The 57,594-nt window shown below is 42.7% G+C and overlaps 3 protein-coding genes across 3 annotated transcripts; all 3 read right to left on the bottom strand.

The window, feature by feature from the left end:
- Positions 1–891: 891 nt before the first annotated feature.
- CDK7 (cyclin dependent kinase 7) lies at positions 892–19,687 on the bottom strand. The gene is made up of 12 exons (XM_066338418.1): positions 19,552–19,687; positions 19,292–19,351; positions 16,196–16,229; positions 14,253–14,320; positions 12,334–12,402; positions 10,906–11,016; positions 9,694–9,812; positions 8,593–8,692; positions 6,695–6,781; positions 4,841–4,990; positions 3,045–3,192; positions 892–1,107 (listed from the first exon to the last, which is right to left on the bottom strand). Exons 1-12 carry the CDS (start codon positions 19,609–19,611, stop codon positions 1,082–1,084), a joined length of 1,032 nt encoding a protein of 343 aa, XP_066194515.1. The 5' UTR covers positions 19,612–19,687; the 3' UTR covers positions 892–1,081.
- A 1,885-nt stretch (positions 19,688–21,572) lies between these two features.
- On the bottom strand, positions 21,573–28,682 carry KGD4 (alpha-ketoglutarate dehydrogenase subunit 4). The gene is made up of 4 exons (XM_066338463.1): positions 28,552–28,682; positions 27,445–27,508; positions 23,088–23,290; positions 21,573–21,847 (listed from the first exon to the last, which is right to left on the bottom strand). Exons 1-4 carry the CDS (start codon positions 28,588–28,590, stop codon positions 21,830–21,832), a joined length of 324 nt encoding a protein of 107 aa, XP_066194560.1. The 5' UTR covers positions 28,591–28,682; the 3' UTR covers positions 21,573–21,829.
- Positions 28,683–28,932: 250 nt separating this feature from the next.
- Positions 28,933–35,695, bottom strand: CENPH (centromere protein H). The gene is made up of 9 exons (XM_066339590.1): positions 35,427–35,695; positions 35,279–35,334; positions 34,736–34,796; positions 34,283–34,357; positions 33,526–33,582; positions 32,617–32,680; positions 32,277–32,328; positions 30,938–31,086; positions 28,933–29,711 (listed from the first exon to the last, which is right to left on the bottom strand). Exons 1-9 carry the CDS (start codon positions 35,693–35,695, stop codon positions 29,625–29,627), a joined length of 870 nt encoding a protein of 289 aa, XP_066195687.1. The 3' UTR covers positions 28,933–29,624.
- Between the last annotated feature and the right edge of the window lie 21,899 nt (positions 35,696–57,594).

The following is a 57,594-nucleotide window of genomic DNA, read 5'->3' as shown; positions in this document are numbered from 1 at the left end:
CAAGGCTTTACATTAGCTTAAACAGCAGCAAAATGAAGGAACACATGAACAAGATGATGGTTGCTGTTCCTCTACAAGCCTCACAATCTTGCACTACTACACTTGCTGCAAAATTAGAGAAGAGAATGCTCAGTGTGGTTCAAAGGCAGAGAGATGACAATAACTCAGCAGGTACCTCAGAGATCCACTGCACAACAGCAGTGGGCACACAGCTAAGATGCAGCAACAGCATATATAAGTTTGGTTCTCTCCATTGCAGAAGTTTGGTTACCCAGCAGAAAGTTTGCTGCCTCTCCATGCTGGAATTCAGGCAAAGCTGAGTCCAGTGTCTGCACTATGGACTGTTCTACAGATATAGGCTGACTGTTTCCCCAGCTGGATCTTCCTCCTCTGTCTCTCACTGCAATCTTCAAGACTTTCAAGGAAACAGTATTTCCATGTTCTCAGGTAACTTCTCCTGCAAGACTGGAATAGGAAAAATAATCCTTCCAAACAATTGACATTCAATCTGCACTTCATACTGTTTTCAAGGCACTGGATGTATCTTTGGAGAAGTCTTAATGCATGACTGCTGAGAGTGCATTTGCAAACTCATTTGTTAATACTTGAGCCTATTAACTGGAACAAAAAAAAAAATCTTACCCTTTCCTTACAGGGATACATTTTTATTATAGGTCTAGAAGACAGTCATCCAGTTTAAATATGTTCACCTAAGCAGCATATGAAAAGAAAATGCTATTTGTAGTTTGCCCCCTTAGGATATGTATCTGTACAGGATAGCATGTGATTCAGCACAGAGATTCTGCAAAATTAGTGGTGTACACCTGTAGCCTGCAAGCAGTTTTGACAGTTATTGTCTCAGAGCGTGACTCAAAGCACAAGAGAAAGTAATCTTTTTTCCTCAAAAACACTTTTATTGTAAAAAGAAGCATTAATGAAACTCCTGTGTCAGTAATAAAAGAGTATATTCCTGCTTTATACACAAAAATATTTAAAAATAGCCATCCACCAACTATTACAGTACTTTCAATGGCTGAGGTTCAGGGCATTTTCACTCATTTTCATTCATCATCCACAGCAATCAAAAAATCAGTTTTTTTGGTAATCCTGAAAAGTGTAAATCACATTGTTAGCAAAATATAGAGGTCCAATCCCCTCCTCAAGTTTTGATATTCTCAAGATAAATCTATTTTTAACTGCTAAATTATGTCTAACAATGGCAGTAAGTGATGGACATTTTCTAACAAATCTATGACAGAGTGCTAGAATCAAAGTTCCTTTGAATTGGCATGTATATTCCAAAAGTCACAAAGTCTGTAATTAAGTTTTAATTGCATTTAGGATACATGTAAATATTTCTCTTTGTTCATATAAAATCCTAACCAGTCAACTGTTGATATGAAAAGCTAAGTACCTATTTCTACTTTGAAACCTAAGAAAAGCAAGTTGTTCTAAGGCTTAAACCTGTCCCACCACACACACACATACACACACTCTTAAGGATTTTTCTTATGAGCTGTCAAATCCAGGACAAATTCTTAATCTTAAATATGAATAGAATGCTTTTGGCTTTTTCCCAAACCAATAGTTTTGATATTAGACTCCTTATGCTGAATTAACAGAAGAAAAACTTTAGTGCACCATCCTTTACATCTGTTTTGTGTAGCTACAGCTCTGCAGGAATGCATATTAATAGGACTAGAAATAAGTGTTCTGGGGAAGCATTGCTGCTTTTGGTTAAGGGACAGAGAGGAGATGGGCAGTTATGTCATCACAGAATCAGTATCTCCACTGATCAGAAACAAATGGTAGCAGTAGATACAAGGCATGTATGCTTAATATTTTTCAAAGGCATTCATCCTCTCCTCTCCTGAGAACAGAAGCTGTTTTCTAAGAAGTATTTAAGTTTGGTGAACACAGCCCACAGGCTACAGGGGTTTGTTCTTGTAGAAAAGCAGCACATACAGTGATGGAATGGTCTTTATCCCAGCAGTCAGCTCCCGGTGCCAGTATTTTTAAAGAAGATACCCATCAGTGAGCTCTCAGTCTGTTCTGCCATGTTCTGGAGTGCTACCTCAATAGGGCTAGGGGAAAGAAATGTGCTCTGCAGGATGCAAGAATTTTCTAAGAATTTCAAGAAATGAAATTTGTTTTTCCTGGAAAGTACAATTGCACATTTCCAGCCCCTACAGCAATGTTGTGCTCCAAATTTTTATTTAAACCACAACGAGAGGATCATCCTTCCAAAATTAATCTACTTTTAAATTTAGATGGCAATGCCGTGTAAGAATAGCAAATGAAATCCAAGGCAGAAGATTTACTAGCTCAATCATTGGCTCTCTTCTTTAACATTTGTTGATACTAGAGGAACTATCTTTGAAACCTTCCGGCTCTGTCAGCCCAGCTAAAGCAGTAACAGAACATTATGGAAAAATCCACATTAGAAAATACATCGTATCTTCAATTCCACTTTTGTTGCCTCAAAGATAGGAAATACATGTTACTGTCTGGGGAAGACCGGAGGTGGGTCACAGAAGTGTGCTTAATGTTCCTTACGCAGAGTGATCTTAACAGTTAACTTCCTTACCTTAAGACAGAGTGAGCAGGAATCTCACCTCTGAATCTGATCTACACTCTACAGCCTGTCATTTCACAGAATTTCATGCTATGTTTCAGACACAGTTTCATGCTATGTTTTTAAGTGGTGTGAGGTTAGATTATTTCCACCTGAGTAAGATAGCTCAGCAAAAAGAAAGCCTACCATAACAGCCTATAATTTACTGGGGAGTACCACTCTCCATTACAGAAATTATTGGAATAGGGTTATTTCTTCTAATACATTCCTAAGCATCATTGAAGAGCCTTTTTTGTGCTAATTTTGTTAGAAAAGAGAACTAAGTAATTCTGACTCCAAACTATATATTAAAAGGCTTCAGCCAGTGCCCAGGAATTAGTTTATTTATTCTTCAGTGTTTACAGGACGCATCCTATTCTCTCTGAACATGTAGCTCCTATTTAACACTAGTGTCATATTGCAGAATTACCTTGATCTGTTCCTTCGGTTCTTTTCCTCTTTAAATTTAAAAGTGCATTTTGTTGCTCCTTTGCAGCTTCTGCAGGACAGTTGGGTCTTGGCAGCTGATTTCCTGGGGTGGGGGCTGGTCGGTTACTGAAATACTTATGTTTCAATGCCTTAATGATAATCGAAGAAAAAGAAACAAATAATTAGTATGAACTGCTATTTATAAAGAGATTACAGTGAAATCAAACACTTTCAGTTGGGACTTAAAAACTACTTGAACACTTTTATACTACAGGGTGGCCGTGGGGCATATAAAGATTGTCTGCAATTGCTATCCACCCCACAGGGATCTGTAAAGCAAGGGATAATGGTATACTCCTATTTTTAACTACTGCTCAGACATTATGACAAAACCACATTATTTTGTAAGAAGTCTTGTATAAGTGGCTTCTAGCTCTGAAGAGCTTACATTGTGAATAGACAGATCAGAAGACATGACGACAAAAAAGAAAGTAGGAATAAAGAAAAATTAAAGGAATATTTTTGAAGTCTTGATCAGATTCAAGATCTGGATGCCAGCTGTTTTTGTCAGCTTTTAAGATGGCTCTTTCCCCCATAAAGGAACTGTGCTGTTAAACTGTGTTAACAGAGGTAAACTGTGTGTTTAACTGGGCTGTTTCTACCCTGTAAACTGTGTGAAAGACATCACTCACATTAGAGCAGAAGGCAAACACTACTCAGCAAGATTGGTTTCATGTAGTGGAATTATATACCTTGCCTTAAAATTTAGGAACCATGAAGTGTGGTTAACAAAGTGGCTGTCTCTTAGGTAATCATTACTTGTGCCAGTTACATGATGTTCAGTGTCAGCTATAAATCAAACCAATACAGTAAGCACAAACTGTTTCCTGTCTTAAACTGCGGCATTGTCAATAAAAAGTTTAGACTAGAAAAGTAGTATTTATTCAAGTCACTATCCTACAAATATGACATGAAAAATTACTTCATTCATATGAACTACCACAGAAATGTCTCAAGCATAGCAGAACTAATTATCTGGAAATTTATGCTGAATGTTCTTAAAGATGGTGGCCAAAACAACATGAATGTGCTCTGAAAAAGTTTTATAGTAAAAAGATACAGAACACATGCACTAATCTCCTGGATTCAGATCCAAGCAGCAATGAGGGAGTCCTGGCCCTAAGGAGACAGCTGTTTCTTGCATGCTTCCCTATCAGTGTAAAGTGAGAGAAATACAGATTTCTAACTGCCAACTAGTGTATCTTCCTCATCATAGAAATCAGTATTGAAAACTACAACATTTTGCAAGATTTCTCTTTGAAGACTTCCATTTCTCCCCATGTGGGAGTAGGGAAATCGACAGTATCATGGAAAAGGATAATTAGACAAGAATGATGGTTTAATCACCACAGAATTTTGTGTTTAAAAAGTACCATAAAAGTTTGAAAGACATTGAAGAAGAGATTGGATGAAGTAAGGAGAAAAACCTTTCCAACCTAGGAAATAAGGTAAGATATGTTAAAACTTAATCTTCAAGTTTTAGGTGACTGAATTGAACATGTCAAATATGACTGACTGTTGGAAGGTCATGGCTCATACACATTTTAGTTGTCTACCTTGACTCCACAGTGGAAATGAGGATGCCATACATAGTTCTCTTCAAAAAACACTGGGATTACATTTCTAGTAATTAATGTGTTGTTTCATTTCAAACCTGGTTTACTGGCTTCAAAACACATTTATTTGACATTAACAGTAGTTTAATGAACATTAGGACATAACTCAAGTGTACTATACCTGAGTAGCTGTAACTCTAGTGCAAGGATTGAACGTGAATAAGCCTTGAAGAAGACTGAGCAGATCATCACCTGCTGCACTGAAGATATGTTGAAGTGGCATTCCAGGGAAAGGCTTAAATGCAACATAATCTGGAAGACTTGTCATCCCCTACAAAGACCAAAAATGGAATGTTTTATTCTTACAAAGAGTTAAGCTTTTCATAGAAAGGGAACTTCATATGCCTTTCACCAGAATCAACTTGTCTTTCAAAACACATTGCTAATACTTGGTCACTGAAATAAAATAAATGTAGGAATAGTAGGTCATAAAGGCTTTTTTGAAATAACTGTTACAGTGTGAAACAACCTTCCAAATGATGTGTCCTTCCCTTGCTTTAGTTGTGACTGGTTGTAAAGGAAAACTGCTCAAGGAAGTAGGAAAGGATTTTAGACTAGGTCAGACAAATGAAATGAAACTTCCTTTACTGAACTGACATGGTAAGAGGGAAACTACTTACACAAGAATCAGTCTTCACTCTCTCTACATTAATAGAAGTTAGCTGAACATCATATGCATTTTGATTTTAAATGCATAATTGAAACGTTATATGAGCAATGAGAGGAGGGAAGGAAAATATGCACCAAGCAGTTAAAGAAAAAATTAACTGTGTAATTTTTGTGTCCTCTAGGTATGAAATCAATCCCATTGTGTTCACATGCTACCATAAAAATTACACAGACAATTGTAACTGACAATTACACAAACACAATGTTTTTGTATTGTTTTAAGTATTTAAAGCCTTAGTTGTCACACTTCAAGTTCATCCAAGTAAAATTAAATATTAACAGAAAGTCAAAAATGTGTTCAGCAATAATCATGATAGTAAAGGTTTCAATTATTAAAATGTACATGTTTGGAAATGAACTTGGGAATGCATCTTCTTTGTTGTGTTAGTAAATCTCCTATTCTCTCTTTTCCCCATCTGTATCTTAAATCTTCCTCTCCAAAGGAAACAAAAATGTCATTTGAAAAACCTTCATGCATTCTGTTTATAATTCTGGAGAAATACCAGAATTGTGGGGGGGTTGCAATGCCTCGCACAGCAGTTCTCCATTTGGCTGCAGCTCCATTTCATGATCACATACCATGGCATTCCAGCACCATTTACAATAAGGAAAAGCTGCATGGAGGGGGAGCAGAGGTGAACAAGTCCAGCGAGTGCTTCCACAACTCAACAACAAAAGAAACAGCCTGATCAGGGAATTAAGGCCTCTCTGTGCCTGGTAGCTGGTACAAGTTGTTCTTCAGACATTATGTCCCACTTCCTGTCACTGTTTAATAACCATGGTTAGGTAGGTCATTGTGTGACCAGACACTAAGTTTGGCCTGGTGTTAATCTGCTGTCATCTCAGAGAAAACTGTACCACTAATTTGCATTTGTTTCAGGATCATTGTTTAGGCAAACTGTTCATCCCTAAAGCTATTGGTCTGTGTTTCTTACTAGTCCCAAACTGTAATTTACCAAGGACAACTTAGGTGCCTACAAATGGTTCCTACTTCCAAAAGTGGTTAAAGCCTTCCCGGTTAAAGCATGCTAATTAAACCAAGCATCTCAAAAACATTAAGCAGCAGCAATAATCCCACACCAGCGGACACCGGACACTGCACCAGAAAGGAAATCAAGAAGTGTTGATACTGTTGCTATTGACCAGACCTTTGGCAAGAAAAACAACAAATCTCAGCTGCTTCAGGAGATGAAGCAACTGCCTTCTGAAAAATCTACTCAAGTATTCTGGTGTAACAATTTAATTTCAAGAGGTAAAATAGATAGTATCAAGTAGCAATGTCAGTCTGTTAAACAAAAAGACTCACAGGCCACTGTTCTTCTGTTGGAGTGCCCAGTGTTTCAAATATCCTCGTCAGCTGCTCAAGGTCAGAATCTCCAGGCAAAAAAGGAACCTGGAAGAAGGACACGGCATTTGATTGAATTAACTTCTGAACTTCAATTTTAGAAAGAAGCTTTAAGTGATACCTCATAATTGCAAGGCAAAAATCAGAACTCTGTGTACCATCTTCCCACAAAGAGGTACACTGGATATTTGAGGCATTCTAGTTATGCTCAAATAGAATCTGAAGGTTTTCTGAACCCAGGCTTGGTATCACTGACTTGACAGCAGACAGCTTAAACGTAAGAGTACACCACAATCACATTAATATAAAATTTACTAAACGGAGAAAAGATTTTATATCTCAGTTGTCAGCCTAAAGTCAGTTGGTCATGGTGTTTTTTTTTTCACCACCTGTTTTCTGGAGTTAGCTTTTATATACATTTAAAGTGAATCATAACTGGATTACAGTTAGCCTTATAGTTATACAGTTCGCCTTTCATAAGAATTAGCCTTATGAAATGAAATAAAAGCATGAGGGAGAGTAGAGACCCACTAGGATATAAAACTGTCTGATCAGTGTCACATGTCATTTAAACAAAGCAGAAGACTGAAAAGGGGGTATCTGCCCAGTCCAACTTCTAGCTCACATATCAGGCATACAATGCAAGTAAAAAGAAAGTTGGTAACCAACGCAAATTTACGAAGAGTTAGAGGCAATGTTTAATCAATTAGGACAGAAAAACCATAATGGATATCCCTTGTAGACAGCATACTAAATTGTGTCATCATGAAAGCCCCTTGAATATAAACTGCTTTCATAAAAACTCCCAGAAGCTGTGTTGTCCAGAAAAAGGATGCATACATTTCAAAATATCACAGTGATAAAAACTGAACCATAATACATTTTCTGTTTTGTGACAAATCAAAGAACCAACTGAATTCAAGAATTACTGGCTTACTAACTTGGCTTAAATGTATTCAACTTCAGCAGGTCTAATGCATATTTATGGACCCATTACCAGTGGCTGCTTCAAGAGTCCCTGTACATTTCCATATCTCAACTGCCAACAAAACTGAACCAGCACACCTATTTGGTGTGACCAATCAAGGCAAAAGGTTTCTTTCAAGGTGTTTTCACACAGAAGGTTCTCCAGTCTGGTTATGATAGGGCCATAAAAGCATTCAAAGGTGCAGAAACCAAGCAGCAGCCACTTAGTCATGGAGGATATATTAGACTGCAGGCTGGTTACTTCATGCCTTCAGCCGTGTCTGTAACCCAGCCCTCCACTGCTCCCCTCACACTTTAATGTTTTCTCCAAAGAGCTGTATAATAAACATTCTACTTCAGTGGAAAATACCCAAGGACCATTACATTTGTGTACCACACTGAGGAGTGCCATAGAATTATCCTGATGTTAACCTTCAGCTTCATTTCAACATTGTCAACTAAATGAAGTTTAGAAAAACAGTCTTCCATTCATTTCGAATAAACCCACAATTAAGAAACTGGTGATTATAATTGAGGAACAGTGTAAAAAGGACAGTCCATGCACATGTCTGTGATGTTACATTTCTAGAAGTGCAGTGAAATAAAATGTGTCTGTGGACTGCAAGAGTCCACTACTTGACCTCTCCCAAGATAAGACTAAGACAGTTTGTGGCAACTTTTTTACCCAGTTGTTTTTAAAGACTTCTAATGCTTGTGATGTTTAAGAAGTCTCAGTCTATTCCAAAAAACACTTTCATTACACTTAACAAGCTTTTGGAAAGTTCCTTCTAGCCCGTGTTCACATTATGCTTTTAGCAGGAAAAAAAAGTCATAAAAAGTTGTAGTGAATGGAAGGGCAGGTACAAAATGCTTATTTACATTTCAGTACTTACTCTGAGGAGCAATTCAGCTAAAATACAACCAACAGCCCACAAGTCAACGCCAACACCATACATTCTAGCCCCAAACAATAATTCTGGGGCTCGGTACCACCTGAAAAGGAAAACACATTTTGGAAGAATTACCTGCCTTTGCTCATATGAAATGCTACGTCTTGTTGCAATGCAAAAGCTTAAAAAAAGGGTGTTACTTCTGCCTATATACTTATCAGACATTGAAGAGCTGTATTCTGCAAAGTGTTTTGTTTAAGAAAGAATTAACAAATCTGTGCACACCTCACCATAGGGTCATGTACAATCACAGATTAACTGCAGTTTCAACTGACCTGACTACAGTACTGAATTGCAGACCTGCAAGGAAGAAAGTTCTTAACATACAGGTAAACTGAAATTTTCTTAAAATTTTATGTTGAATGAATCACAGCAACACAGAATTCCTCCTATCCTCCAAGAATCTCTGTATCAACAGACCTAAGTATAGAGACTGCTTTTATGCAAAATGAGCCTTATTGTGTTGAAACAACTACTCACACAGCCTAAGAACAATCAAGTTTAATGAAATGACACTTCATTTGACACTGTAGAACTTCTGTTTTGAATAAAGGTGTTAAACTAGCTTTGCCTGAATAGTTTTAGCATCACAGTAACAACACATTGCATATTTTGCAGCCCCACTTTTTACAGCATACTTTAAATAAGCATGTCATAAAAAATACTTATAAAAATTTTAATTGGTTCAAGTGTTTGTCTCAAAAAAGGTAATGTGACTAGCTCCAAAAATGGTTCTCGGTCTTGTGACTGGCAGAAAGTAGCAGCTATCTTGCTCCAGAATCCAGGCTTATAAGTAGATATATACCATTTCCGCTCATTTAGAATGAGTATTATTTTGACAGATACAAGAACCACCACTAACAGTTCTTATGGAGACTTTGTTTGGAGGCTTTGTAAAACCTCTTCGTGGTTTTATTATGCAGCTCTTGCCACATCACATGAGCAGATGCCACTCTGAATATGTTGATTTGACATGACATATTTCAAGAAACACCTGTAAAACAACTAAACAGTCTCTGTGTAAGAAACAAAATAGTGTCTTACCTTGTTACTACCTGATGAGTATAAATTCTATTTGGGCTTCCAAAAGATTTTGCCAAGCCAAAGTCAGCTAATTTTAAAACTCCATTTTCATCTAACAACAAGTTATTTGGTTTCAGATCCTGCCAGTATAGAAAAGAAATAATGAGATTTGTCAGTCTTGATAAAAACAGACATATTCTGAATCTTCTGGCAGACATGCCATTGTAAAATGAAAACATTGTATTGTAAAGTGAAAGATTTGATTCTATCCTAAAACATACACTGTGAGTAAAAAAAATTAAACCTCTCAGGAAATAAGTCTTATATGATATGATATATGAAAATCATAGTGAGACAAAACCATTTGAATATGAACACATTTAAGTTGCAGAGTTTAAAAAAGCCTTTTGATACATTTTACCTTTTCTACAGATACAGCAGTTATGTTATCTGCACTGCTGCCAACTGAATAATAAAAAGACCAGGCCAAATCATGGCAAAAATCATGGAAGTCACATAGTTCTGTAAAGTAGCAGTGTATTGTGGGTTGACCTCTGGCCAACAAAAAAGTATCCACACAGCCATTTGCTCTTTATATTCTCATCCCATCCACCACCTTCAGGAGTACAGGGGAGAGAAGATCAAAAGTAAGAAAACTGTAGGAGCAGTTTAAAGGCAGTTTAACACATGAAGGAAGAACCAAAAATCCAAGCAAACAAGCAAAGCCATGGAAATTCTTCACCACCTCTCAAAAGGAGAGTGAATACACAGTCTTCCAACAACAACCAGCTTGGAAACCAAAATTCCTCCTTTTTCCTCTACCCTAGCTGTGTCTCCTCCTTACATCTTGCCCCAGCCCTATTTATCAGGGCAAGGGCAGAGTGGGAAAAAAGAAGAAAGCCTTGATTGACATGGCCTGATAAAAAGCAGAAAACCTTAAGTTCAGCTGCTGTGAAAAAAGTTCAATCCATTCCAGGCAGGCCCAGTTCACAGTAACAATTAAAGTTGCCTCTAACTGAAAAACTTTTTCTGTACGTGTCAAAGTCATAACTACATCAGTAAATCTTAACATTTCTGGTACTGCTATTATCTCTCCAAAACATGAGCAAATATGAATTCTTACGGAATGAGAATGTCTGAATTCCAAAACTATCTTTATTAGGCTTTAGACTCTAAATCCACCAATGTGATTTTTGTTTCAGGATGAAGGCTGTCAATTTAGTATATGCTTACCCTGTGTAGAATCCAATGCTGATGTAAATATTCCAGTCCTTGAAGTGTCATTAGCATATATGCCTTGATGTGAGACTGTGTCAACACAATACTTGTATCCTTTATAATAACCTGCAAAGTGTTAAAGTCATAGTAAAGCGCAGCACACAAGACAAACTTATTTCTATTCTTTCAGCTCAAAAGTTATTTCAGCCTTTAGGATAGGCTTCAAATTGGCAGTCACATGTTCTCCACCATTTCACCCTTTTCCAGAAAAATAGGTCAGTTCTGGAGATCAGAAACTGAAATTGGGAGTCCAGATAGCTTATGTGAACTTTGCATAACCTAACAATGAAAAAAATATGAGGGAAACAGAAATTTAGTATTTAATCTCAGTTCCATGTTGATAGCCAAACTTCCAAGACAAAGATGTACACATTCAAATGATAAATGTGCCAGTAAACTTGAAATTCTGTTTCCTCTTACTCCTTCTTTCTCTTTGCAACCTATGCAACTCATCTTTGTAAATACAATGGTTTCCTCTTCTATTTCCAAAAAGACTAGAGGGTATGTATTTTTTAAAAATCTACTTGAGTTTTCTATATTCTTCTACTTTTAACATTAAAATTCTATGCAAACAACCCAAAGCTTGTTTGTTAGTACTACTGTCCTGTTCGGTAATAGTCCTCCATAAGTTGAGTTACAGAGGAACTAAGACTGTATAAATTTCATGTATGCAGCATATGCTTAATCACAACAGGCAGCAGTCTCACTGGCAGCCTGAGTGACACCACAATACAGTTTTAAAGACTGCACACCACAGTAATATGCAGTATTAGACTATTTAATTTCAATTTGTACACAAATTTTCTTCATCTCTAAACTTTGCAGAGCTACTATGCAAACAGAATGAATCCTCTAAAAGTCTACTCATTGCTAACTTCTATTAGCAAAAATTTGACCTAACCTTTTCAAGTTATGGATTCACCTAAATTTCAGCAAGCCTGTATCTGTAAGGGACTGATTTACAATTACCTAGCAGTGCTACATTTGAAAACACATTTTAAGTGCACGTGATTTTACTACCAGCTCATTTCTTACTATATTTTAGTGTCACACTTACATGAACACGTTAGATATTATGCTTATCAACTGTATTTCAGAAACAATGGTCTGTGCCAGACATTCTATACTCTGACTGAAGTTCCAGAAAACTAATACAGTAAACACAATTTGTTCTTTAAGATAATGCTGACAAGTATTTAAAAGCAAAGGAATCAATCAAATGAGAACTCATAAAAACTGAGATTACTCAAGCTACTTTTAAGACATGATCTTCATTAACCGACATAATAAAAACCTTTCTAATATGGGCAAATATAAGCCTGCTAAAGCAGCACTTTCATAAACCATCTTAAGATACTGAAACAAAGTCTTTATATATCTTACCTCTAGATCTGTTTCCATAAAATCAAACACCAAACTAATATTCGACTTATGTCCAAATGCATCAAGAAGCTGCAAAACAAAATACATTATGATTTGATTCTTCCAGTTTTCTGAAATTCAACACCCCTGTAGTCTGCATGTGGATTTTCAGCTTATTGAGAACTGGTTTAAGTTTTTTGACTTGTAACACAAAAATTCTTATTCAGTTTAGCTTCTCAACTCAGTTTCAAAACCAGAAAAAAATCCCCATTAAGTATGGAAACAACATTTTACATTATTGCCTTTCCTTACTGGAGATAAGAAAAAAGAGAAAGCATTAACTTTATCATGTTAACCACAACACATAATGTCATGCGCGCCTTGTTTTCAAAACATTGCTGTTCTACAAAACTCCTACCCTTTACTGAGATAAGACCAAGTTTGCCCATGGATTCAGCTCTGTGTTTTTGCTTCCTGTAAGCATGCAGTACTTAGAAACTTTAAGTGTTAGGCTTATTAACTTCAGCTATTTTTAGATGTGTATTCATTTTTGTAGCTAGATTTCCAAGATAAACAAAACTCTTTGGAGAACATCCAAGCAGCCCTTCCTTAGGATGAAGATGTCTAACCACACAATCGATTTCTAACTTGAGATAACACAAGCATGATGTTGAGCAAAAGCAAGAGATTATCTAGCCTGGTATTCTTCCTTCAAGATGAGGAAGGTATGTTCGCCCTGGTGCAGCTCATTCCTTACTTTCAGCATGGGGACCACATTAATTGGCAAATTGCAAGATATCTGTTTGAATAGTTCATAACAGCAGTGACTGTGCCCCTTATACTTCCAAAACCCATAAAATTTTTATAAGGAATACTAAGGGGGGAACAACACTGTCTCTTGTTTTTGGACCCTGCTTGTGGAACTCCTGATCATAAATTTGTCTAACTCTTTTTCGAACTGTTGATGCAATTTGCTTCTACGTGGCCCATGGTACCACATCCTATAAATTCACTGCACACTGAGTGAAGCAGTACAATTTCCACTCCTGCTGCCCACAGATTTAAATACATCTCTAGTTTCTAGGACAATGGGGTTTGGAAGTATCAGTTCTGTGTGGACACTACCTATTATCTTTCTTACTATATTTTAGTGTCACACTTACATGAATACGTTTGATATTACGCTTATGAACTGCATTCCAGAAACAATGGTCTGTGCCAGAGGTTCTACACTGACTGAAGTTCCAGAAAACTAATATAGTAAACACACTATAGGTGTGTTTTATAGACCTCCCCATTCCCAGCCTTTCTCTCTCCAAAGTGATGAATATGCTCCATCCCTTTGCAATTTTAGTTGCCCTCCTCTGCATATTCTCTAACCTCAACAGCTAAAGTAATCACTTGAAAGTAGGTTCACAATCCAGAAGAAAACCATATTTCCACTTTGAAAAGTATATGGAAAATTCATATTTCATTTCACACTTTTTGATTATCACTATGAGCTAACTTTAAAATGCCTTTACTGTAGGTGTAAGTCTACCAAAATGCAACTGAAACTGAAAAGGTACCAGTTTTAATCCTTCCAAAAGAAGGAAGCCTCACATCTGTGTGCTAAAATAATCACATCACTAATATGCCATGTGACTTTCCCTTTACCATTGCACTGCCTGCTTTTTGTCACCAGTTCCATATGAAGCAAGCAATCAGCTAAATTCAGTACTGTGTTCATTAGCAAATCTATCAGAGATGCAAAATCAAGTGATTTACATTTTCACAATTCTTCCACTATTAGTATCTGTGTAGGCCCCTGCTAAAAACGAAAAGGACTTAAAAAAAAATACTTTGCCTTTGATATTGAAATAAGCACATTGCTGTAATAATTGTTGAACTACTGAAAGCATTTGAAGATTGATTCTAGAACTAGCATTTGTTTTACTTACACCAATAATATTTGGATGGCTTAGCTCCTGTAACAGTTTTATCTCCCTGAGTGCTGTCCTGTTGATTCCTACATTGATGGAAAGAGGAAAAGAAGATGAAAGAACAAAACAAAACCATTAGATTTTGGATAAGCTCCAAATAAACCTGTCTTCTGCTAGTTTCTGCATATAAATAATTCTGCTACTCACAGACTATTTACTACAACAAATTACATTCTTAACACTTGACAAATTTCTAAATAACAAGGATATTGCCATAACCAAGTAAATTGCTGCAAAATGAATGTGGGCATAAACTTTCTCCCAGAGCAAGTCCATTTCACATCATCATAATCTGATCTAGATCACGAAGCAACCCGTCTACATTTAGGCAAAAAGGGAAAGGCCTATAAAAAAAAATCACCTTTTTCAAGGTATTGAAAGGCTTACTTTAATTTTAAAGAAAAGTTTTATCTTGCAAACATCAGTCCCTCAACTTGTCTCACTTCCAGAGGGAGGCATACAGTCAAACCTCATGAATAAATCTTTTCTTTTTGACATAGTGTTATTTAATAATGCAAGGTACATGTTTTTAATTTTTCTACATTCATGCTGTAGCATATATAAGGCATAAGAGAGTGACCAAAACCTGCTTAGTCTTGTTTGAATCTTCTTATAAGCAGATTTTACAAAGGAAAAACCAGAGGCCACCAGGGAGCAAATGGTGTCCTTCAGCAGTCACACTGATGGCACTGTATCAAACCATGATTCTTGCAGGGTAACAATTCCTACAAAAATGCTAGTATGTGTGGCTTGTATGAAAACTGGCAAGGAAATACCCCTGTATATCATATCATGCAGGAAGCTGCAGCTGCCTATGAGCTGAAAAACAGCGCTCTCCTAAACCCTGGGATACGAGTCAATGCTAAGACTAACAGTATTTTGGGCTAAGGTACATGGATTACTTTACATTCCTACTTTGCCTGTTTTAATTACCTGTTTTGGAATCAAATTAACAAAGGCTGCTTTTGGGTGGGCACAGTCTTAGAAGAAAACAAAAAACTGTGCCATGTTATCAGACAACACAGAGAAAGCAGATATGATAATTACTTTTAATAATAACATCTTTCATCTACAGCTTGACACTGTAGCTGCCAGAAGTAATGACTGTCCCTAAGGGCCATCAGGCCACTGAAGGCCAGGTGGATCATGACTCTCAGGCAGCTGGCTCAATTGTGAGACTCTGGGATGAGTGATCAGTTTCCTTTCAAAAGAAAAGAACTGGAGAGTTGACAGCAGAGGCTCTTCACTGGAGAGCTTGTAACCTGACGAAGGAGTCCTGAAGGACAGGAGCCTGCACACAAACAAAATTCTGCTGCAGCTCACAGACCATAATAGAAGGCCAAGATTACTTGTTTTCAGTTTGCCATATCCATGCCTAGAGGCACAGGGCTGGTCAGAACACATGCTCTACAGTGCTGAACAAAAAAAAAAATGGACACAGAGACAAGAATTTTGATCTTGTTTTTAGGCAAGACTTTTGATCTTGCTTTCATCCACTTTTGCCTCTGAACACAAAAACAGAACAAAGGAAACATCTGAAAACACACACAAATACTCCCGCTCACCTTACATACTTAAGGCATAGGGATGTATTTATATAAGAAGGTATTCTAAACTCAGTGCTCTTGTTATTATTACTGTTATTCTATGCCATATTCATGTTTGAATTCCATTAAAACTGAGAAGTTACATACTTATATTTAGACATAGACTATGCATGCAGGTGTCTATGTGGCTTTTGGTTGTCCCAGCAGGTTGTGAAGCAAACCTCTGCTAAGCCTCACTGCAGGCAATGAGCTCAATTTTCTCAGCCAGTGGTATGGGAAATTAATCTATCAACTCACAAAAGCAAAACAAACAAAACACAGCTTCTACAGGCATGAATTTGTTTTAAAACTCACCATCTTTAGCTTCTGATCTATGCCCCAGTTTAATCTGAAAATAAATATTTCATGTTAAGTAAGATTAAGAGGGTGTGGAATACATTTTTTAGTATTGCTCCTCCAAGACAATGAGTTTTAGAATAATGAAGCACTTTACCAACTGGGTTGGTTTTAATTGGGGTTTATTCCCCCCTCAAAAAAATAACTGTCTCTACAGCATTCGTTTTTAGAAAAAAATAACCACGATGGCAGTAAAACCAGACATAAATGCTAAGCGACAGCATAAACTGCTTTGTAGCCACAAAGCTTCATTATATCACTAATGAGCTTCTCCTCAGGGAGAAATAAGAGCTAAGTAATTGACAGTTATCTTAGAATGATTCTAGGAAAATTAGCATAGGCTGTAAACTTGGGCTGACTCTACGTCCTTTTGTCTCAATCATCTAATGCCCTGAAATTTCAAGTCCAGAATCCTACCACTGATATTTCCAGATAATAGAAGAAAACATTCTGATACAACAAAGAGTGCTCCTCACCACAGCCTCTTACCATGAGCAACCATACAAGAGAAGTACTGCAATGCTACAAGGGATTAGTGCAATAAACAAAATTACTTACTATTGACACAATTCAGCTGGTTGAGTCTTTAACTACCACTGTAACATGCATTTTTCATTCCTTTAAAAGAACAGCTGAAGACCCATTTTTAATACAGAAACTTCCTGCAATCCCTTCAGATAGTAACAAGTGAAACGCTTTATGACAATGTAAACATTTTCATCATTTGTATGCAAAAAACCATGTTGAAGATCCAAGATCACTTTTGTCATATTTTATCAAAAAAACTATCATACTGGCTAAGGGACATTACTGGAAAACTCTCCAGTCTAGTAGGGCACTCTGATCATTATTCATTATTGGTTGTTCAAGATGGCAGCAACACAGTAACAAATAAAAGAATGAGGGCACTCAAAAGAGACTTCAGGGCCCAGGATAATTGATAGAATGATAGCGATTTCCTCAATCCTTCTGGTTATCAAGAAATAATACTGATAGGAACAGGCAGTTCCATGAGATTGACATGTGGTTGAGGATGGTGTCATCAGAAAAACTTTGGGATTATCTATTCAGCACCTGTTCTACTGACACCTTTCTGAGAGTGGCAAAAGAGCTCTAGCACAGGAGCTAGCAGGGCTCATTGACAGAGCTTTAAACTGGCTTGGAAAGGGGAAAAGGAAAATACCCAGCTTGCCAGTGATGGTCAGTGGGACAGTGTGTCAAAACCTGGGGAAATGAACACTAATGGGCCACCTCAATCTGCTTCACGAGGTGTTGGCTCCAAAGGACCATCCCTGAAATCTTTCTCTACCACTACACTACACTAGCATAAAGAAAAAACAAGAGCAGCTCAATGCTTTGACTCAGTCCCAGGGATTTGATATCACTGACTTAAATGAAACCTGGTGACTGGAGTGCCCTGTTGGGCAGCTCCAGGCTCTTCAGGAGACGTGCACAGGACACAAGAGGCAGGGGGTGGCTTCATGTGTGATGGAAGGACTGGAACTACAGAACTTACAGCTGGCAGTGGTGCAGCTGAGAGCCTCTGGACAGAAATAAGGGGACAAATAACATGGACATCATTGTTGGAGTCTGCTACAGACCCTCCAGCCAGAATAATGACACCAGTGAATTGTTCTTTGAGGAACTGAGGGATGCCTTTAAATCAACTGCCCTTGTTCTTATGGAGGACTTCAACTTGCCAGAAATCAACTGGAAGCATCATACAACAAGTACAGCCTGGATCAGAAGATTCCTAAAAACCTGGACAATTTGGTGGAAAATGTCCGAAGGCAGGTGACTCAAAAAGATGCTGTCTTTAATCCGCTGCTTGTCAACAGAGAGAATCCCATGAACAAAGTGGAAACTGGGGCCATATTTGCCTCAGCAATCACAAAGCCATTGCATTTAAAATCTCTGTTGACAGTAGGAAAGTACCAGCAAAACTTCACCCCTGGGCATGAGGAGAGCAGACTTCGGGCTGCTCATGGAATTAGTAAGTAAAGTCCTCTGGAAAGCATTTGGGAAAACATTTTTGCAGGTGCTGGGCTCCATCAATGCTGACCACTTTTTAAGCATTACCTCTTAAGGGCACAAGAGCAGGCATTTCCCAAATGTCACAAGTCAAGCAGATGAGGCAGAAGGCCAACTTGGCCGAACAGGGATGTCCTCTTGAATATAAGATAAAAAATGAAGATGTATGCCCAGTGGAAGAAGGATCAGGTGACATGGGAAGAATACAGAGATGCTGCTTGCCACTTCAGCATTTATAAGAAAGGCAATCAACATGAGAGGCCAACTTCGGTGGACAAAGCTGCAGGAAACAAGGTTTTGCTAATTCAATTATTCAGGAAACCATTTGTCCAAGAATGACAGGCCTTCAGGTAATAGCATGAAGCTGATTCAGAAGGGGTTTAAGGATGGATATTCAGAAAAGATTCTTAATCCAGAGGAGCTAGGCACTGGAACAGGCTTCCCAGGGAAGTGGGCATGGCACCAAACCATGAGATACCAAGAGGTGTTTGGACAATTGTCTTGGGCACATGGTGCAATCATTGCACTGTCTTGCACAGGGATGAGTGCTGGACTTAATGATTTTGATGGGTTCCTTACAGTCCCGCATATTCTATGATTCTATAAATTTTAAGGAACTTAATAAAGGATAACGTTCTAGACTGAAGGAAATTTGGCACAGCAGTAGGAAAGATTTCAAATAAAAGGAAAAAAAAAAGCCACTATCAAGGTACAGTAAAGTCAGCAGTTTAGAAAGGGGTGTGTGTCTGCTGGTTTGTTCGCTGAATAAACCTAACAAAGAACCAGAAATTCAAGTCACAACGCTTCAGAAACTCAGAAACGCAGCAAAGCTACTCCCTCTTCTGGGGTGGGGTAGCATTACAGACGGGTTAACCAGATCATTTAAAGGAACTTCTCTAGAAACAAAAATGCGTATTATGCCATTTTCCATCAAGTCGGTTAAAAAAAAGTCGTAGGTAGGTCAAGAACAACTGGACATCTGATGACACGCTTCTCAGAACGAGAAGGCGTTCTGACACTTACCTTCTTTATGGCCACGATTTGGTTGTTCGTTTTGTCCTTGGCTTTATAGACGGTGGCGAACTAGGACAGAGAGAGACGCTGCCGTGAGCAGGGCCTGACAGACTGCGCGACAGAGGCCGCCGAGCCCTCCTCAGCCCCGGGGCGGGCACCGCCCGGCCCCCGCGCCCCGCTCCCACCGCGGGCGGGCGGCGACACGGGACAGACCCCGCCGGGCTGCTGCAGCTCCGGGCCCGCGGGCGGCCCCCGCCGCGGTCGCTCACCTGCCCCTCCCCGAGGAAGTCAAGCTTCTCGTAGCGCTTGGCGCGGGTCCGGGCATCCATAGCCGGCGGGAAGCGGGGCGGGAAGCGGCCCGGCGGCGGCGCGGCCCGGCTCTTTCAACCCGCGGCCGCGCCGCTTCCGGCCCGGCCCCGCCCCTGCGCGTGCTGCGGCGCCGGCAAGGCGCATGCGCCGTTCCGCACGCTCTCCGTCATCGGCCTTTCGCTCCGCGGTGATCGCTGCGCGCTGCAACCCTGAGCGCTACACCCCAGGAGCTGCTTCTGCCTTCACCCTGGTATCACGGCTGACATTCGGGCAAATTTCTGTATGCTCTCTGCGTAGAGATAGTTTTTTTTTAACTAAAAAGTGTTATTCTCTAGAAAGAGTGCTCTCAGGCACTTCGTTAAGTTCTACTGGAAATTCTTAATTATATAGTTTCTTCATTATGAAGAATTAGCTACAATAAAACTTTAAGTACTTAAAACTACCATTCAATAGCCATCAGAGGTAAATACTGGAGAAATTCTCACTTGAAAATTAATTTCCCTACATGCCCGAGCTTTGCTGTTATTTAATAAATTAATCTGCAAGATCAATGAAGCTTGTGTAACTGTGGAGAACAGCCATCATCTCTGAAGAACTTCAGTGTCTCTTTCCTGCTGTAAAATCATTCCCAGCAAGACACCCAGGTGGTCCTTGGAAAAGTAGTGGCATGCCTCATACTGGAGGCTATCTCTAACTATCTGGATGACAGAAGGTGATCAGAAATAGTAGCATGGCTTCATTAAAGGTAAGTCTTGCTTGGTCAACCTGATTCCTTTTACAAGGAAACAGCTACCTGAATGGGTAAGGGAGGAGCAGTGGATGTTGCATACTTGATGTCAGCAGGGCTTTCAACACTGTCTCTCACAACATCCTCATAAACAAATTCAGGGATGTGGGCTGGATGAGTGACAGTGAGGTGGATCGAGAACAGATCCCAGAGGGTCAGAAATCAGTGGCACAGGGTCTAGCTGGGGCCTGTCCCCAGCGGTGTCCCTCAAGGTTCAATGCTGTACTCTTTAACTTGTTCAGCCAAGACTTGGATGAAGGGGCAGATGCCTGCTCAGCAAATCCAGAGGACACAGAGCTGTGAGGAGTGACTGACACCCCTGAGTGCTGTGCAGCCCTTGAGAAGGACCTCAGCAGGTTGGAGAGATGGACAGAGAAGAAACACCTGAAATTCAGCAAAGGCAAGTGCAGGGTCCTGCTCCTGGAGAAGAACAACCCCAGGCACCAGCACAGCCTTGGGCTGACCTGCTGGGGGGCAGCTCTGAGGAGAAGGACCTGGGGCTCCTGGTGGACAACAAGCTGTCCATGAGCCAGCAGTGTGTCCTGGTGGCCAAGAAGGCCAATGGGATCCTGGGGATATTAGGAAGAGGCTTGGCAGCAGGTCATGGAAGGTGATCCTGTCCCTGTACTCAGCCCTGGTGAGGCCTCACCTGGAGTGCTGTGTCCAGTTCTGGGCTCCTCAGGACAAGAGAGACATGGAGCTCCTGGAGTGGGTCCAGCAGAAGGCAACAAATTTTATGACTGGTCTGGAGCATCTCTCTTGTGTGGAAAGGCAGAGGGAGCTGGGACTGTTCAGCTTGATGAGATGGAACTGAGAGGGGACCTCATCAACCCCTCTTAGTACTTGAAGGGAAATTGCCAAGAAGATGGACCAGGCTCTTCTTGGTGGTGCTGAGTAATATAAAAGAGGCAATGGGCAGATACTGATGCCAGGAAGTTCCACCTGGACATGAGTAAGAACTTAGCTTTGCAGTTGACCACACACTGGAATAGATACACCATAGAGGGTGTGGGTCTCCCTCACTGGAAATATTCAAGCACCATCTGGACACAATCCTGTGCCATGTGCTCTGGGATGACCCTACTTGAGCAGGAAGGTCAGAAAAGGTGACCCACTGTGGTTTCTTCCAACTTGACTCATTCTGTGATTTTGTGATCTCAACCAGTGGAAAAATAAAATGACTCTGTTAGAATGTTGACTTTTCAAATGGCTAATTAGAAAAATATTTTAATGGTGCAGACATCATATATATTCAATTGCTATTAGCCATAAACATGAAAGCCTTCTCGGTCACAAATCAGTATCTTATGTCTTGTGTCCATCTTCTCACCCATCATACGAGATTTTATAAAAGCTATTAGTGTACAATGCTTTTTAATATTAAGGTAACACCTTTATTGTGAATATAATACCTCATTCTTCTACAGTAGCCAAGAAACTATCTTCTATATTTATTCTGGACCTCCACGCTGTAAAAGAAAAGCATATAGTTAAATATATTTCACTAAGAGAATGTGAAACAGAGATCAAATTATCTTTTGCACTGTGGCAGACTAAGAGACATAGTTCTAGTTTTAATTTCTGATTTAAATATTGGATTTTCTACCTACTTAAGAACAGGCATAGAATGTCAAATATCAGCATCTACCAGTCATGGCTACATTTTTTTCAAGGGAAAATACAAAAAAATCAACGCACTACCTACAGTTACAGCTGCTTCCATGTCTCTGTCTCTGAAGAAACCTGACTCTTAACCTTAAAAATGTCCAACAAACACAATACTAACAGACATAAGTTTTAAAATAACTTTCACTGCCTACATTCCAAAATGCAAAGTAAAAACAAAGCCAAGCAGAGTCATTACAATCTTAATGAGAAATCAGAAAAGTATTCAGCTAATTATTTTCCTAACAAAATAATTTTATAACTTATCTCACTGTTAAACAGACTTTTGCAAAAAGTCAAGAAGTGCATTACTATGCGAAATAACTGGTTTTATTTCTACATATAGATGTAGCCTACTTGCATACATGATGGAAAACTGATTTCCTCTACTAACATGGTTATGCTATACATGTCCTTACCATTTAACAAAGCTTTGCCAGCATCTTTTAATTTCAAACTCACAAGCACCTCACAAATTCTTTGCATTTTGCATATTCTTGCATTGAATCATCTGTTTTTACAACTAAGAATTGTTACAGAACAGAAGCAGGTTTTTCTTGCCTTTCATGTACAATGTCATATTTACAAGCATTGCAGAAAATATTTATATCAAGTCAAATAAAATGTTTCTACTACTAGAAATACAAGAGTTAATTTACTGATAAATAACTTTTAAAACTGGTTTGAGAAATATTTTGGACTTCGATCACCTGGCAATAGCCTTTCCTGGTCTAAGAAGAGACTTCTGTGCTCCTGTCCAGCACGGTCAAATTACACATTAAACAGCTGTTATAAAACAGGTACTGGTGGCAAATAATGCAGGCTGTGACTATCACCAGCTTACGTGCACATCTGTTCTAAGTCCAAATCTCTCCACCCAGTGGTACCACAAGCAAGTGAGAGTTGGGTACCTTCTGTATTAAGAATTGGTACATTGGGTATTGCATATGAAAACCAAGAAAGCCCAGGGCACACTCTTACAAAGAATTACTATGTAATACCACACCAGAAGATGTAGAAATAACGTAAAGAAAAAAAACTTACTTGAATATATTCAATCTCTTCATCTGACATTAGTTTTCTTCTGTATTTCTGAGGTAAGGTTCTTGTTAATTCAGAAGTGTCTGGTGTACCTTGTACTCTACTAGCAGGTGAAATATTTTGAAAGGCCAGTGATTTGCCTCCTACAGATTCCTGTGCTTTTGAAGCAAGGAGAGATGGCATACTTGCTTGTAGAGAGTCCTGTACTGAAACCCAGATTTCAAAACCATTTACAGAATTATTATTAGACTGTAAAATTAATAAGCAGGCAATAAAATCTACTATTGCTTGAAAGTCTTATTTGTTATAACAAATACCTAAAACAATTAAATCACTCTACTTTTCACAACCTGCTTTTATTGCTGATATAGGTAGTGCAGAATCTAAAAATTCTGGCAGTGGTTTGAATGGCAGAACTGCTCATGTGGATACAGAAGATATATCAGCATATACCCTAACAGTGGCTTTTTCACTGGGAAGCTGTACTTGGAGAAAAAGCATAACATTATGTAAATGTTTGTGCATGGGCAGTTATGTAGAAAGATAACTAAGATGATGCTTTTCATTTATTGCAACTGAAAAGACAGACAAATGAAAAAGATTTAGAGGCTTACAGAAAGATAAAGCTCATTACCACAACATGCAATGCAATGCCCAACCCATTTTTAATACAACAATCCTATCACATTTTGTTAATGAGGTGCAGAATGACCACCAAGTATCAGGCATCAGCAGTCAATGTTAATGAAATGCAAAGTAGAAGGAGTGCATCAGGTTCTTCACAGGTGAGGATCAGGAGCTAAGTTTCAGGAATTCACATTAGAGAAATTGCCTTGATTGTGCAGATAGCAGGGATGACAAAAGGGCAATGTTGTCACAGTCAGCATTCTTAACCTTAGATCTGTCCCACCATGGCTGATTTTACAATGGAAATATGCAATTTCCCCACCAGGCAGGACAGAGATCACATCAATATGGTCATTTCAGCACTCAGTCCCATATGGGATGGGATCCACCCCCGGGTGATGAGGGAGCTGGCAGATGAGCTTGTGAAGCCTCTCTCCATCATCAGTCCTGGCTCACTGGTGAGGTTCCAGAGGACTGGAAGCTGGCCAATGTGACACCCATTCACAAAAAGGGTGGGAAGGAGGATCCCGGTAATCAGATCATCCTGACTTCAGTATCTGGTAAGATCACGGAGCAGTTTATACTGAGTGTCATCACACAGCACCTACAGGATGGGCAGGGTATCAGACCCTGCCAGCACGGGTTTAGGAGGAGTGTAGGTCATATTTGACCAACCTGGTCTCCTTTTATGACCAGGTGACCTGGCTGGTGGCTGCAGGAAGGGCTGTGGGTGTTGTCTATTTGGACTGCAGCAAGGCCTTTGACACTGTCTCCCACAGCACACTCCTGGAAAAGCTGCAGCCCACGGCTTGGACAGGAGCTCTCTGTGCTGGGTTAGGAACTGGCTGCATGGCTGGGCACAGAGAGTGGTGGTGAACAGTGCTGCATCCAGCTGGGGACAGTCACCAGTGGTGTGCCTCAGGGGTCTCTGTTGGGACCAGCTCTGTTCAATATTTTTACTGATGACATGGATGAGGGGATTGAGTGGCTCATTGGTGAATTTGCAGGTGACACTGAGCTGGGAGTGTGTGTCAATCTCTTGGAAGGTAGGAGGGCTCTGCAAAGAGACCTGGAATGGCTGGATGGATGGGTGGAATCCAATAAGATGATGTTTAATAAGTTCAAGTGCCGAGTCCAAGTCTGAGTTTATTTTGGCCACAATAACCCCCTGCAGTGTTACAGGCTGGGGATGGTGTGGCTGGACAGTGCCCAGGAGGAAAGGGACCGGGGGATTCTGGTCAGTAGCTGGCTGAACATGAGCCAGGCTGTGCCCAGGTGGCCATGAAGGCCAACGGCATCCTGGCCTGGATCAGGAATGGTGTGGCCAGCAGGAGCAGGGAGGTCATTCTTCCCCTGTCCTGGGCACTGGTGAGGCCACACCTTGAGTGCTGTGTCCAGTTCTGGCCCCTCAGTTTGGGAGGGATGTTGAAACACTGGAGTACGTCCAGAAGAGGCAACAAGGCTGGTGAGGGGCTTGGAACACAAACTCTTTGAGGAACAACTGAGGGAGCTGGGGTTGTTTAGCCTGGAGAAAAGGAGATTCAGAGGTGACCTTATCACTCACTACAACTTCCTGAAAGGTGCCTGTGGGGGTTGGTCTCTTTCTCCAGGCAGCAACTGACAGAATGAGAGGACAGAGTCTCAAGCTGCGCCAAGGGAAATACAGGTTGGATATCAGGTAGAAGTTTTTTCCTGGAAGAGTGATAATGTACTGGAATAGTCTGCCCGGGGAGGTGGTGGAGTCACTATCCCTGGATGTGTTTAAATAAAGACTGGATGTGCCACTCGCTGCCATGGTTTAGTTGCGGTGTTGGGGCATGGCTTGGATTCAACGATCTTGAAGGTCTCTTCTAACCTGGTGATTCTGTCATTCTGTGATATATAAGGGTAAACCACCTGACAAAGCAGAATGCTTCCACAAAGTCCATCCCAGTACGCCAGAAAAATTAGCAAGACAAATGTAACATCTAACATCTGGACAGAGGCTCTCTATAACTATAAAATAAGCAGCATGAAAACTGCATGAACTGAAGCATGTGAGCAGCTACACCACCACAGTTTTGCCTGCCTTTGTCCTTCCTTGCTCCAGCAACACCAATGACCACAAAGGAGAGGGAGCCAGTTTTAGCCTTAATGAGTCTGATGTAGTTGCAGGATTGGAACAGACAATCAAACACCTGCAGCACTGTGACCAAGCCACCATTAAGTGGCATATTCAGAAGCTGTTTTTTTGTTTCAAGAAATAATACACCTTACATAGAAAAAAAATAAAAAAAGCAGTTTCTCAAAGTTTATTTCATCTACCACAAAAAAGTCTAGAGATCTGTCAAGAATTTTCCTCCACTGTATGTTTCAATCTGATGCGTAGTTGGAGTAGATTCATTAGCCAATTGAAAACATTAGCCAATCGAAAACAGAAATTTTTCTGCTGCTGCTTTAGTTCTATTACAGTCTCTACTACATCTTTCCCATCCCTGTTTGAGGCCATAATGTTGCAGTAGTAACAGGCCCACTAGAATTTGGCTGGGCTTTTACATCCAGCCTAAGAAGCTGCTCTGAGGAGCCATTTAACTATGCAGGAGCAACAATCTGGTACAATTAAATGCAGTTTTTGCTACAGCATTCAAGCAAGACAAAGTAGGTTGCAGTTTACTAACAAGATGGCAGATCCTGATGAAGGTAGGTAAGTCTAACATACTTAAAAGATACCGATACAAGAATCTTCTGACACAGAGGTAAACAAGATGTCAGAAACACATTTTCAAGCTTTTAAGAAAGTAGTTCACTGGCATGACAGGTGGTGGATTTGGCTGAACTGTGCAAAATGTACAGAATTTTGACAGAAAGTTATGTAGAAAATAGTTCCTGAAGAGTCCACAGGTAAGTCAGAAGAGGCATTTATATGCACTGTGGAGTTTCAAATGTAAAACTAAACTTGAAGCTAAAGGCTTGATGATGCTGTGGCAAGTAACTAGGCACAGTATAATTTCAAAAGAAGTGAGAATAACATAACAGAGCTTTTAAAGATTGCTCCTACTTTTTCTTCAGAAGCTTTTTGACCCAAAAGGATTTCTAAACCAACATATTGCTAATATATATCTGTTGTTTAAATATAATAGTATTGGGAATACGATAAATATCAAATATAAATATAAATTAGGTATAAAAGTTAATATCAATAATTGCAATGATTTTTCTTCCTCAGCATTAATTAGTAACACAAGAAAATACTTCTTAAATTGTACAGATCTCCCAGCTGGAGCTCCTAGCTACAATCTTGTTTTGAAAACAGAGCAGAAAATACATCATACATTTCAACTAAGAAAAAAATGAGGGAAATGCAACATCATTTATGCAAATACCACTGAATAAGTAAAGCTGCTCCAAACTGCCTTGGGCACAGTCATTTCAGTAAATATTACTACTTGGGAAAACATGACTTTATATAAAGTAGAAAACAAACACTGGAAATTTTTGTGAATCTTTCTTGAGAAAAAAGTAAAAGACATGCATGCATTATGTGTCTACACGCAGTTGTAAAGAAAAGTTGTGATGAAAGTTGTGATGAAAGTTCAAGAGTTGCCTTCAAACCAAATCAAGCATGTTTCAAAAAGCCTGCTCCAACCTAGTTCAGTTGTATAGCCGAAAGTGAGAAACTGGGTCCTGGTTCTTGAATAAAACACTAACTGTAAAGAAATGTGGTGCAAGCTGTATCCATACCCAAAATACTTACTTTGAGGTCTGGGACCACTTTTTCTGTCTGGGAACTTTATTAATGGAGTATGTGGCTTGACTACCTAGAAAGGGACCAGATAGGCAGAGAAACAGACACAGGTTACTGTGAATAATAAAATTGAATGTACAATGTATCAAACAACCACTCTCACCAGCTGCTCCCTTCACCACTACATATTTACCACTACTTGAAGATCCCAGTTTACCCCAGGAAGAATTTTACTTTAAAAAGTAGTCCTACACCCTGATGTCCAGAGCAGGTACAGGCTGTTTTCCTATTCTCATCAGTGTGTGTCTGCAGAAACAGCCACTGCCATTACATGAATACAATCACAATGCAATCTGCTCTGGTGAGAATCCACCCACAGTATTGTGTCCAGTTCTGGGGGCCCCCCGCCAAAAAAACCCCACCACATGGTCTTGCTGGAGTGAGTCCAGAACAGGGCCATTAAGGTGATCAGAGGGCTGAAGCACCACTCCTATGAGGACAGGGTGAGAGAGCTGGAGTTGTTCAGCCTGAAGAACGCTCTGGGGACACCTTACAACTCAAAGAAGCAGGTTTGGATTAGAAAGATTAGAAAGAAATTCTTTATTTAGAAGGTGGTGAAGCACTGGCACAAGCTGCCCAGAGCATCTGCGGCTGTCCCATCCCTGCAAGTGCCTAAAGCCAGGTTTGGACGGAGCTTTTAGCAACCTGGTCTAATGAAGGTGTCCCTGCCAACGGCGGGGAGTGTTGTAACTAGGTGACCTTTAAAGTCCCTTCCAATCCAAATCATGCCGGGGTTCCACAGCGCTTTAGCACCCGGAGTGGCGACCTGTGCTCTGCCTGTACGAAGCACTTTCACCTTAAAGAGGCCCATCTTAGGAAGGAGCTGCCAGCCAGCTCCGCACCCGCTGCTATCACAGCACCAGGCACCTGCGACACCGTGTGCGCGCCACTGCACGGCTCTCCCCAAGGACACCGGCCGCCCCAGCGGCGTGTCCTCAAGCCGCGGCCACCTCAGACATGCTGCTTGGCGGCGGCGGCAGCAGGAGAAGTGAGGCCCGCCGCCCGAGCCAGGGGCTCCGGCCGTCTCAGACACCGCCGTTCCGGGGCCGCCCTTACCTGCACAGCCCTGGTGGCAGCCGCCATCTTGCTGCCCATGGTGACGAGCCCGAGGGGCCCCGCCGGGCCCCGCCCACAGCAACGAACGCGGGCTGTGGGCGGGGCCTCGCTCTCTGTGGGCGGGGCCTCGCTCTCTGTGGGCGGGGCCTCGCTCTCTGTGGGCGGGGCGGGGAGCTGTGGCTCGGCCTGCCGAACAAATCGCCTTATCGTCACTTAAAAAAAACCCCAAACCGAATAAAACGTTTTTAGGGTTTAATTTCTATTATTAATTGAAGGGAACCACATTAAAAAGATAGCTAGCGATCATTTACCAAGTTAGAGGTCACACACCAAGATAACAAGGGACACTACACATTCCCAAAACGTACTATACCCCAATAGTTGATTTCTTTCAAATATTTATTTCAAACAAACATTTATTTCAAACAGACATCAACTCTAAAAAGCGCAAATGCTGGTGAAGACGTAATTAAAACACAGCTGCACAGTCAGCAGTATGCAGTCATCTCTGCAGACAAGAGTCACTGCTAACAAGAGCATAAAACTCCTGGTGTTTAAAATTTTCCATAATACATAAAATAATACATAAAATTATAATTTAAACAAAAAATAATCCCAACTCAAGGCTTCCTAATAAATTTTCCACATCGAGATTTTGACTGGGACAGAGGAGAGTCATGCATCCTGCTTGAGCTCCACAGCCTTCTGGCTCTCAGGAAAGAGGTGCAGCAAAACCTCAGTTTAGGTCCACTTCTACATGAAACCTTGAAACTTTTCCTGTGTTTTTGCTGCTTTTCAGAGGTACTTGAGACAGGACAGCTCGAGAAATGAGTCTTCAGATAGTTTCATTTCGTCAGCTCTATGACATGGTCAAATGTTTGTGGTCTACCAGAAGATTAACTTCATTTAAAAGAGTTGTTTGGACAATTTCAATTTTCTAGAGAGAGCAACATCTTTCAGAAAGATCAAATGTTACTATTCTTTAGAGGTGTTTTAAGATACATGTAATCTATGAAATTTAGCTAAAATGCACACAATGAATAAAACAAACAGCAGCATATCCATCTCCTGACTTAGTTAAGATTATTTTCAAGCTGTAGAACAATTGCCTTTAAAGATGGATCTTCTGCCCAGTTAACTCTGCTTCCAATTATGAGGTTCTATAAACGAGAAAGATTTACAGGTTAAAACAAGCCCTTGCAAAGGACAAATCCTAGTAAAATATATCAAAGAAAGTCTGCTTTTAAATTTTTAATTTGAAAGCCCTTGAAATTCACAAGCATTTGAAGTAGGCAGGATGGAGCAAAAAAGGAGAAAGGAAAGCACTGGTTTAGATACTATTGTTGATACATAGGCAAAAATCCCTAAATCCATGCTTTTTGATTTCCTAGAGGGGTTTGCATACTACCTCAATTTTAAACACAGAAACCTAGAGAACATTTCTAGCAATATGAAATAAAGTTTGCCTCAAAGACAAAATAACGCAGTTAACATTCTCACCCTGCCATTCTGGATTGAAAATGGGAATTTAAATTTAACCAAAGAAGATTTGCTCTACTTAGGGCCCATAAAATTTCAGGAATACAAAACTGGAAGATTTATACTCTAATTTAAATCCCAGTTAAACATTAAATTTCTTGTTCTCAGTTTGATCTCAGTTTGAGATGTAACAACACTACAGTAGCAGCCTTAGCACACGGAGCAAAAAGTCAGAACACTGTTTTTGTCCTTGACATTCCTATGCTGCCTGAGACCCTTCCACCCTAACCCAAACCTCACTTTGCATGACCGCACACTCCAGGCGTGCTGCCAGTCGGCTGCATGTATGCAGACTAATTAGCAGCCCCTGACACATGGGTAACCAAAGGGGCAAAGGCCACACTGCTGAAGGAATTTGGAGACTGGCCATGGCCAAAGCTTTCACAGGGCTGTAGGGCATGACACAGAGAAGGCATGTGGTCAGAAGGGGCAGAGGAAAACTCACTGGTAACATGGCCTAACACCTATTTATTTTTTCTAACCGTGAGATGGGGAAACTGATTTGGTAGGGTGCAGAGGTGACTCAGAGTAGAAGGAAATACAGCTATTACTGTGACAGACATTCTTCGAGAAAGATGCATTATTTTTCTACCTTTAAGGAAACAAAGATACATTGATGGACTGTCTTTAAACCTTGCAAAAAAATTAATGCAAAGATGCTTGTGACAATTTCAAGCTCTTAGCCTTTAAAGCAATAGAAGACTTCCTTTTCTTCCTACACACTACTTCCATTACCACTGTTTGGAAAACACAGTTTAGTGCTCTTAAGTTATATTTGCTATACAGTATGTTATCTTCAATGAAATGAAAAATTGTAAACTTGTTTCTAAAAGCCACACAACATTACCTGGAACACGTTTTGAATTATTGTAGTCATCTGTCTTTCTTGTTCTAATATATTATTGTTCTCTGTTTCAGGGGCATTCACACTTGCTTGTTTCTCCTCTTGCATTTTCCTCAAGGTCTGAATTTGCTGTGTTTGCTGTAGTTTTAGAGCTGTTACATTATTAGGAAAATTAAGTATTAATTAGTTAGGTGAACAGTAGAACTGAAAATACTATTTTTCCTCACAGCCACCCAAACTTCCACTGCAACGTTTAATGCAATAACCCTAATTTAAAACTCCACTCCTTCCCTCAAATATACCTCAATATTTTTTTTTGAAAGAGGCAACACATGCTGTGGCTACCTGGTATCAGACTACATCAATTGGCTCTCTTGTCAACAGCAAAACAGAAAGTACATTGTATGCTGCCTGCATTTCCCTCACACAGGGACTAATTTGCATCTCTGTCCTATACCTTGTTTTTGAGTGCCACAATTTTTATAGGTCTTTTTTACACCTATTAAAGACCCTTACTCCTTTTTCAGATTTGATTGAAACAAGATTCCAAAGTCATACAAAGAGCATATGGGCATGACCAGCAAATATTATTATTTTTATAGGAAACGGGGCTAACTAGACTGATTAAAAGTGTTTAGGAGCAGTTCATATGTTGAAAGAATGGTAGCAGGGCATTCCTTCCTTTATTTGCAAAGATATCAAGTATGTTCATGTGTCTCAAGTGAACAGTTATTTCATTGTGTTTGTTCATTACTGTCAACATATTCAAACTCCCTACATGTGAATCAAGCAATAGCTGTTAAAATTTGTGGCAAATTTGGTCATGAAAGAAAGAGCATTCAGAGAATACATTTACCACATGAAGTTCTGAATATTGACATCACATCTAAATTTGACCCAATTTTAACAAGACTACTGAATACCAATATATATATACTTCTTTGTAAGTAAATCCCCCTCCCAAATTCCTCATACATGTGCAGTATGACAAAAAACAATCTCATACATGTGCAGTATGACAAAAACCAATCTTTTAGGTGCTGTAGGGCTGATTTAAATGACTAAACAATGTGTAACTTTCGGAAGAGCTTACATGAAATAATAAAATGCTGAGTGCTATTTTCAAGTGTTGTCTTGCATCTCTCATTCTAATGTGTCAGTCTCAGGTTTGAGTAGGGAACACACCAGCTCAGCCATACAGTACTTTCTACTCTTTTAACCAGTTTTATAACTGTGTTGAGTTTTGTTACTACACATGTAAATTCACATTGCTACAAGAACTACTTAAAAATATGAACTACATTAAAATACAAATCAAAGTCAATACAGATGACACACTTACAGACTCTTTTCCTTTTAATGTCCATCATCTGCTCTTCTTTCTGACGTGCTTGCTGAAACGGAAAAAAAAAGTATTTTCCAGACTCTTGTCTTCAAAAATATTGAAAGATGTTAATTCAATCCACAAAAACAGCTAAGGGCAACTCCAAAACAGACTTACTTACATGCTCACTTTAAGTAATCCTTTCAATGATTTTGATAACAGTAGGAACTGCACCCATGTCACCACATATTTAGCTTCAAATGACTTGTGCAGTCCTGTTGCTTTCAAAGTGCACTCCTGCCCATGCTGAGGTTGGTTGACCAGCACAACAGTAACAGAAGCAATAACTGCCACTTACCTGCTGAAATTCAATTACTGTCCGGCTGAGCAATCCTATCTGTTTCACTGTTTCAAGGATCACACTAAGGAAGAAAACAGTTGCATACCTTAAGACCACTAATATAAGTCAACATCCTAAATGTTTCAATCAACTTTATTTAAATAAAGGATTTCTCATTTGTCCAAACAGCAAAATAATATTACGTGTCTGCACACTTCTTTTTACAGTTAAGTCTCAGTATCATTGTAGAGATCAAATAGTTCCCTTACTTCCCTCTCAGTTTCCCTAAGATTTCATTTAAGTCCAACATTTTAAATCACATAGTTTGGAAAGCATCAAGAAAGTCCAGCCATCTGGAAATCGGCTATGAATTAAAGCTCCTAAATCATGGAGATGCAACCTCTTAGCTGTATTTCTGACAGAAATTAAATTTTTCATATTACACTTCATATGCATCCACCTGTTAATAATAGTAGGAAATTAAAAGCTGCTTTTAAATGTTTAAGCTTTCATTTCTTTTTCAAAGACATTTTGCTCCTACACAGTTAAATAATAAAGGCAGCAAAGCAGAGGGAAGGCCCTGTTACAAGCCTGTAATACGTGCTCAGCTATCATAAATGCAGATAATTCAAACATTACAAACAAAAAGCTCTCCTGGTTAAAAGCAGTTCTCACTACTGAATCAAGAGGTATGATCTCTGTAATCAAAGGTGGGTAAATTCAGAGCCCAACTGTAAATCTGCCATGGCCATATGAAGTCTGATCATGCTGATTCTAGCTAGAAGGCAGGCAGTATATCATTCCATCAAATCTAGAAAAAGGAAGCTTGCTTTGACAAGAGGTAAAATGAAATAATCTAGAAATATGTCACAATAAACTATGCAAGTCCATTCCTTTCTAGACATCTGACTCCCAAGAACACCTTACCGTGCGTCCTCATCAGCTTGATCCAATTTGTTTCTCAGGGCATCCGCAATTTGGGTTCTGCATATTGTAAAAAATAACATGTGATTGATAATTCATAAGAAACTGAGAGAAGCAGGGAAAAGAGAGAAGTAGATTTAAATAAGTAATAGAAAAAGATAATTTCCAGGATTCCACTTTTGTCCTCTTTCACATTAGAATTATATAAACAAAACACTCAGTACCTTTTAAAATATCACACTTCTTAAATAATGGGGCTTAACTCAGGACAGGAGAGAATTTATCAATGATTATTTGTGAAAGTGACAACTCCTTTGTCTCTTGACCAACATATCTGGACACCATCAGTCCTAGAGTCTGCAGAAAGGAAGCTGGGCAGAGGTGTGAATTCAAATAAACAGCCATAAAACACGTGGGAGTGGGATGTCTAATGTTATCAACTTCCATCTTTTCGTAGGCATTTGGAAAATACTGCCAAGAAATACACTTAGTGATTTGTACTGTCACTCTTTCACAACTGTAAAGGAACTTTGGGGTTTACACATTTCAACTAGGAAGTTTGGTGGGCTTTTGTTTTGTTTTCTACAGCATATCTATCTGCATTCCTATTGTTTAACGGTACTTAAAATCTCTCTAATCTCCCATATCACTTTAAATCCTGTTTTAATCAGATCTATGTATGGACACAGAGAGGAAACCACCTGGTTTTCTCTCTGTTTGCATACACAGATGCATAAATAAAGGGTGAAGAAAATCCTACCTTTGCAAGGCCAAGGTCTTGTTCTGGAAAGAGACTTTTAGTTCCTCTGTACTGTTTTCCAAATCTTTTGTAGCACTGAAAAACAAAAAACAGTAAGACAGACAACCTGAGTATGAAGATAACAGAGTTTAAAAACAGTGTGACATTTTTATTTGCTTTCTATATAGCAAATGTAAGAATTTTTCATGTGAGCCACAAATTATTAGGGCTAGGAATAACTTAGCATGTGGAATGATATTAGTCAATTCCAGCTATCACATAAAGGACTGCAAATTTAAAATCCACATCAGATACAAAAGTACACAGGGAGAATGAATAAAACATTTCTTCCCCACATCTTCTCTCAGTTTCCATTATTTTCACCTATTCTTCTACAAAGTACTGATTGTTAATCCAGCAATTCACTAAGAAGGAATAACTACAAGAAAATTTTGAAGTCATCCAGTGACATACCTCTGGATAAGTTTTTCTTCAATGGTACTAATCCTTGATTGATCAATGAAATTTTCTTCATCTGCAAAAGAGAACATCAATAAAACAAGCACAATAGAGACTTTTAAATACAATCTATAGAGCATACAAGATTAGCATTTTTGTGTGAACAAGTTACTTTTACTTTCAAGCTTTATTCTACTGTTAACAAAACTATGCTCGGCAGACTTTCAGCAAGACTTTTGGCAAGACTTCAGCCCCAGTGACCAGATTTTTACATGTCAGCGGAGTCTAAAATCCAAACTCAAAAAAGAATGGCAAGGACAGTGGGCAACAGCTATATGGCACCTTTATAAACATTCAAATACGTCTAAAAAGCTTCCTAGAAAACGCGTTAAAACGTACAGCCAGAGGAAAAAAAAATCATTATGTTAGTAAGGAGCACTTTCGATAAATAATTAAAGAAAATATTCAAAAAACTATATATATATATACATATATATAAATGCCACATCGCATTCTTTGTTTAGTGCAACATCCCACTGCGAGGAGGGATACACTTACAGGTAAGAACGGCCTCGTTGTACTCCCTAAGTTGTTCCTTCAGTTGGTCCCTCATGCTGTGGCGGGAATAAAGCGACAATGATCAGAGGCTGAGCACACCTTCATCCCATCCCTGGGCTGCTCCCCGTCCCTTCCCGCCGGCACTAACCGGAGCACAGTGAGGACATCGACGTCGCCGTCATCGGTTCCGGCCTGGACCAGTACCGGGGCCGGAGCCGGGATCGGGACCGGAGCCGAGATCGGGACCGGAGCCGAGATCGGGACCGGAGCTGGGATCGGGACCGGAGACGAGATCGGGACTGGAGCCGGGATCGGGACCGGAGCTGGGATCGGGACCGGAGACGAGATCGGGACCGGAGCCGAGATCGGGACCGGAGCCGAGATCGGGACCGGCGAGTCCACAGCAACCGCCGCCATTGCTGCACCTTCAAATCGCGCGGCTCCCGACGGCCCGCGCGCCCGCGCCTGCGCAGAGCAGCGGGGGGCGGGGCCGGAAGGGCGGCGAGCCGAGCCCTCAGCGGCGCCGGGCAGGGCGGGGAGGCTGGGAACCCGCGGGGCCCGTACAGTGCGTGCAAGGGAAAATAAAAAAATAACACTGGCAGAGCTCAGTATTTCTTCCGTCTGCCCTAGTATTCGCGTGGAGATAGAAGGGGTAGGTGTAAGCTACTAAGGGAAGTAAAAATAGACTGCAAAAACTACACAGTAAGTGAAGGCAGCTGCTGCATAGAACCAGAGACTTGGGTTTAAGAGCAAATGCAGCAGTCAACCCAGCACAGTGGTCCTGTTCACCATTAAGCCATGACCTCAAGCGTCATATTAACACATTTTTTTTGAGCATGCTCAGGGATGGTGACTGCTGCGCAACTCTGGGCTGCTTGTTCCAATGTCTGACTACCCCGGACAGCCTCTGTATTGTCTAAGGGAGAGTGGAGTACGGCTCCACCGGCCAATCTCCTAGAATCCTTAACACTTCCTCCTTCCTCTCTGAGCTCTGCCGCCAGGCTGAGCAGATCATCCACCTCACACAGCCGTTTTCTGCCTCCAAGGCTAACCTGGCAGACACTCCACCACCAAAGTAGCAGAGCTCCTGTCCCTGAGCTGGAGCGTGACCAGCCACAGCACCTGAGCTGGCCCCAGAGCTCACCCAGCAGTGGTCACAGGCGCATCTTGGTGTTGGCGGTGGTGGTAATGCCTGAAAGACCTAGAGGTGAAACACCACACTTTCGAAGCAACATTAATATAGGAAATAATATAAAGGCTGGTCTTTATTAGAGGCCTCCAGGGGCAGATATGAAAAAATGCCCGCTCCACATGGGGTGAATACAGTTCTATAAGTTTAGCAAATTAGCATAATTGACAAGAATTCACAATTAGAAGCACAAGTGATGAAGTAATATCCGCCTGTTCAACCTTCTAAATCCTCTCCAGCCCCTTGCTCTTAGACAGGAGCTAAACTTTGTTTTTGAAAATGTGACTCAAAGAGATGATTTCAACCTTGGCTTCCAGGAAGAACCAGGACAGGATAGGGGCCTTAGACCCCCAGCTTGGAGCCTCTAGAAAATGTTTTGTCTTTCTGCCTATCAGGGTAGGGAAAAGATGGGGAAAACTACTGAGGCTAGCTAGGAACTACATACAACAGTAATCTACAGAGCTATGAATATATATGAAGGAAGTATAACAGCAAAAATCATTCTGGCATCAGTAGCATATTTCTTCATGATTGCCTGCAGAGAAATAAGGTTGATTATGTTTACCACGTTCACTATTTCAGCTCACATAAAGTTTGGTGATCAAGCCAGACCCACCCTAGTACCCAAACCCTGCTCATGGACAGTCCATGCCACCTGAGCAAGATAAAGATCTTCAGCTCAGAAGTTTGCAGATCTTATTTAAGTCTGTTGGCAGTGACAGACTGAACCAGCTTCAGTGTGCCATGTATCAACACAGAACCACACATATTTCCCCCACACCTCTACACCCTAATATTCTTACCTTTTGCTTGGCAGCACGCTTATTCACATTGATTACATTTTTTGCCATATGCCATGTAACTTGAGAGAATGTCACTCTCAGTGCAAGTTGTGTAGCGCTGCAGAAGTGAAAACTGAAAGGAAGGGAATCCATTAGACAGGCCTATTAAAATAATCCAAGTACACTGGGTTTTTCAGTTTTGCTTGGACAGTTATGGTCTCTTGTCTCATACTGGGAGGTTTTTAAAGGTACTGCCCTACTGCTGTCCCCTTTTAGTGGTCCACAGGGAGACAAGAACACAGTGAAATACCATGAGGAATGGAGGAGGCATGCACCTTCTAAGAGTGGCCTTTTAAGATGCTGCACAGGCACACTGAATCACGAAGTCAGGGGTGGCCTGACAAGCACAACTTACCAACTTGCATCTGTCAAGGAGTTTCAGAGACAAACAGAAGACAGCTGTTGCAGTCATGGGGGTGGAGGGAAGTGAACCATGTCACAATGCACAGTGCACAGGTCCTTGGCCAGAATGTTTTGCTCCATTTACCTACAGTAAGTCAGAGTTGAATATTGGCCATCTCCAGGGCAAGAGAATCCTGTCAAGCTTTGGCTTAATTAAACAAAATGAAATACTTCCTTAGAGAACACTTTCAGAGTACAGGGTTGAAATTCAAGGCGCTTAATCATAGAACACTTCTGTGCTGTATCAGGCGGCTCATAGTGTAGGACTGCCTCTTTCAATGGTGGTCTAGCAATATCAGAATTATCTGCAATATCAATTTCACATTCCACTGTGGGGAACTGCAAGGAGTTCTTTTAAAATTATATGGACAGGAACCAAATTAAGTTATATGAGACAAACATTGTATCTAGGAACAATTTACTCCTAACGAAAAAACAATAGGGCCAGGGCAAAGAATCAAGGGAAGGCCAACAAGACTGACATCTTGGTGGGAGTCTGTTGTAGATCACCCACCCAGGATGAAGAGGTAGATAACTTATTCTACAAGCAGCTGGATAATAATTTATTCTACAATGAGCCCTTGTTCTTGTAGGTGACTTTAACCTAGCAGCGATCTGCTGGGAACTCAACACAGCAAAGAAGAGGCAGTCTAGGAGGTTCTTAGAGAGTTTATGGAGGGCAACTTCTTGTTACAGCTGGTGAGTGAGCCTACCTGAGAGGAACTATGCTAGACCTCTTGTTTACAAACCTCTTGCTTGCTGGTGGGAGATGTGGTGGTTGGAGGCCATCTAGGACACAGTGATCATGAAATTATAGTTTTTAATAATTGGTGAAACAAGGAGGGGCATCAATAAAACTTCCATACTGGACTTCTGGAGGGCAGACTTTGGCCTATTCAAGAGACTTATTCAGAGAGTACTTCGGAAGCAGCCCTTTTGACTAGGGGTTGAGGTGGGGTTTTTTTCCTTTCCTTTTCTTTATTTGTTACCAGTGGAATTTTTTCCCACTGTGTTGCTAAGAAGCACTGAAGGCTGGGTACTTGAGTCCCTAGGAGAGGAAACTCTCACTCTATCTGAGCCTTTGGAGGTGTTATGAGTGTGCTGCTTAATTTTCAATTAAAAAAAAAAAAAAAAAAAAAAAAAACCACCCCTCCAAACAAAATTAAATGTAGCAACAAGTTTAATTTGAGCAGCTTAAAAGTTACGGGTTCTAAATAACAATACAAACCAAATTTATACTGCGGGATACAGTCTCTCATGGTGTGGAGCAGGACTTGGGTCTCCTGTCCCCTGTACAAATAAAATGTTCTAAAATTAACCTTTTTTTACTCTGGGTCACCTCCCATCCCCTCCTATCGTCAATTTGTAAAATTTATGTCACTGGTCTTATCACCGCCTGTTTCCGCCTCCACCGTGCATATTCCACCACTCCCTTTTTAGGGGTCTCCTCATTTTCAGGGGTCACAGGGATGAAGGCTCTCATCTTCCTCTTGTGTCCTTCCAATGAACCCATTGGTTACACATGTGTACTAAGCCTATATTATGTCAGTAAATACTATATATGTACATACGAATAATTTCATGGTACACAGAGGCAATAAATTTATTTTAATTAACGCTTTCCTGGACTTTCCCCAATTCTTCAGTCTCCTAGATAGTTACAGCTTTTCTTATCTCAGTTTCTTCCTCTCTACTGAACATCTGCTGGGGGGGGGGGAACCCCCCCTCCCTCTTCTCCTAAAAAGTTACATTTTAACTACTGTTTTAAAACATTGATTACTGTTTCAATTTTGTCAGCACCAATCTTACCTATTATCACAGAGGGGAATGTTGTAGCTGCTGCTGTGGGAAAGAAACTCACTGCTGCTACAGAAATCCAGTTCGGTCCTGTTTCTTCTGTGTGGGGTGAGGCTCTGCTCCTGAGAGCGGCCGCTGAACTGGGACCTTGTTACCTCCTGCTTCACTAAAAGAGGGGCCTGTCGCCGTGCTGTTGTGCCTTCCCCGTGCTGCTTCTTCGGCACTGCACTGAGTCTTTTCTGTAGCCCGAACCCCCTGCTGCCTGCCGAGACCTCTCGCACCTTCAGCTGTTGGATTCCTCTGGACGCCCTGGAAGGTCACAGACCTCGGCAGAGAGGATTGGGACCCGAACAAGTGGGTTTGAATCCCGGCCGGGGGAGTGTGGAGGCAGTCCAGGGGGCTTGCCGGGCGCAGAGCCCAGGAGGACACAGTCTTTGACTTCAGCCCATGGAAAAGACTTCCAACACTGAGAGAAGAATTACAAGTCACAAAGACGTGAAGACAGTAATGTAGCGTATCACTGGGTGGAAAATTTTGTAGTTTTGGGTTTTTAGAATATAGGTACAGGGGGGACAAGATGGAGGATTTAGGGCGGTGCCCTGGTTTCTTCTTCTTCTTCCCTGGCCTCCATCTTCTGCTGTGACGGTGGCACAAAGTAGTTTAAGGGGATTGGGTCAGAGTAGAGATGACCCTGTTAGTATAGGTGATAGGCATTGGCACATAACTGTAAATAATATACACGTAATTATCTGTATAAGAAGAGAGCGACCTCCCATCGAGAGGGGAGTCGTCCTGTGTCCGAGCAGCAGAACAGACCTCGGCCGGGCACAGAGAACACTGTAAGATAAGAATTAATAAACAACATGAGAAACCAAGGAAAAACAAGACCTTGAAGACTCCTTTTCATTCTCGCGTCTGGCTCAAGGCCTTCAAAAGCAAAAGACTCTCTTGAACCACCACCTCGGATCTTGGGTGAGCAAAGAGAACCAAACCTAAGAATTGGTGTCCCTGGGTGGGCACTGCATGGGCACGGAAGAAGAAGAAAAAAAAAAAAAATCCCGAGAATTTGGCCCTGCGTGGGCACTAGCGGACACAGCAAGCCCTCTGGAGGCAAGAAGACAAGCTGAGAAGACAGGGGAAAAATTTTGGCTCAAAGCAGCTGATCTCCAATTCGCCTCAGACCGACAGATTCCAAAAGGTGCCTGGGATCCATCACCGAGGACTGAAGGTCGGTGATCGGGACACCTCTGAATCGAATTTGACAACACCTGCACCCAATTCCTCGACTTTGGTAAGACCAGTAGAGATTCAGAACATGGGAGGGGCCATCTCCCGGGCACAACTTAGTATCTTATCCGACCTCCAGGGGGTGGTTGCTGCGCATCTCGCAGCTCTTTCTGAAAAGGAGCTCCAAGCGCTTTTGCTTTGGGCGAGGTGCAGTTATTCACACTGCGAGACCCAAGTTTTACTTAAGCCAGGATTTTTGCAGGTAGCAAATAGAGAACTTTGCTACAGGGCAGCCAAAAAGGACAAAACAGCTACTAAGCTTTTGTCCGCAGCTAGAATTACGTTAGAAGCCATTTCGAGCAATGGCAAGGGAAATCTGCCTTCCGTGCAGCAGCGGAGGACTGCGCAGGAGGAAGAAGCGGTGCTCTGTCTGCGGGCAGCAGCCAGCGGCAGGGCTCATACCTCATACTGGAGCTGGGCGAGGGGAGAGCCAGCAGCCCCCCTCGGGTTTTGTACAGGGTGGCTAGCAGCCCCCTTCGAGTTTAGCACAGGGAAGCCATCAACTTTCCCTGAGTTTGCCGCAATCCCCAGGACTTAAGTCCCCGAAACCGGTCCCGGGAAAATTAATTGTTCTAATCCATCCCAGTGATCAAGAGGACATGGACATGGACACACTTTATTTCGAGGCATGTTCCGCAGGCACAACACACTTGCCCCAGCAGGAGGGACGGGGGTTCCGGACAGAGCCCTCCCAGGAGTTCTTTCACCTCCCCTCAGACACGGCGCGTTCAGACACCGCGTGAAAGTTTCCCGTGGCCTTTTCCCCCTTCAGCCCAGGGACAGACAGGGGGAGGGGGAGTGGAGGAGACACCGGGAAAACAAAGAAAACAAGCCCAGATCGCGCTGGCGGTGGGCGATAGGACCACGGCACGTGCACGCGGAAGCGATCGCGACCGGGCGCGGCGGGGAGGAGCGGCGGGCCGGGGCCGGGGCCGGGGCGGGGAGGAGCGGCGGGCCGGGGCCGGGGCGGGGAGGCGCGGCGGGCGGGCCGGGGCCGGGGCGGGGAGGCGCGGCGGGGAGGAGCGGCAGGCGGGCCGCGGGGCCGGGCCGGGGGCGGCACAGTGCCGGGCGGCGGCGTGGCGTGCGGCACGGGCGCGGGCTGCGGGAAGCGGCGCGGGCCGGGCGGTGCCCGCATCGCGGAGCGCGGGCGTGGAGCCAGAGCGGGCGGCACAAGCAGAACCGGGGCAGGCGGGGCCAGCACAGACAGGACCGGGGCAGGAGGAGGAGGCACAAGCAGGGACGGGCCGACACCGGAGCGGAGAGTTTCTCTGAGGAGCCATGCTAGAACTTGCAAAGGAAAAAAAAACCTTTTCACATTCATGCCAAACCACCACAAACTTGAAACACAGAACATAGTAGAACCTTTCACAACAAGTGACTTGTTCTTTGTGAAAGTTCTTTTATCAGTCTTTAGTTCTGTTATCCAGTCTCAGCTTTATTTTTCAAAGTAAGTTTGACTGGGTTCGGGTTCTTGGATACAGTCCACTCAGGTGGATTGATAGCTGAAGTGGTGGGGTCCGCGTTTGGGGTATTATTTGGAGGTGAGAGGGGTCCTTTGGCTCAAGTGAAGTGAGTCCAGCCATTCTCCTTTGTTCTCACGGCGGTATGCATGGTCAGCAGGACCTGGAAAGGATCCTCAAATTTAGGGGTTAGTGGGGTATTTACCCATGATTTTATTAGCACCCAGTCTCCAGGTTTGATTTGGTGTAGGTCAGTGTCCAGGGGAGAGGCTTGAGGAAGATATCCTCTTTTTCTCAGGTCTGCCAATGTATTGCTAATCGTTTTTATGTATTTCTGGGCTTCTGCCTCCCCATCTAGGTAATCTCTGGAGCTATAGGGGGTTAACAAGAAGGGGAGTCCAAACATCATTTCATATGGTGATACTCCAACATTGGACCTGGGATGTACTAGCATCTGCAGGAGTGCAAGAGGCAGTTCATACCTGTCTCTGTGATTAATTTGGTTAGTACATTTTGAGGGTCTTACTCATCCTCTCAACTCTCCCTGAACTTTGGGGGTGCCAAGGGGTATGAAGTCTCCACTTAATCCCTAGTGCTTTGGTGGTCTCTTGTAGCACTTGTGGTGTGAAATGAGGACCTCTGTCTGAATCTATGTTGTTTTCTAGACCATATCTGGGAAAAATGCTCTCCAATAATATTTTTATTACAGCTTGAGCTGTCTCCCTTTTTGTGGGGAAGGCCTCAACCCCAAATGATCAACAATAACCAATAGATGTTTGTATCCTTGTACTGCTGGCACATCAGTAAAATCAATTTGCATATTCTGGAAAGGCCTAAGGGCTATCAGCCTCCCTCCCAACTTGACTTTTCTCATTACTTTTTGATTGATTTTCTGGCAAAGGGGGCATCCTTCTGTGATTGCTTTCGCCAAGTTGTACACTCCTATGCGTAAATGTTCTCGTAGCAAATGATCACAGAATCCCAGTGGGTTAATGGATGTATCTCTTTTAATACTTTCCATGCCAATGCCTTGTTTAAAAACGTCCTCCCATCTGGGGCTAACCATTGTTGCTCTTGTTGTAATTCCAGATCTTTTATAGATTTTAGCTCTATCTGATCATAAGTTGGTTTCCCTGTCCCATCATTGGTAGTGCTGCTGAGAGTGAAGACTTTTACTGGATTCCCAGGGCTTTGAGCAGCCAATTTCACCACCCAGTCTGCAGCTTGGTTGCCTCTTATTTCTAAGGAATTTCCTCTTTTCATGTCCCTTTATGTACACCACAGCTATTTCTCTTGGTTTCATCAGGGTTTCTAGCACTAATTTGATTAATTCTTTATGGATCAGATTTTTCCCTTTTGAGTTCAGATACCCCCTTTTTTCCCAGATTTTTCCAAATGTTTGTATGGTCCCAAAAGCATATCTAGAGTCTGTAAATATAGTTCCTTGATCTTTTTCTAACAGATCGAGTCCTCTTTTTAGGGCATATATTTTACAGCACTGTGCCAATCAGTTTGTTGGCAACTTTCCCTTTTCAAGGACCTTTAGCTCAACTCCACTTCTGAAACTTCCAACTACTACGTACCCTGATAGTCTTTTTCCCTCTTCCACACTGGAAGACCCATCAGTGAAGAGTATCCTGCCTGTTGGAAGGGGGGCATCCTCTAGGTCCTCTCTCATTTTTGTCTGTAAGTCTATAACTTCCAAGCAGTTATGCTTGAGGTCGGACACTGGTTCTCCCCATAGGAATTGGGCTGGAATTAGAATCTTTGAAATAGTTAATTCTCTATCTCCAGATGTGGTTAGTATTATCGGCAATTGATGGAGAGACGGGAAGACTGATTCATGATCAGAATTCGATTTTACTGAGGTTTTCCAAGTCTTATGTACCATTTCAGTGAGGTTAATAATTTCTACCACAATAATTAGGTTAAAAGATCATACAAGCAACTTATGCATTATACAACATCTTTATTGTAGGGGGTTGATTGAATCTTTTCCCTTAAACAGGTTTTAATCCCATCTTCTCATAAGCTCAAAGTTCTGTTTGTCCTTGCCACAACATCCTAGTCACCAGACTAGTTATGCTAATTAAGTCTGTCTTACTCTCAGACTTGTGTATTCCCACATAGTATTACTTCATATTTCAGTATCTGAGAATCAGTTAGCCACTGTGCAGCCTTCTGACTCAGTAGTGTCTTTAGGTCATGGGGGGTGTGTATTATGATTTTTCCTTGTAGAGTCAACTTTTGGGCCTCTTCTAGGAGGGCTGCTGTTGCTGCAATGACTAGGAGGCAGGTTGGCCATCCCCTTGCTACAGGATCTAATAGCTTAGAAAGATACACTATCGATTTTCTTTGACCTCCCCACTCTTGTGTGAGTACTCTGTGGGCAATGCCTTTTCTGCATTAACAAATAGGTCAAATATTTTTCTTAGGTCTGGTAGGCCTAAGAGAGGAGCTGTAGCAAATTTAGTTTTTAAGTCTTCCAATTGTTTTTCATCAGTTTGTATCCAATTGATAGGTTCTGACTGTACTAATTTTTCATATAAAAATTTGACACTCTGGGAATATTTTTCAATCCACCGTCGGCAGTACCCAAACAGGCCCAGAAGTTTTCTTATGTCAGTTTTGGTAACTGGTGCAGGAATGGCTAGTATCCCTGAAATCCTGTTTGGGCTTAGCTTTTTACATCCTTTTGCAATTAAATGACCTAAGTATGTAACTTGGGCTCTACAAACTGTAATTTGTCCTTGGAGACCCTCAGGCACTTTTCCCCCTGTTGGGGATTAGGTTTGTTCCTTTTTACTCTGAAGAATTTTTTCCCCATAAGTTACCAAGGAGGCTAAGTGTCGTACTTAAGACTATTTAACAAAAAACAAAGGGGTTGTCAAAACTCAGAGGGGTAGATAAGGTGAGTTTTGGGGCAGGTAAAGGACAGAGCTTGAGGCAGCTTGACACTCTGTTTTTTTGTGTGTTAAGGGAGAGAGAATGGCTGGGTTGCTGCTCACTGCTAGAAGAATTTACTCTCTCTGGAGGAGTCCAGTCCTGGGAAATTTACCATCATCTGCTCGCCCTGGAATTCTGAGCTTCTCTGCAGCCCTGTGAGAGCTGGGCCAGCCCTGCCCCACCTTCCAGGTTTGGTGAGCACTGCTCCTCTTGCTACAGTGACTTCTCCACTGTTTCCAGCTTGGTGCTCTGAGGATCCTACAAAGGCACAAAGACCAAACTGCTCTGGGTTTTTGTAAAGCAAAGCCCCTGAGCTTCTTGGTACTGTTTTTGTTATTAATGCTGTAGCTGTTGTTTTTATTCACTGTTATACATACTACTAAAGAACTGCTATTTCTATTTCCAAAATCTTTTGTCTAAAGGCTTTTAAATGCAAATTTATAATTGGAAAAAAAGGGGGTGGGGTGGTTTACATTCTCCATTCCAAGGGAAGCTCCAGCTTTCTTTGGCAGATACCTGTCTTCCCAAAACAAGACAGATTTTTGGTGCCCAACGTGGGACTTGAAGGCACTGAGAAAAGAAAAAGAAATAGCGGTTCTTAAGTAACCTAGTATTTTCTTCTGTGTGTGTTGGATATACAAATCTCCCCAGGCAGCATCACGTGGTCTAACTTGCCCTGGTTTGGATGGCACGTGGTTGTGGCTGTATTCCTCCCATTTGCAGACCCTTATCTAAACATGGGCCCTATAACTAAGGCTACTGTGACTGTCATCCAGTGTTTTTTATGGGTGGATAGGGTGAGGCATTCATAGACTTTTAACTTCCTCTGGAAGGCAGGCACATGGATACATGGCTATCACACACTAAGTCTATGTTTCTGAGGTTACTTACTGTGAGGAAATGACAGCAGGGGAAGTTTTCTCCCAGCCCTTCAACCAGTTCTTTGTGCCTACCTGTTGTGGTTTGAAAGCAAACTGAGTGAGAGGCTCCAAGTCAGAAATACAATTTAATGAGAAGAAAAGAAAAAAATAAAATAAAATAAAACAAATGCAATAATACAAAAAAACCCACTGACAGAGTCAGAATACAACCTGAGCAGGGTGATGGAAGTAGTCCAGGTGAGGTGGTCTTCCTGAAGCAGTGATCCCATAGAAAGGTCTCGTAGCTCCGGTCCTCTGGGAATTCAGTGCGTGAGGGCTGCTTCTTCTGTCCCATATCTCAGCTTATATCCAGGTGACAATGCTTGGCTCCTCCCCATGGGCGGGGCATCTCACAATGGGATGATGAGACATACAGGAGGTCCTTGATGGCCCATTAAAGAGAGATAACTCCCGGAGGGAGTTACCTATGAGTCATGCACAAGGCATTGATAGGCCATTAACTGAAGATAGTGATAGAATATATCCTATACTACAACCCAGGACACTACCCTATCTGTTTCTGAAGGGTTTAAATTCTCTCTAGATACTACCCAAGTGTTGCAAATAGTCATAGTCTATATATTAGTTTTCAGAGATAAGGTGAGGCCAACAGACACCTAACCTAGAGACTAGGGATGTTGCCATGGGACCTGACCCTGCCCCAGAGACTGGGAATACTGCCATAGGGCCTGACACTGCCCCAGAGAATAGGGATGCTGTCCCACTGCTTGACCCTGCCCCACAGCCCACCTCAGAAATGAACCACCTGGATTGGATGGGAGTACCAGTGAAGGACGTGAGCCAGATGATGAAGGAGCACATTTCTCCAGTAGTGGCCTCATTAGCCTCCTTAGCCCCTGCTGATGGGAAACACTCCCCCGGGTTTGGAATAAATTAGGGAAGAACCTCTAAAAGGAGTCCCCTAAACCAAAACTTCCACCCCCCTCCCCCCCCCAGCCCTGGGTTCGGGAGGGAAAATACCTTGGAGGAAAAGTGGAAAAACCGGTTTATTGACAAAAAAAACACTCCCCAACACCGAATAGTGGGAAAAGGGGGTTACTGTGATGGTGAGGAGGGTGCGATGCGTCTGTTGCGAGCCCGGGACTTCTCCAACTTCTCAGGTCAGGTCAGGTCCAGAGCCGGTTCAAACCTTGGGAGGGGGGAAAGAAGGGAAAAAAAAAACCCAAACAGAACAGCAGGGCAAAAAAAAAACCAGCGGCAGGGGCAGCCGGAGAGCAAAGCAAAGCAAAGCCAAGGCAAAGGCAGCCAAGCTAGCAAAGAAGAGCCGAAACAGAAAAGAAAGAAAGAAAAAAACTGCAGGCACCCGCCCAAGAGGGAGGGGGCAGCTGCGAGACATAACAATGTATCCAAGATATGGGATGGAGATATGGGATAGGAGGCAGGTCAACCCAGAACATTCCACCCCTTATCCCATATATCCATCCAATTAAAACTTTCATCTCACTTACTCAGACCTTTGACACTTACACATTTCCATCCGTCTTACTTGCTCAGACCTTCGACACTTATACGTTTCCTTCTGTTTCATGTCTAACTGATCTAACGCGCAGACCATGGTAGTAACATTCAGCACATACCAGTCTTACCCCACATTCAGATCTCCCTGAGGTACACATCGTATTGTTCCATCTTTTTGCATTATCCACCATGTACAACCCGGTCCTTGAGCAGAGACAACTCCACGGATGGGTTTGCCCGTACTCGAGTCCGGGTTGATCCATACTGTCTTTCCCAACAAACCTCTAACATGGGCCACTGGGACTTTATCTCCATCTACTACATTAAGGTGCTGGGACTGAGCAGGACCCGCTCGGTTGGTGGAACCTCGAGTGTTAACTAACCAGGTGGCTTTTGCTAAATGCTGCTCCCAATTTTTTAAGGACCCTCCACCCAATGCTTTCAGGGTGGTTTTTAAAAGCCCCATTGTACCTCTCCACTTTACCCGCGGCTGGTGCATGGTAGGGGATATGATATACCCATTCAATAGCATGTTCCCTAGCCCAGGTTTTAATAAGATTATTTTTGAAATGAGTCCCATTGTCTGACTCAATTCTCTCGGGAGTGCCGTGCCTCCAAAGGATCTGCTTTTCAAGGCCCAGGATGGTGTTGCGGGCTGTAGCATGAGACACAGGATAGGTTTCCAACCATCCCGTGGTGGCTTCTACCATGGTCAGCATGTGACGCTTGCCTTTGTGGGTTTGAGGCAGTGTGATGTAATCAACCTGCCAGGCCTCCCCATACTTGTACTTAGACCACCGCCCTCCATACCAGAGAGGCTTCATCCGCTTGGCTTGCTTAATGGCAGCGCACGTCTCACAGTCACTGATAACTTGAGAAATGCTGTCCATGGTTAAATCCACCCCTCGGTCTCGTGCCCACTTATAGGTGGCATCTCTACCTTGGTGACCTGAGGCATCATGGGCCCATCGTGCTAGAAATAACTCTCCCTTGTGCTCCCAGTCAAGATCTATCTTCAACACCCCTATCTTTGCAGCTTGATCTACCCGCTGATTATTTTGCTGCTCCTCATTAGCTCTACTCTTGGGGACATGGGCATCTACATGACAAATCTTCACAGGTAGGTTTTCTAACCAGGCAGCGATATCATTCCACTCTTCAGCAGCCCAAATTGGTTTTCCTCTACGCTGCCAGTTCGCCTCTTTCCATTTCTTCAGCCATCCCCACAGAGCATTGGCTACCATCCAAGAATCAGTGTATAGATAGAGCCTTGGCCACTTCTCTCTCTTTGCAATATCTAGGGCCAGTTGAATGGCTTTGAGTTCAGCAAATTGACTGGATCCACCCTCTCCTTCAACGACCCCTACGACCTGTCGTGTGGGGCTCTGTACAGCTGGCTTCCACCTCCGACCCATCCCTATGACGTGGCAGGAACCGTCGGTGAATAAAGCGTAACATATTTCCTCTGCTGGCAACTGGTCGTAGGGCGGAGCCTCCTCAACCCGGGTCACTGGTTCTTGTTCTTCATCTGCAACACTGAAACTTTCACCTTCGGGCCAGTTTGTAATTACTTCCAAAATTCCAGGGCGATTCAATTTCCCAACTTGAGCGCGTTGTACAGTGAGGGCAATCCACTTGTTCCAGGTAGCACTGGTGGCGTGGTGGGTGGAGGGAACCTTTCCTCTAAACATCCACCCTAGCACTGGTAGTTGGAGTACCAGGAGGAGTTGCGCTTCCATACCTATAACCTCTGAGGCAGCCCGAACCCCTTCATAGGCTGCTAGAATTTCCTTTTCTGTTGGAGTATAGCTGGCTTCCGACCCTCGGTAACTCCGACAAAATCCCAGTGGTCGGCCTCGAGTCTCCCCAGGCACCTTTTGCCAAAGGCTCCAGGACAGACCATGGCTCCCGGCTGCAGAACAGAGCAAGTTCTTTACGTCCGGTCCTGTCCTGACTGGGCCAAGGGCTACCGCATGAGCAATGTCCTCTCTGCTCTGAGTAAAAGCGTGTTGCTGCTCAGGGCCCCACGGGAAAGTGTTTTTCTTGTGAGTTACCAGGTGGAGAGGGCTCAGAATGGCTATACTCTGGAATATGCATCCTCCAAAAACCTATGACACCTAGGAAAGCTTGTGTCTCCTTCTTGTTGGTTGGTGGAGACATCGCTGTGATCTTATTGATGACATCAGTGGTGGGTTCCTTCCTCTTACCTTTCCTGGTAAAGATTTTGTGTTTCCTTCACCCTTAGTATCCTTTCTGAGATCCTTTACGCTTTCCCTGGCCACGGCTACCATAATCTTGGTTTTTGCCTTTGTTTTTTCTTCTTCTCTCCTAAGGTATACTCTTAGGGCTTTCCTTAATAATTCATTTATTTTTCGGTCTTGCCAGTCTTCCATCTTTTCAAGTTTTCTTCTGATATCTGGTCAGGATTTTGTGACAAACTGTAATTTTAATAATATTTGTCCCTCTGGGCTATCTGGATCCAAATTAGAATATTGCTGGAAATTCCGTCTGAGCCTGCTCAGCCAGGCTGCTGGGGTTTCATCTTTCTCTTGGGTCCTGTCAAAAGCTAATTTGGTGTTGCTACTCCAGGGAACTGATTCTTTAATACTTCTTATCATTAGGTATCTATAATCTTCCATATTTCTCCTCCCGTCTCCTCTGTTTGGGTCCCACCCTGGGTCAGCTATTGGCAACTTCTGGTCACCGGGGGGCCCATTCGGTTTTCTCTTTCCCAGATGCGCATTCTTGCTGCCCTAACCAGCCGAACTTCGTCTGGATTGAATAGTATATTTAAGATGGAGTTTAGTTCTCCCCATGTATAAATATTTGGGTCCAAAAACTGGTCAATCTGGTTGGCAATTCTCACTGGGTTTTCAACTAGATTCTCCAGCTTTTTCTTAAAACTTCTGACTTCTGACGCTGTTAAAGGTGTATTGACAAATCCTATTCTTCCAACTGCCCCACCCAATGGGACCTCCCTTAGGGGAAAGAGTTTGGTTTTTGACCTGGTGTTACTGTAAGGTCTTTCTGGGTTTTTTATTGCCTGACAGGATGCATTGTTAGGTGCCAGACCTAGCTCCCAGCTGTGAGGGGGTGCAGGGATTGTGGATGGTGAAGGAGAGGAGGTTAGACTAGTGTTAGGGAATGGCAGAGGGTAAGAGGGGTTATAAGCTGGGGGGGGGGTAAGCTGGGGAAGGAACAGGGATTACAGTTTGGGAAGGTATGATTTTTAGGTGAGGTTGGAGGATTACTTCGGGATAAACTGTAGGAGGAGGCAAATGTTCTAAGGGGTCCCAATTATGGGTAGCTTCTTTTTGGTTCTTCTGCTTTTCATTCCTTTGTTTCCCTTGCTGTAACTTACATATTTTTGTTGTTTTATTTTTGACTACTTGTTTTTGCCAACAGATAGCATAGAGTATCTGTTCAATACTTGAATCTCCTCGAGATTTCAAGTATTGAGTTAATTGTGAACACATCCAGGGGTCTCTAGTTCCACACCATGGCCATTTTGCAGGTAAATTTAGGTTAGGCCAAGCTTCTATGCAATAATGGATCATCTTGATTCTGTCTAAGCTTTTAGTGGCCTCATCAACCTCCCATAGTTCTAACATTTGTCCTAGTGGACTGTCTGGTGGAATATTTCTTATCTTTTTCTCTCTTTTCTCCTCAACTGGCTCCACTCTACTTATGTACGCCCCCATTTTCACTGGGTCTCAAATAAAAACTACGGTGCTCTTACCCTGACAGAAACTTTACTTCAGGGCAATACAAAGCAAAATTATCTGACTTTGTTTTAATTAAACTTCTTTAAGGTGCCCCTACACACACACACAAGTTTAAAGGCGGGCAGCCCAAATTTTAACTCTCACTTACTCTTTGAACACTCGTAAGTAGCCCCAGGGACCCTCTCTTAGGGTTTGGGCACTACCCCTGCCAGTGCTCGGAATGCCCCACAGGTAGCCTGGTGACCCACCCTTAGGGCCTCAGCCACTACCCCTTGGCCAGCACTCCTTTTCTCTCCTGTACGCCAGGCAAATCCCCGTAAGTGGCTGGTCAACCAGGGCCCAGGGTTCCAGCCACCACCTACTGCCAGGATTTGGATATACAGCGTGCAATGTACTCACTCACCCTACCTAAAAGTCCCTCGCACTCTGGGACTCCTCCAACCCTTCCTCCTCTGCACCCGGACAGCGTACCTCTTCCCTGGGTACCCCCGACCAATGCAGACTCTTTTATCCCAGCACCCCGACAGCTACCCCAGCCAGTCTCCAAAGCACCCTGAAAGCAGCCTATCTTTGCTACCCCAGCCGGTTGGTTGGTGGAGACATCACTCTGATCTTATTGATGACATCAGTGGGAATCTGACGCCGTCCATCTTCCCACTTAATTCCCAGGAACTGAATTTCTCTAGCAGGTCCCTTAACTTTGCTCTTCTTGATGGCAAAGCCAGCTTCCAGGAGAATCTGGATAATCTTCTCTCCTTTTTCAAACACTTCAGCTGCAGTCTTCCCCCACACAATGAGGTCATCGATGTACTGCAGATGTTCTGGAGCCTCACCCTCTTCCGATACAGTTTGAATCAATCCATGACAAATGGTAGGACTGTGCTTCCACCCCTGGGGCAGTCAATTCCAAGTGTACTGCACACCCCTCCAGTTGAAAGCAAACTGAGGCCTGCATTCTGCAGCCAGAGGAATGGAGAAAAAGGCACTGGTGATGTCAATAGTGGCATACCACCTTGCTGCCTTGGACTCCAGCTCATAGTGGAGTTCCAGCATGTCTGGCACGGCAGCCCTCAGCGGTGGAGTCACTTCATTCAAGGCACGGTAGTCCACAGTCAATCTCCATTCTCCGTCCGACTTGCACACAGGCCAGATGGGGCTGTTAAAGGGTGAGTGGGTTTTACAGACCACCCCTTGGTTCTCCAACTCCCGAATCATTTTGTGGATGGGAATCACTGCATCTCGAACTGTTCTATACTGCCGTCGATGCACTATAGAAGTGGCGATTGGCACCTGCTGATCTTCCACCTTCAACAATCCCACAGCAGATGGGTCATCTGATAGTAGGACTTCCTCTTTGAATCCTACCTTCTTTCAAGTTACGCACCCGTTGTGCCAGAGCAGCAGTGGGTTTTCCGTCCCACCTCCTCATGTCCTCCTCAGCTTCAAGCAAGAAGACCCACAACTCGGTTGGCGGCGTGCGCCTTCTCTCCCCAACAGAGGTACGCCCGCGTTGAACACCAGGGTCTCTAATTTGAACGGCTGAAATTTGGAGGAAGTCCTCCCTAATCTCTTCCCTGAGTTTTTTGTGATTTTCCTCTAATTTATCTTCCAACTTCTGCAGTCGTGTTTCCACAGCTGCAATCCTGGCGTGAGCTGGGCCATGTACTGCATCAGCATATGCTCGAAGCTTCCTTGCCATATCGAGCACGATTTCATGTGTCTCCTCCCGCTTCATTATTGCTAGAGCAGAAGCGTATTCAGATGGTCCAAGTCGTACAAGTTTTCACCACCTCACGGGTGTACATGGTACCAAGTCTGGGTTCTTAGTGTTTAGGTCATCTGAGAAGATAATCTCTGCCACTGCCATTTCTCTCAAGCGTTGGATCCCTTGTTCCATGGTCTTCCACTGGGTCTGCTGCATGTAGAGATCGTCTGCACACAGGTATCTTTGTGCCACACTTCCCAGGACTTGTTCCCAGAGACTGCAAGGGGTAGCCTCCCTCATCATTCCTTGGTAATAACTGGATCATGTGACAGGGAGCCCAAATGCCTTGCTTCAGTGCCATCCAGAATTGTAGCTTCACCTGCAGCATCCCAAAGACGGACTAACCAACTAATTATAGACTCATCTGGTCGTCGAGTGTAATCCTTTCTCAAAGCTCGAAGGTCCTTCAGGGAAAAAGAATCAGTAGTGGGTCCTGATCTTGTGCCAGCTGGTTGGACGTTTGATCTTAGGCCAGTTGGTCTGGCTCCCAGTCGGGTGTCAGTTGGTTCAGCTTCTGATTTTATATCAGTTTGTCCAGCTTCGGACTGGGCGTCCTCGGGAGGCCTTGAGGGCCCTTCACCTTCATCATCATCATCCTCCACTGGTCGATCAGTCTTTCATACTCTCTTTGCCCCGGCGACTGCCAGTGTCTTAGACTCCCTGTCTGGTTTAGCTGTTGGCCTGGAGCCCAGGATATTAGCTGCAGCCTGAGTGACTGGGATGGTGACTAGCTTATCTCCCTGTTCCCTTTCTTCTATCTGCTGTCCTTCAGTATCTAGCAGGGTACGGTAAACATGTGCCAGGGCCCAGCTCACTGCAATAATCCTTTTCTCCTTAGCATTACCACGGCACTTCTCTTTCAAATACTTTGCCACCTCAGCTGGGTTCTGAATTTGTTCAGATGGGAAGTCCCAGACTATAGGATCAGAAAATTCCTTTAAAATTTGGCCTGTATCTTCCCATTTCCCACTCCACTCAAGATTGCTCTTTGTGGGCTTTACCCCTAAATCAGGAGTCTCATTAGCCCTTTTAGAAATCTCAGCTTTCATTTTATATAAACTGCAGACAGTATAGAGAAAACTTACTAGATTAAATGCCAGAAAGATGGTCTCTTTAACACTCAGGGGAAACTGAGCATTTTCTAATAGAGATGTAAAAAATTCAAAGGAGAAGAGGGAAGACAGAGGCTGGAAAAACTCTCCCCCTGCTTCTCCCCTAACAAACTGAATGCACCACCATAACAACGAACTATACACTCCTGGAACAGATTTAAGCATCTTAACAGCCCTCCTATAAAGCATCACAAGCAAGCCCAGCCCAATGAATATTGTGGTTAGTGCCCCACGGCCCCAAAAACTACGTATTAGTAGCAATACCAGAGCTTTTTCTAAGTAAGGAAATAACCCTAGGTACCACAGAGGTATTAAAACCTAAAAAAACCCCTGGGGACCAGAAATATTGGCAGGCTTTCACCCCGAATGACATTATGAATCCAGAAAAAAACATCCCAATACACCCACAAAACAACTAGAACCACCAATATTATTATTAAGGTTTTTCCACTTTCTCTGGCCTGTTTCCCGGCCAACGCACCAAGAAATGTCCTGGTTTGGAATAAATTAGGGAAGAACCTCTAAAAGGAGTCCCCTAAACCAAAATTTCCACTACCCCTGCCCCCCCCCACCTCGCCCTGGGTTCAAGAAGGAAAATACCTTGGAGGAAAAGTGGAAAAACCAGTTTATTGACAAAAAAAACACTCCCCAACACTGAATAGTGGGAAAAGGGGGTTACTGTGATGATGATGAGGGTGCGACGCGTCTGTTGCGAGCCCGGGACTTCTCCAACTTCTCAGGTCAGGTCAGGTCCAGAGCCGGTTGAAACCTTGGGCGGGAGGGAAAGAAGGGAAAAAAAACCACCAAACAGAAGCAGCGGGGAAAAGAAAAACCGGCGGCAGGGGCAGCCGGAGAGCAAAGCAAAGCAAAGCAAAGCCAAGGCAAAGGCAGCCAAGCTAGCAAAGAAGAGCTGAAACAGAAAAGAAAGAAAGAAAGAAAAAAACTGCAGGCACCCGCCCAAGAGGGAGGGGGCAGCTGCGAGACATAACAATGTATCCAGGATATGGGATGGATATATGGGATAGGAGGCAGGTCAACCCAGAACAGCCCTCTAAAGGCAGAGACTGATGGTGCAGCAGTGGAGCCCACAGACGTTACAACTGTCCAGAGTCCAGCTGAATCACAGGGGCAGCCACAGCCAGCAGCTGTTGCCCCTGTGGAAACAAGGAAGTACAAGATGAAATCAGAGCACCCAGGTAATAAAGATAAGAAAGGAGGGCCCTCACAAACCTGCAGGGGAAACAGAGTTTGAGATCATCACCAAGTCCCTGTCATATGAAAGTCTCCATAACCTGCAAAAGATATTACACAATGGGGACGTGGGCCTTATACAACCTGGCTACTTTGGATCTGGGACCGATGGTACAGGTGTACAACTGGATGGAGTGAGGCAAGGAATTTATGTCCCTTGACCCAAGACTCAGGCATAAATCAGGTATTTGTAAAAGAGCCAGGCCCCCTCTCCCTCTGGGAGCGGCTTTTAATGAGTATGAGGGAGAAGTTTGTCAAAAGAGAAGAAATGCAGCAGCACCATCATACAATGGACTGGCAGACCCTTGAGGAGGGGATCCAAATGCTGAGAGAAGTGGTGTCCTGGGTTGTAGTATAGGATGTATTCTATCACCATCTTCAGTTAAAGGCCCATCAATGCCTTCCTGCATGACTTATAGATAACTCCCTCTGGGAGTTATCTCTCTCTTTAATGGGCCATCAAGGACCTCCTATATGATTCATCATCCCATTGTGAGATGCTCTGCCCAGGGAGAGGAGCCAAGCATTCTCACCTGGATATAAGCTGAGATTTGTGACAGTTCAAGCAGCCCTCACCCACTGCATTTATTTTATCTCTTTTTCCCTTTTCTTCTCATTAAATTGTATTTCTGACTTGGAGCCTCTCACTCAGTTTGCTTTCAACCACAACAAGTGGCAGTATTGCAGGTACTCTTTGGGAGGAGTGGACAGCATGATAATGACCTCAACAAGGTTAGATGCACAGGGAACATGTTGTGGCAACTCAGGGATCACGTGACTACATCGTATTCCTTGGCACAATTAATTCTGATACCAACCGAGAGACAGTGGGTTCTGTAGCCACCAAGCTCAGGAATTATGAAAGTATGATCAATGGCCCAGTGCAGGCTCAGGTCTCTGCCGTGGTGAAGGAACTCAAGGAGGAGATAAAGGAAGGTGAGGGAGGAGATGAGGAGGAACAATTCCCAGGTGGCACCGGTACAAGTCACAGGCCCCAGAGTCAAAACCCAACATCCCCCAGCTAGAGAAGGAGGGTACACACCACAAGCTGAACTGTGGTCCTTCCTGCATGGCCATGGGGAAGACATGGGAGGGTGGGATGGGAAACCCACTTCTGTCCTGGCAGCACGGGTGCGTGAGCTCAAGGAGAGGAACACTCACCGAGGAGGTTCCAAAAATAAAGGTAGCCTCAGCCTCCCATGACTGAGTCACCAAGTATTATAGAAGTGAGGATGATATGTCAGATCCCCTTGAAGGAACCCCTTCCATGTATGTCCAGGAAGGAAATAATAAACAGTGCTAGAGGGGTCCTGCTTCTAGCCAGGAAGAGGCACGGGAAAACTGGGTCTTCTGGACTGTGTGGATTCAATGGCCTGGCACATCAGAGCCACAGAAATATGAAGCTTTGGTTGATACTGGGTCGCAGTGTACTCTAATGCCATTGGGACACGTGGGGGCAGAACCGATTTATATTGCTGGGGTGACAGGGGGATCACAGGAATTGACTCTGTTGGAAGCTGAGGTGAGCCTGACCAGGAAGGAGTGGCAGAAACATCCGATTGTGACCGGCCCAGAGGCCCCGTGTATTCTGGGCATAGACTTCCTCAGGAATGGCTACTACAAAAACCCTAAAGGACTCAGATGGGCATTTGGGATAGCTGCTGTGGAAGTAGAGGGCATTAAGCAATTGAACACCTTGCCTGGACTTTCAGAGAACCCATCTGCAGTAGGACTTCTGAAGGTAGAAGAACAACAAGTATCTGTTGCAGCCTCGACAGTGCACCGCCGGCAGTATTGGACAAATCGAGATGCCGTGATGCCTATCCACAAGATGATTCATGAGCTGGAGAGCAAAGGGGTGATCAGCAAAACCCACTCACCCTTTAACAGCCCCATCTGGCCTGTGCGTAAATCTGATGGAGAAGGGAGACTGACTGTGGACTACCGTGCCTTGAATGAAGTGAAACTTTACAATTATGTTAAGATAATGATTTAAAAGACAGAACGATCCTCCTTTTCATAATTTTCATTTCATGTCACAATGGGGTTTGCTGAAAATATTGTCCATGCTAGTACAACCACCTCAAAACAGGAGTTGCACCTGTTTTGCACTAACTGAAGATCTTTGTTTGAGATTGACT

This window comes from Sylvia atricapilla, chromosome Z (genome assembly GCF_009819655.1).
Source record: "Sylvia atricapilla isolate bSylAtr1 chromosome Z, bSylAtr1.pri, whole genome shotgun sequence".
Taxonomy (NCBI): Eukaryota; Metazoa; Chordata; class Aves; order Passeriformes; family Sylviidae; genus Sylvia; species Sylvia atricapilla.
This window is presented reverse-complemented; position numbering and strand designations above follow the sequence as displayed.

Excerpts from the sequence above, each read along its gene's own strand:
- CDK7 (XM_066338418.1), bottom strand. The coding sequence starts at position 19,611 with ATGGATGCCCGGACCCGCGCCAAGCGCTACGAGAAGCTTGACTTCCTC. Across the intron at positions 14,321-16,195 it reads TAGATCAGAAGCTAAAGATG|GAATCAACAGGACAGCACTC; the intron begins GTGAGTTTTAAA and ends CCATCAATGTAG. Across the intron at positions 6,782-8,592 it reads TAGCTGAATTGCTCCTCAGA|GTTCCTTTTTTGCCTGGAGA; the intron begins GTAAGTACTGAA and ends TCCTTCTTCCAG.
- KGD4 (XM_066338463.1), bottom strand. The coding sequence starts at position 28,590 with ATGGGCAGCAAGATGGCGGCTGCCACCAGGGCTGTGCAG. Across the intron at positions 27,509-28,551 it reads CTGCCACCAGGGCTGTGCAG|GTAGTCAAGCCACATACTCC; the intron begins GTAAGGGCGGCC and ends GTCCCTTTCTAG. Across the intron at positions 23,291-27,444 it reads AAGTGGTCCCAGACCTCAAA|TACAGGACTCTCTACAAGCA; the intron begins GTAAGTATTTTG and ends TCTGGGTTTCAG.
- CENPH (XM_066339590.1), bottom strand. The coding sequence starts at position 35,695 with ATGGCGGCGGTTGCTGTGGACTCGCCGGTCCCGATCTCGGCTCCGGTC. Across the intron at positions 35,335-35,426 it reads GATGTCCTCACTGTGCTCCG|CATGAGGGACCAACTGAAGG; the intron begins GTTAGTGCCGGC and ends TTCCCGCCACAG. Across the intron at positions 29,712-30,937 it reads TAATTCAAAACGTGTTCCAG|AACCTCATAATTGGAAGCAG; the intron begins GTAATGTTGTGT and ends TCTCGTTTATAG.